Source organism: Eschrichtius robustus, chromosome 3, assembly GCF_028021215.1.
Source record: "Eschrichtius robustus isolate mEscRob2 chromosome 3, mEscRob2.pri, whole genome shotgun sequence".
Taxonomy (NCBI): domain Eukaryota; kingdom Metazoa; phylum Chordata; class Mammalia; order Artiodactyla; family Eschrichtiidae; genus Eschrichtius; species Eschrichtius robustus.
Genome location: NC_090826.1, coordinates 111,846,576 through 111,914,586, shown reverse-complemented (window position 1 = coordinate 111,914,586; position 68,011 = coordinate 111,846,576). Strand labels below are relative to the sequence as shown.

Sequence of the window (68,011 nt, the reverse complement as noted above, 5' to 3'; positions counted from 1 at the left end):
CTGAAGAGGTAAGGGAGGAACCAGGCTATATAGGAGTTTCTGCAAAAACAAACAAACAAACAAACAAAAAACCCCTACTTAGTGGAACATCAAAAGATGTTAATTAAAGAAACAGACATCTCACGTTAATGAATTTAGTGCTTTTCTATGTATGGGAAGATGAAGGAGTCTGGGCTTATTGAAATTATTCCTTTGATATACCCCTTAACTATCAAAGGATAGGGCCAGTATCCTGTTTTTCTCCATCCTGAATCCCCTCAGGGTGCACCCTCGCACAGCTGCAGTGGCTGAGGGCTTGATGGCCTCAACATCCTTTGTTTACTGAAAAGGCAGGACATTCTTTGTCCACAGCAGGTTAAAGATCGTCCTATGACTGCCACCAGTGCCCCTCCACCCCCCCAACTCTTTCCACTTCAGACACCAGTCTCTATCACTAGCCCAGGTTGTTACATGTACTTTTGACAGACTGGATATAAGTCAGAGGTTCCCACGACCCCCTCCTAGTGTTACTGAACTCAGGTTCGGCCGCTTGCCGCTCCAAAGCCAATACCGGAGAGACAAGTGCTGGTAGGAATGGAAAGCTTGCTTTATTCAGGAGGCCGGCAACCTGGGGAGATGGTGGACTCATGTCCAAAGATTAACTCAGAGGATTCTGCTTTGACCATGAAGTTTTTAAAGGGAGAATCATCTGGGGAGGGGTCCAGAGTCTTTGTTGTCTTCTGCTGTGTGCAGACTCTCTTCTGATTGGTTGGTGGTGAGGTGACAGCGTGGTGCTCCAGGAGTCTTGTGCTCAGCCTCAAGTCACCATCCTCCACCTGGGTGGGGGCCTTGTTCCAGCAGAAGAACTCAAAGGTATTTTGTTATGTATATCCCTTGAGGAGAAACCAGAACCCTGCCCTATGGCTGCACTATTGTTTTTTGACTGCTTCTTCTTCATTTCTGCATTCCCGCCCTTCCTTGATAAGCAACTGTTTGAATCTGCATTTTGGAACTCAGGGAAGGTCAAGGAGGCTCTGTAAACTCTCAGTCCTTTTGTTAGGGGAACGACTGACTGAAACCACCCGCCCTGGCCAGGCACCTGGTCAGGCACCGTAGTAACCACTTGCATGAATTATCTTAAACAGGAGGTCCTGGTAAGGAATGCGGAACTAACAAGCTACCCACCAACCGGAAGAATTCAGGAAAGGTCAAAAGGAGAGAGGAGACTCCAGTTCATATGTCCTACCAACCTCTCAGAATCCTCCTCGCTGGAATCCATCTTGGCTGAGAGATACGCGCCTCACCAGGAAGGACCCTGAGTCAGAATGATTGGCCGGAGACAACCCGGAAACTAACCCCACTACCATAAAACCTGAGACTGCGAGCCACGTGGCAGAGCAGTTCTCCTGGTTTCCCTTACCCTGCTGCTCTCTGCCCAGGCACCCTTTCCCAATAAAGTCTCTTGCTTTGTCAGCACCTGTGTCTCCTTGGACAATTCATTTCTCAGTGTAAGACAAGAGCCCACTCTCGGGCCCTGAAAGGGGTCCCCCTTCCTGCAACACTTTTGGGTTTTTGTGAGGTCTTCATTACATAGGCATGAATCATTGGCCATCGATTGAACTCAACCTCCAGCCCCTCTCCCCTCCATGGAGATTGGGGGATGGGATTGAAAATTCCATCCCTCCAATCACAAGGTTGGTTCTGGCAATCAGCCCCCATCCTTTGGTGAGGTCCAAACCACCTCATTAACATAACTCTATCTCCAGCTCCTCTGCCCTCCCCAGAGGTCTGGGGGTGGGACTGGAATTTCCAACCCTCTAATCACTTGATTGATTCCCTTGGCAACTATCCCCCTCCCCCCTTAGGTTACCTGGAGCTTTTCAAAAGTCACCTTATTAACATAACAAAAGACACCTTTATTGCTCTTATCACAGGAAATTCTAAGGGTTTTAGGAATTCTGTGCCAGGAACTGGGGCTGACGACCAAATATATATTTCTTTTTTTTTTTTTAAATTTTTATTTATTTATTTTTGGCTATGCTGGGTCTTTGTTGCTGCACGTGGGCTTTCTCTAGTTGCAGCGAGCGGGGGCTACTCTTTGTTGTGGTGTGCGGGTGGTGGCTTCTCTTGTTGTGGAGCACGGGCTCTAGGCACGTGGACTTCAGTAGTTGTGGCTCGCGGGCTCTAGAGCGCAGGTTCAGTAGTTGGGGCGCACGGGCTTAGTTGCTCTGCGGCATGTGGGGTCTTCCCGGACCAGGGATCGAACCTTATGTCCCCTGCAATGGCAGGCTGATTCTTATCCACTGCACCACCAGGGAAGCCCCAAATATATATTTCTTATACCTCATAATATCACACCAAAGATGTGTTTAAATCTTAAATTGATAATCACCTTAACACTAAAGGGTAAAGAAATTAAATAAGTCAAGCCTAAATGGAGAATTAAGAGAATCCTTTAAAGAGGGCTCATGGAGCCATAGCTGCCCCAGGTCTACTGGCCTGCCTGCCCTACACAGTAAGAGGCCCTTGTCTGGGGATTAGTGGTGGTAGACTGCTGTCACCTTCACCTCAGTCTCCACCCTCGGAGGTCATCCTGCCTGGCCAAGTCACTAGAATGGGTGTGGTAAGGTCAGAGAGCGCACCCAGGCAGGAGAATAGGGCAGCCAGAGGTCACCTGCAACACCTCTCCCACTTGCACTACTGAAACAGATCGGTGGTGTTTCCGGGGGCTCTGAAGAGCTCTGGTCCTTTATGTCTCAATGCAGAAAGAATTCAGTGAGAGGCAAAGTGATAAGAAGTGATTTATTAGAATAGGATGCTTGTGAGGCTAACAAGCAGGCAGGCGAGCGTTGTGCTGCCCCAAGTACTTAGTGGGTTACATTTTTCTAATCAAAGGAAGAGAGGGGAGGGGGAGAAGACCTTCTTTGTCTTTCTTGAGTAGGTGTCACACTTCCATCATCAGCTCCTCCTCCAGTTTGGGCAGGGGAGTTTTGTCCCTACATGGCCAGGCCAGGACTGTCATGGCACTTTGGAAAAATTATTTCAGGTCTCAGTACAATGAGGGTCTTTCACCTTTCCATAATGATTGTTTTTTTGTGTGCAAAGAGCATGTCCTAGGGGCCAAAGAACATGTCTTGTGGGTCATTAACTTACCGAGCTCACTGGGAAGGATGTGGTCTCATGTCACCATTGTTTAATTGTTTTGGGGCATGTCTCATTCTTCTGTTGTATGCTTTTGTTGCTAATCAAGTTAGCTTGGTTTTGTTGTTAAGCGAGCCAATCTGGCTTTGATGCTAAACGACTTGCTCTGCTTTATGAGTCAAGCAAGCCCACATTGTTGCAGGATTTTCCCATTAATTTCTTGAGTGATCATTAATCTTACTGTGGTCTCCCAAAGCCCCCCTGAAGTTTTCTCTCTATCTACAATCCCCTAATGGGGTTTCTGAGCTAACTGTTTGATTATCCTACTCTAACCCTAACACTACCAGCTAAAAGTTGGAGACAGAACATAAGCAGTCTGGAGATGTGATTTCCTGATAAGAGGCTGGAGGTGGTGCCTGGGGAAGGTTCAGGGTCAGAAACGAGATGATATGCCTGTGGACTTAAAAAATTATTCACAACCTAAAAGTTGAGAGTTATGTTTTATTCAGCGGGAATTTTTAGGACTTCAAGCCCGGGAGGCAGCATCTCAAGTAACCCTGAGAGAACTGCTCAGAGGAGGCGAAGGGGGGAGCCAAGTTCTACAGATATTTTGCAACAAAGGGCAGGTAGCCGGGAACATCAAAAGATTATGGTTAAAGAAAACCAGATAGAGCTTCCCTGGTGGCGCAGTGGCTGAGAGTCTGCCTGCCAATGCAGGGGACACAGGTTCGAGCCCTGGTCTGGGAAGATCCCACATGCCGTGGAGCAACTGGGCCCGTGAGCCACAACTACTGAGCCTGCGCATCTGGAGCGTGTGCTCCGCAACAAGAGAGGCCGCAACAGTGAGAGGCCCGCGCACCGCGATGAAGAGTGGCCCCCGCTAGCCGCAACTAGAGAAAGCCCTCGCACAGAAATGAAGACCCAACACAGCCAAAAAATAATAATAATAAATAAATAAATAAATAAATAAATAAATTAAAAAAAGAAAAAAAAAAAAAGAAAACCAGATAGCCCAAGTTAAGGAGTTTAGTGCTTTTCTATGTATGGGAAGATGCAAGAGTTCTGGGCTCACTGAAATCATTCCTTTGATATGCACCTCAGCTATCTGGGGCCAGTATTCTGTATTTTCACATCCTGAGTTTCCTCCGTGCTCACCGTAGGGAGTGGCTGCAGGTTGATGGCTGCTAGATGGCAGGTATTCTTTCCTTCCTGAGTTCCCTCAAGGCTCACCAGCTCACACTGGAGGGCTGCAAGCTGATGACTGTGACATCCTTTGTTTACTGATATGGTAGGAAATATTCCATTCCTCATGCCTCCACTGTTGACAACTGTGTCTATATGTGTGTTTGTGGGGAGGGAGAGAGCAGGAGGTGAGTCCTTAAAGGTGCCCGGAACCCAGGGAACTGGAGGCTTGGGCACCCTTGCCCTTCTCACATTGAAACCGAGTGGGGCCCTGTGGGGCTCCCAGCCATGGAGGCCCTTTTGTCCCCCATTTCTTGTAGGCAAGACTTCAGCCTCCATGACATTCCCTGAGTTCCAGATTCGAACAGTTGCTAATCAAGGGAGGGGCCGCCAAGAAACCACCTGAGGCAAGATTAAAGGGACCAGAGAAGCTCATCAAGATTAGGCGACCGACCACCTGAGAGGAGATTAAGGGAGTGCCAGTCCTGCTCACACCCTAATCTTGGCAGAGACCCCCCTCTGAACCATATAAGACCCTCATCAAATCCTCCTGGGTTGGGACACATAGTTTTGTGAGGCAGAAGTCCAGTGTGTCCCCTTTGCCTGGCAAAGTAGTGAAGCTGTCCTTTTTATTTCACCCAAAACTCTGTCTCCGAGATTGGATTTGGCACCCGTGTACAGAGAGGCTGAGCTTTTGGTAACAACATTGCCTGGAGAATCAGTGTGAGAGGTAGTGGGAGGGCTGGGGTTGCAGTGGGATGGACAGGACAGCCCACGGGAAGAGGAGAGGGGACACAGAGGCCAGGCCAGGCCAGGTCTCCTCCCAGGTCCCAGCCTCTCTGGGCCCCTTGCCTCCCTTCTAGGAGCCACCCCCTAGGCCTGTCCCATTTACAGTGCTGGTCTGGGTGCTGTTCACTGCTGGTGGGTGGGTATTAGCTGAAACTACCTGACAAGGCCGCAGGGGGCCTGGAGGAGGGGAGGAAAGTGCTGCCATTTGGACTTATGGGGGCTGGAGGCCTGTCCTCTGCCAGCCCCTCTTGCCTGGAAGCTTAGCTCTTTCCAGGGTATGAGGCCATAGTGAGTGGGTAGCTGTGGTGGAGGCTGGGTTGGGTGGCAGATCAGGCATCATGGGGTCACCACACGGGGACACTAAGGAGACAAACAAGAGCAGGCCAGGGAGAGGCATATGCCATATGCTTTCTCCACTGTGGTTGCTCAGGCCACCCCTGACTCCTGTCTCTTGTGCTGACAGGCATCCCAGACGTCAGATAGCTAGGAAACTGCTGAGGGTGTGGCCTGCCCAGGTTCAGGCCAGCTCTGTTTTGTTTTAGCCTAACCTAATAGTTTCCCAGTCTCCATGGTCCTCCCTCTAGCCTGTTTTCACTTCCTACCACCATTCTGTATAAATCATCCCATGGCACTCTCCTACTTAAAGTCCTCAATGACTCCCCACTACCCAGAGCATAAAGGCCAAGGTCTTTAGCAGACAATTAGGCTCCAGGCTACCCAATCTGATCAGTTGTGTCTCCCACCCTACTTTGAAGGACCACTGAACACACTTTCCCTGCACTTTTGTATTTGTTCCCTCTCCTCCGAATATTCTTCCCCCCTTCTCTGTTAAACTTTCCCTTGACTTTCATATTCTGGCTCATCAATCTCTTCTCTGTACTCCCAATGCCTTTCTAACAAACAATGCCTTGTTTGTGTCTGTTTGGCAAGCCCTTGGCAGATGGTGGCTGAATGAGTGAAAGGCTGACCCAGGAGCCAGGCTGACTCTCTTTGTCCCACTCTGCTCTACCCGGGACACTCAAGAAGGATCGAGGATGGCAGAAGTGGGCGCAGGCCTCAAGGAGACTCTGGAAACTGCAGTGAGCAGTGAGTGGAGCTGGAGGGTCCATGACTGGTAGGGAAGTTCCTTTGCCCACTGTTGGGGATGAATTCTTCAAGTGGTAGGAGGGATATAGAGGAGGCAGAAAGGGAAGGGGCCTTAAGCTCCAGTGGTTGCCTCACTGCCCATCTTCACTGGGACCCACAAAGTAACCCCCCGCCCCACTCCTCCCCAGGATGCCTCAGGGTCCCCTGACCACTAGATCTGTTTGACATTTTCGTAGTTAGTAAAGATCACACAGGGGCTAGAAACAGCAGCCCCAACCTGGTCTTAGTTCACTACCCTGCAAGTTGGGCCAGTGCAAGAGATGGGCGTAGAGGACACGGGGCAGGTCCTTTTGGACAGACACCTGTGGGCACTAGGAGCACTGAGTCAGCAGGATGAGGTGGGACTGAAGCACCCTGGGCAGGGCAATCCTGAGCTGGAAGAGGTTGACCCAGGAGAGTGAGCAGCTAAGGCACACCTGGCACCTCGGGAAGTTCCCGTTTCCTGAAGGACCCAGTATCCTGGCCCCAGCTTCTCTTCCTTAGTCTAGGGGCCGAGGCATCCAGGAGCTCTGTTCTGAAATGGACCTCTCCCTCACAGGGGAATTACATCAGCGGATGGACTGGCGGTGGTGGGAGGCCTCAGACACTTGCTGCCACCCAGTACACCCCTCACCTCTCATTTCCTGACTCCCTCAACACTTTGCTTTTAGCCTGGAACCTTGCCAAAAGTATACGGGGTGATCTCTGGTGTGGGCTCCATGGAACTGGAATTGGGCACTGTGAGACCCAGACTCATACTGCTGGCCCCTCCTCATCTCTCCCTCAGCTAGTTACCCCATCCCTTGAATAAGCTTCAAAACCGGTGCCTTGGGCTTCCCTGGTGGCGCAGTGGTTGAGAATCTGCCTGCCAATGCAGGGGACGCGGGTTCGAGCCCTGGTCTGGGCAGATCCCACATGCCGCGGAGCAACTAGGCCCGTGAGCCACAACTACTGAGCCTGCGCGTCTGGAGCCTGTGCTCCGCAACAAGAGAGGCCGCGACAGTGAGAGGCCCGCGCACCGCGATGAAGAGTGGCCCCCGCTTGCCGCAACTAGAGAAAGCCCTCGCACAGAAACGAAGACCCAACACAGCCAAAAATAAATAATAAATAAATTTAAAACAACAACAACAAAAAACCCGGTGCCTCTTTCACTCCTTATTCTCACACAGAGGATCTCAGTGGATTATGGAGGGTGGTGCCAAAAGCCACCAGATTAAAAATATCCTGAGGGCACATATCTGTTAGCTACCTTGAAGGAAGGTCAAAGTATTTGGGAAGGACAGGGCTGGGGAAAAAATCCCAGGGATGGGTCATCCCAAGTTGTGTGGTTGCGGGGTAGAAGGACTCACTCACCCTGCAGCGCCCTCCCTTTCTCCCAAAGGTATTCTGGAGGCCCTGCAAGATGACTGACAAAAGGCTACCAGTGGATGCGAAGTTCGCATGGGGTAGCCTGCCCACTGCCAATCAGTACCTCTCCCACGGAAGAACGCTGGCGGCTGACTGGAGTTTGGGATCTAAGGACCTATCCTTTAAATTGGCCTTGCCCACACAAAAACACCTTTTTCACTCTTTCCGATTAAAGGTTATAAATACTTGTCTGGGCTAAAGACCTCCAGTCTCACAGTCCACTTCTATTAAGAATAAGTAGAGTTCAGACACTTCAAAACTAGGTCTGATTGGTTATGTGAGCGTGGCTCTGTCCTAACCCCGCATGGTCTTTTCAAGCTCTCCCTTCTACAACTAAACTTGCTTCACAATCCAGAGGTTAAGTAGCCCAGGTCATACAAATGGGATTCAAGTTCAGGTTGTCCTGGCCAAAATTTCCTTCCCAGTCTACAATAACACACAACCTCCCAACAGTTTAGGGTACCAGGTAGCTCAATGGCAACTGGTTTGATTAGAGGTGGTTAGCTTCTTCTTTTCCCTTAAACAGCACAGGCGAAAAGGGAAACCAGGGCCAGGGTCCTCGACTGCCCCCGAGACCACTATGTTTGAGCCTCCTATGGACCAAATGTGTTGGTACATTACTCTGTGTGGTTAATCTTACCTCGGGGATTATTCAAAAGAGGGCAAATTGTTCACTTTCTGCCCCAAAGTCACATCCCCCTCCCACCCCAAATTTTAATACAACTATGAAGGACTCTCAACTCTACAAGGGGTATATCAAAATATTGTTATAGTGGCCATAATATTTCAAAGAGCCCAACAAATAAAGAGAAAGTCCTGACTGGATTTCAGAGAACAATTTCTTGTTATAATGAACCAGAAACAATAGACTCTACTGAAACTGGAACAGTTGACAGAATATGGCTGAACTTAATTAAAACTTCAAGGGGAATAAGGGTCAAACAAAGTCAATGAATGAAGCCCAAGATTGGCCTGGTATAAACATAAGGATAATAGCATTTCAGCATGGATATCTTCTGACCCCTCCCACCAGATATCTGCCATCAATTTCCAGCCCTTTCCCTTCTGAAGCATCTGCCAAACCAAACGGCTTTCCCCACTCTTTTGTAGGTGTAAGCCAATCCAAAAATACCCTCTTTGGGCATGATGCAAAGCCAAGAGGAAAAGTTTATAATTCTCATTCCAGGGTAGAAAGTGCACATACCTGACCTAGTACACTGGTTATGTGGTGTAAATGTACATGGTAATAACTTTAATCAAATCAGAGCTGCTACCGTGTGTAACTTGTTAGGTGGCCCTGTAGCTATGTCAAAGTTCCTAATTTACTTTACTAAAACATCAGCGTGGCAGAATGCATTTTTGAGCTCCAGATTTTCTAAACACTTTTAAGAGGCTCTTTAAAGATGATGCAGAACAGAACTGTAACTCAGAAACCTAGACATTAAGGAGGGACATTGATGGGCTCTTTCTGGTACTTTTTCATGGGAGATGAACAGAGGAAATGTCAGAATATCAAAGCATATGACAAGTGAGGGAAGGCAGAGCGGGGAAGAGGGTGTACTAGCCACAAAGCCAACAAAGTCATGTTCAAAGAGAAGTCTGGGCAAAGGAAAAAAAACCCAAACAACAACAAAACAAAACCCAAGTCAGAGGAAAAAAGGGTTTCATACAACACAGTATCAAAAAGTAAAAGGAACACACTAAATGCACAAACTGGTGGCAAGTCAGTCCATAGCCTATTATGATAGGTCCTTCCAGCATCAATCAAGTTTCTTCTCATCTGTTATCTCAAGGTTATTTACAGATGTGTGACTTTAACAAGAATCTCACAGGAGGGTGGGCAGGCTTCAATCATTGGTTTCGGGATCTGTCTGAGCCATGTAGGCATCCAACTCCGCATCCAGGTGTCCTTTCGTTTTTGACATGTACGCATCCAGTTGGTTGTCCAGCTGCTCCTTGGTCAGTACAGGGCGAGCAAGGGCACCTCTCCCTCGTCCACGGCCTCGTCCTCTGCCTCCAAAGCCCCCTCTTCCCCGACCTATCATACCCCGACCTGGCCCAAGGGAAAAAAAAGAAAAACAGTTACAAGTAAGTTTAATTGGTGCTATGGTAAATGCCCCTTAGAGCAGTGGGGCCTAGCTGAGAAAGGCTGAAGGGCAGGGCAAAAGAGAAGTCTGGAAAAACAGGAAACATACTGGGTAGAAAGCAACACATAGAAAGCACACATAATGAATCCCTTATTACATGCTCATCTCTAAATGCTATTTAAAATTTTTTTATTCTATCAACAAAGTGAGGGAATATAGTTAACTGATAATTAAAAATTTCTTTATCTCTCCTAAGACAGAGAAACTAAAATTCGAGACTCGCTACATAAGTTTACAATTAAAATACATTAAAGATAATCCCATTTAGTAAGATAGGGAGGAAGTAACAAGGGCACAGAGAAACAGGGGTGTGAAGCTAGACAGTTTTCAAATTAAACTTTACTGGAGATCCTTCTGAAAAATTAGCTCGTCTCCTCAAATTTATCAAACCTAATGAACTGATCCTATGTCAGGAGACTGAGGAGTTATTCTGACATAGGAACAATGAAGGGAATTGGGGAAAAACATTTTGAGTAGTCCCAGCCATTTCTATCTCCCGATTCTATTCACATTTTAACAATTATGGTTATCTGAGAGGTGGTTTCAATTCACTTAACAAAACATACCCAGCTTTCTGAAAAGCTACTTCAGACTCCTCCCCGCCCAATCCCTGTGATGTCTCTCTCAGAAACCAAGTCAAGACAATTTGGAAACATGCTATTTCATCCTGAAACCCAAACTAGCTTGTACTTCACTCAATAAGCCAAGCAACATATAATGCGAGAGAAGAAAACAAGCCCTCGGTTATCAAATTTCTTTTCCCAATAGTTATTATCCCCTGGCAACTTCAAGGTCATAAATTATGGAAGACCCACCACACACTTTAAAAAGACCAAAGCAAATATATCCAGGGGCTACAAGAATATATATTTATTTTTCCTGGACAGGTGTTGCTGGGAGTTTTCCACTAAACTCTAAGCCAGAAAACTCCCATGAGATTTGGCATTAACAGCAACACCATTAAAAACTCTCTTCCAGTCTGGGCCATGAGGTCACAGGACAAGTATCACTAAGTCTCAAGGTAAGATTATCAACAAGAGTCAGTTAGTTAACTGACACAATACCATCTTGCTTTTTCTACTTTGATCAAAAAAAGTCATCTCTGGTTTCGCATGGACACAAACTTTATCTTGAATTTACTTGGTTTCAGAGTCAATACCTAGCTCCAAGCCTCACCATCCTCTTTAACTCTGCTTCATTTCTGTACATCTCCCTCCTTTCTCTTCTTAGACTCAAAGTGGGTTTTGAGCTATGGGGTGGGGTGTGTGGTGGTGGGTCAGGGACAGAAAAAGATAAAACGCCAAACTGACCATTCTGTCATTTTTAACAATACAATTTAAATTTGCAAGAGCCTGAAAGAAGTCTGAATATAATCTGGCTCTGTAACACATACCTGACTGTTCTTGGAAAACCCAGGACATACCTCCACATTACCAGCATGGGAATTTAGAAAATAAGCCAGTTTCATAAAACAAACAAGACAAACAAATAAGCCTGCCTATGACTTAAAGCTGTGCAGAAAGGTGGCTCTGAGTTTTGAAGGGAGAGAAATAAGGGGAAGCTAGTCTCTGAAGTTGGTAGCTGACTAACCTCTACCACCGATTCCGCCACGACCCATAGCTCCACGCCCTAGGCCCCCTCTCCCAGGACCTCCACGACCTCGAACACCACCTCTTCTTAAGCCCATTCGGGGAGCTACGGCTCGTCCACCTCGGAGCAGGTTTTGACCTTGGAGAGGAGGCATACAATGTATATGCAGGTAAATCCAAGAGAGACAAAGTAGATTCTAACCAAAGGAAGGCGGTGAGGGTTAAATGAGAGTTAATTCAGTTAATTTTCAGGTTGGGTGGGGCAAGCTGCACACTGAGTGTGAAAAGATTAAGCTGCTCTTTATTCAATCAATTCAACAAGTCTGACCACAAATCCACTTTTGGAAGAAGCTGGGAGTTAAGTCAATTAGTTAAGTACATACATCTAATGAGTATCTATTGAATAATCACAGGTAGGTGCCTAGCATTATGGCAGATTTAAAAATAAATATGGTTCCTGCTCTCAATACAGTTTTGTAGGGGACAAGAACTATATAGAGAACAGTATAACAGTGCCTAAAATGTAACATATAGCTAAGTGCTATTGGTCAACTTGTCCTCTTTTTTCCAGATGTAATAGAGTATTTCACTAGAACCAGGAACAGAGATGATTAGTTAAGATATAGGCCAACAGGCCAAGAAGTTTCTTAGATTTGAGTTATTTCTAGAACTTGAATGTGCTTCGATTCAAGCAGCAGCAGGGTGTTTTAAAATGGAATGGAGATGACATGAATTACCTGTTGTAACGCAGGTCCTAGCCTCTCACCATTGCACATTACCAGAAAAGGAATGGTATCGATAAAAAACATGCAGCGCTATTAAAAATATGTGATTTCAGAAGTTATTAATTATATTAATACAAATTCAGGCTTAAAGATGTTAAACAAATGTGTCCATAAGCAGCCCAAGAGAAAAGGGAAGGGGGTGTGGCCCGACAATTATCAGGTGCAGAGCACTGACCTCGGAGCGACATCCCGCCCCTAAGTAGGGTTCTTGTGGCACGTCCCCCACGAAGTCCTCCTCTGGGCAAGCCTCTCTGGATAATGGGCAGGCCTCGTCCTCCGATTGCTCCCCTGGCCAGGGCCCCTATTGGTCGGCCTAACCGTGCCTGGATGTTACTCTTACCCAGGCGCTGCTTTAAGCTCTTCTGGAAGAAAAGGTGTTAGGGAATTGAGATCAAAAAAGCAATCCAATGGGATTTAGCAACTCAAAGTGCAGAGAAAAAGAAGCAAGTGAGATGTCTGTGTGGCGGGAGATAAACCTGCACGGGGTGTCATAAGGATCCCAAACCAGAAGCACGCCTTTGCCTCAGAACATGGTAGAAAACAAGCAGAATTCTGATCCAGAGCTTCTAAGAAGCTTGACTATGGTTCCATGAAATTGGCATCAGCACAAATTACCTCACTAGTTTGGCTACAGAAGTCATAAACCACTACTTGGAACATAAGTTTTAATAAGAACACTGTATTTCAAATCCTGGATTCTGCTGTTTTTGAACCACCAGTTGACAATGACAGGACTGGATTCATACCTGCCCAAGGACTACCACTGTCTTCAAAGGCTTACTCAAACACCATAGGAAGTTCATCACACTCTGGGCAAAGTTTAAATTACAATTTCATTTGAATTCTTGTGACTTAAGAACAAGTTTGATTTCTCAGTCAAAGAGGCCAGTGTGTTCCATTTTTCCTCTGAGTATCTATCTCCAGACGGTCCACTTTTTACCTTAAGATGTAAATAAACACAAAAAAGTCAAATCTCCTTTCCTTACATATCTTAAATAGCCGTAATTCCATGTCTACCTTTGCAAACAGCTCCATTAATTCAGTATAATGACTTTTAATTCAAAATAAACACATAACTCAAATGTATCTCCATAGAAAGCTAGCCAAACCTGCATTAGAATTAAGACAGTTTAGCTATAATCATAAAACTCAGGGCCACATTTGAGAACAAGGACATACCATAGAGAGAAATTTTTCAATAATCTGTCCCTCAAAGAGAAACTACAAAGACCACATCTCAGACAATTAAAATTCCTTCAGAGGAAAGGGTGACCATGTAGCCTTGAACACCATCAAAGCCCTAGCAAACCTGTTCTCCTATAACGCCATAAGTCAGTATGAACGAAAATAAATTATGCGTCCTCAGGCTTCACCCACAAATGACTACAAATGATTTTCTCTGCAACCATATGCTGCGAGTTATTATTATTAGCTTTCTAGCATGAGATCATAAACTGCTTCTTATCAGAGGGGCAGGCTCTGAACAACATGAGGTCAGGACTTCTTTCTACAAGTCTCTTGTGTTTAGTCATCCTTGGTACATTCTCCCAAGACCTGTGCTTTAAGGGGAGAATGCATAGTACTTAGAAGTTCTTCTCCCTTCCCATCCCTTACTTGCCACCAATACTAGTCTCTAACATTGAAAAGAAGCTGAAGGATGTCAACTGTATCATTCAGTTTCCACTCTAGAGCTGTGCTATATGCTAAGGTAACCACTAGCCACATGTGGCTAATTTAAATTACAAGTAAAAAAATAAATAAATAAAAATAAAAATTTAAGATCCTCAATGGCACTAGCCACATTTTGAGCGCGCAACAGTCAATGTGGCTAATGGCTACTGTATTGGAGAGCACAGATACAGAACATTTCCAACACCGTGGAAAGTTCTATTGGACAGCAGTGCTCTAGAGGCTACTTTCTTCTGCACAGCCTCTGTTCCAAGCTTCTTATTAAAAGGTCCTTTGGAATAATATGTCAGAGACCTGTCTTCAACAGTTTTTAATATTTACTCTTACAACAGTGGCGCCTTTTACTGCTTTCCTGAGTCTGGAATGAATGCAGCCACTCCAAGGCTTAAGGCAGCTGAAGCAGAAGGCCTTGTTTATTTTTGGTCAGTGAGCCCAGTGGTTCAGGGTGGGGGTGGAAGGGTGTTATATTTAACTGCTGATTTTATGCACAGCCATGCAGTGCTACCAGTTAAAGTCCTTACAGTTGCATGGCACCGCCCTCCAGACGCCCAGCCACAGCTTGGACATATCCTTCCACAGCCACTGTCCGGACTTGCATATAAAGTCTATGAATAATAAAGAGCAGGTTTTATTTCAGATCTGAATAGGATTATCTCTTACTGGAAATTTGAAAGAGAACCCGCTAACTCTTAAATTAATTACTCAGTGTTCTCGCTCTACTTTACTGACAAAACTTTAGGTGTTGTGGAGATGAGGGTCACCCCACTCTTTCTACTGTTTAGCATTGAAAACCTTTGACTAAGAGGCCTTTCAGACTCCGTGTATTAGGGAAGAAAGAATAAAATCATTTCCCTAATTTGTAAAGCATTTAATGAGAAATAAAGGATTTTTTGAAGATCATCTAAAACAGAAACCAAAATTTCTTTGTGGAAAAAGCCAGTGCATCTATTTTAAGGGCAAAGGATCAGAGAACAAAAGAGATTAATACTCATTGATAACACAGAAAAACAGGCCACCTTGATGGCAAACTCCCTAAAAGAGAAAGACAACAAAAAGTTACTTATTGGTACCTGCCAAAATGAGAATTCTCTGAACTTCTCTTTCCTCCAGAGAAGTTCAGCTTTTGCCCTGAGCCACCTCGTAATTATCCATGGCATCCTGACAGCCTCAGTGGACTACCTGACAGGGATCACCAGCTGCTTCTGGAGCATTAAGACCCATTCTCTCACCTGCTTAAGTTTTAATGCTGCCTGGACAGAGGGTCTATTCTCCATCTGCTGGGCCAGTCTTCTGTTTCTGGCACTGGCTAGCTGCTGTTGTTGCTGCATCGAAGCCCGAATATTCACTGGCATCGGCTGTTTGTTCTTCAGCATATTAGTAAAGCTTCAAGGTCGAACAAAATGGATGTTTAAATAAACGCTTTATTACAAAACATTTATTGGCATTTTCATGGCTTGCTAGACCAGGAGCTCCAGATCCCACGAACTTTAAGTAAAGTGGTACACTTAGATCAAGGCTGATGTGGGTTAAAGACTCCTCTGCTTCCACAAACTTGCAAGAATCAGAAACTTAGAAATGCAGCTAAGTGTAGCACATTCAATCAAAAGTGATAACAAGAGCTCAGGTAACGGCTTTTAGAGAGGTAGAAAGTATGAAAAGCACGCAATAAGCAGATATGATGACAAGAGACAGAAGATGTAGTTTCAAAGACAGACAAAGCAAGCCAAAACCTTTGGGGACCTGCGGGTGCATTTTAAGGGCAAATATAAGGAAGGACTAGAGCACCTTCAAAGCCCATGGAAATGATACACCCACATAAATTATAGGAGCATATCACATTCTCTATTTGTTCACGTAGTAACATGAATATGGAGAATTAGTGTATCACTAAGGGATAAAGATAAGTACATATGCTTCAGAAAAGGCAAACAAACTTAAGTAAATCTTTTAGTGGTCTAACATCAGCTTAATAAAGTCACTGGTCGAAGGCACTCAATGAACAAAGCTCTCAGAGACAGAAAGTGCCTTTAAATGCCTTAACTTTTCTTAGTGTCAAATGATTACTTTTTCTGACTCTAAGTGATTATTTCTGAAAAAGTTAAGATTAGTTTAATCATTTAAGAGCTTGTGAAGACACTCTTCTATTATTCCTGTCAAGGTAAGTTTAATGGAATGAAAGAGAAGAACATTCAGTTGTAGAAGAATTGAAAGCAAAAACAAACTAAAAGCAGAATGGAAAGAAAGTGAAATGGAGCAAAGCGAGTGCCTCTTACAAGGCCCAAGAATGATATTCAAGGGCCTTTGGACATATTCATAGCTTGCTACCCGCCTCTTACAGGCCAGACACAACACTGCTGGCCTTGGACTGGGCAGCAAGCCTACTGCAGCTAGGGTACCATGCTACCGAGCTGCACCACCCCTGTATCAATGTAAAAAAAAAAAAAAAAAAAAAAAAAAAAAAGTGAAGAAAAGGGAGGGTGTGAGGAGTCTTTTTAAAATACATCCCACCAGATAAATATTTCAGACAGCATAACATAAAAATCTACTGATAAGGGGTTTTGAAACAACCGCCCAATTTGTTTTGTGTACCACATACGATGCAACTAAGAACAGAGGTCTGTAGCCTTCTGTTGGTATTTAGTTTAAAACCGGTTTTTGTGCATTGGAACCCAGGGCCGATTTAAGTAATGTTTTCTTATGAACGAGCTGAAGTTGCTGTTGGCTGCCTCACCGCTCATTTAGAGACATCTTGGTGGTGCTTTTTAGCACAACTTTCGGCGCTGACTGTGCAGCCATCTTCAAATCCCGAGAATCTACAAAGGACAATGGACAGAATGAGCAAATGAGAATGACGACCACCTCATTTCAACAAGTGCCAAAGGCCCCAACCAAAAATGAATGAAAAGGCCTGTATCAATGACTATTGACGATCACACCAAAACTCATTTCAGGTGCTTAAACTTAAGAAGCTAGCTACCTCAAACTAATAAACTCCAAGGCCACAGGACAGAAAATATCTGCCCAAGCCTCCAAAATGGCAGACTTAGACCTAGCCAAAGAAAGTGTTAAGAGTTTGGTTTTTCATCTAGAGCGGTCCTTCTCAACCTTGGCTGCAGGAAGTTTTTTTTTAAAAAAACAACAAAACACAGAAGCCTGGGCCCAAACTATTTAAAGCACAATCTCTGATGGTGAGGTCTGGGGATCAGCAACTAGAAGGGGAAAAAAACCCAAAAAGTCTACCTCGAAGGGGGAAAAAAAAAAAAAAAAAGTCTACCTCGGTGCTTCTCCTGTGCAGCCACAACTGAAAACCACTGATCTAGAGAGATGACACAAGCATACCAGTTTCAGAATCAAGTAGGAGCCTTAGCAAGGGCCTGCGGAGCTGGGGGAGGGAGGGAGTAGGCAAGGTTTCCCTAAATGGGCATTCACCTGGGAGTTCGCTCCCGGAGAGCGCGCCACAAAATTTAACCCTGAAGCCGCCATTACTTTCCAACGTTCCCTAAAGTCGTGTAGTCCTCCTTTGATCTCCCTTCCCTCTCAAAGCCCTGTGAGAACCGCCAACGTTGCTCAACCCACCAAACAACATTCTTTTTTAACCCTATCAAATCCCCACCTTTTCCATCAATCCCGCGGCGAGTTTCCAGTCCGGGGTCTCCCCCGCCTCCCTCTCAGGGGCTCCGCCCCCTCCGGGGCCTCCATCTCGGACACCCTGTCTGCCTCCACATCCCGCCAGCTCCCGTTCCGCGTCCGCCGGACCTCTCCGTTCCCCGGGACTCTTGCCCTCCTCACCACAGACACGTACCGAAGGAAACGGACGCCAGTGCTCCTCCCGGGGCTGCCACCACGGCTGCGGCAGGCGGGCCGGGGGCCGGCCGAATCTAAGTTGATGGTGGAGGGGCTCGGGTTAACTTGGTGGGCGGTTAGTTAGATGTGTTAAGCGGTAGATTGCTAGGTTAGTTCGTTGCTGTTGGCTGGCTGTCCGGTTGGCCCGTTCGCCTGCTAACCGGCCTGCCCTTTCCTGCCTTTCACCACAGCGGCTGCCGTCAACTCCTGCTCGGTGTCGAAAACAAAATGGCCGCCACACCCAGTACGGAGAGGGACCGGCTAAAATGGCGTCGACGCAGTTACGTTATGCGTCAGATCCGCCGCACCACTAAGGGGCCGAAAAATTTGTGCCACGCCTGCGCGGGATTAGGGCGGAGCCCTAGGGAGAAGGCGGGGCTTTAGCAAAGGCCTGGTCTGTATTAAATGCAGCCCCCTCCCCCCGCCCCGCCTAGGAAGGGGCGTGGCCAAGTGGCATAGCTCTGTTTATTTTTGGAAAATGGATTATTTTTTAAAGCTTTTAAAAAATATGTATTTATTTGGCAGCATTGGGTCTTAGTTGCAGCATGCAGGATCTTTAGTTGTGGCATATGAACTCTTAGTTGCAGCATGTGGGATCTAGCTCCCTGACCAGGGATTGAACCTGGGCCCCCTGCATTGAGAGTGCAGAGTCTTAGCCACTGGACCACCAGGGAAGTCCCTGCTCCCGGGTTTTAAGGGGGCTGTGGGTTAGTAACTTGGGTCGCTGGGGCTGATTCTGTCCCCCCCAAAAAGATGTTCGTATTTCCTGGCGCATCCCTCCACCCCTCAAGCTAAGGCAGACGGACTACAATTCTTTATGCGGATGTTCCTCCGTCTCTCTCTCTCTCTTTTTTTTTTTTTTTAAATTAATTAATTTTATTATTTATTTTTGGCTGCCTTGGGTCTTTGTTCCTGCACGTGGGCTTTCTCTAGCTGTGTCGAACGGAGGCTACTCTTCCTTGCGGCGCACGGGCTTCTCACTGCAGTGGCTTCTCTTGTTGCAGAGCACGGGCTCTAGGCATGTGGGCTTCAGTAGTTGTGGCACGCAGGCTCAGTAGTTGTGGCACGCAGGCTCAGTAGTTGTGGCACACAGGCTTAGTTGCTCCGCAGCATGTGGGATCTTCCTGGACCAGGGATGGGACCCGCGTCCCCTGCGTTGGCAGGCGGATTCTTAACTACTGCGCCACCAGGGAAGTCCCTCCTTGGTCTCTCTTGTGGACCACTGGGCCCAGGTAATTGGCACTGGCTCTCTCCTCATCATTTGCCTTGGCCCCGGTCAGAGGGTTGCAGATTGCTACAAACGCCCCAGCCAAGGCCTGGGGGCCAGTGCTGGGTGCACACCTCTACTAGATCCTGCACCACTCACCACCACCCGTCCATATTTTCCTCTTCACTTCCCTCCCCAACTTGGCCTGAACGTTGTTAAATAGTTATTTGTGGGGGACCTTTGCGTCCCTGCTCCCCCTTCCGTGTCCTCTCTCGCCATCTGCCATCCATGTGGATTTTGATGTAGACCTATGCGGGATTTTCATTATGGCTGGACACACCATAAAAGGCTCGCATGTTTGAAGAATGAGTGTATGAACACGTCTTCAACACCCCCCACCCCAATCACGTGCATCAGATCCTTTCATTTTCCTTCCTAGCATGTATGTGTGTATGTTTTGGCATCCTTACTGGACTTTACCTATGTGATGTTGAGGGTCGTGTTTGTTTTGCTCACTGCTGTGTCCCCAGTTCCCATAGGTTGTCTAGCACACGGTAGGTCTTCAGTACATATTCTTTGAAGGCTGAAGGGAAATTCTTCTGGCTTTATATCTGAGAAGCTGATGTCTCCTCCACTTCCAGCTGGGACATTGAACCCCAACCTTCCTGGGCCTTGAGCATTCCTTAAGTAGGAAGATGTAATGGCCCCTTGACCTCTCTCAAAATAAGATCCCTCCCCAAATAAGGCAAGTTGGGAGTGAGCAGCCTTCACTTCCCCACCCACTTCCATACCCCAAAGGAGACAGACAGCAGCTGGCGGCTGGTGAGAGAGGAGCCTTTAATGAAAGATGAGTTGCAGGCCTGGCCCACTACTCTTGCGCCCTTGTTGGTGGGGAGGGAAAAGTGGGGTGAGGGGGAAGCAGGGTGAAGGGGCAGGTATGGTAGGGTGGAGGCGAAGGGCGCTGCCCACTGGGGCCGTCTGCTCAACTGTTCTCCCAGAAGAAGTTGTTACAGGCCACTGTGAGGGCAGCTACCAGCACCACATACTCCTGGAAGTCCACCTCTCCATCTCCATTCTCATCTAACTCCTTCATCACCTTGTCCACAGCATCTGCATCCTTTTGGGCCTGTGGAGGGAGGAGACGGAGAGGTAGGTGTACAGGGAAATGAACAGCACTGAGTCGGGGGCATGGGGGCTGGTTGATTGGGGAGAAGGAGGCAGAGATGAGCAAGAGGGAGAACTACTTCTAATTATGGGACTCTTGCTGCCCTCCTCAAAACTAACAAAATACTTGTGGCTTCCTGTTGCCTACAGAATCAGCTCCTTAACAAGGCAGAATAATAAAAACAATTACCATATGTCGAGTGCCTACAACGTGAGAAGCACTACACTAGGAGCTTTACAAGCACTGTCTCATTTAATTCTAGCACAAATAGTATGAAGTAGCTTTCATTAGTCCCATTCTAGAGAAGAAACAAATTGACAGTCGGTGGTTAAGGAACATGCCCAAAGTCACACAGCTATTAAGTGGCAGCGCCAGAATTTGAACCCAGGTCTCATAAAATCTCAAGGCTGGTACACTTTCTACTGGCTTCTCTTCTGCATCCTTCAGTCCAGTCAAAACCACTGAGCACGCTCCATCTTCTTTCTCACATGCTCTTGTTCAGATACTGTACCTCCTCCTAAAATGTCTTCATTTACCCTAATAATCTTCCAGGGGCCTGAGTGCCACCTCTTTGGAGAAGCCGTCCACTTCAGTCAGGTTAGTATTCTCCCATAATCCTTTCTGGCACCTCTGTTAAGGCCCCGGGTGCTTCCTGGTGTTCAAGGTTTACTTTCAAGTGTCAGTCCTTCCCTGCTAGACTGTGTGTTTTGTTATTGATGCATCTACACAGGGCCTAGCCCTTAACAGGTGACCAGTAAATCAGGGCATTTTGACTTGAACCCAGAGGAGCAGGGGAGTCTGGGAGAGGAAGGAGATGGTTGGGCTGAGCTGGGGTGGGGTGGGGAGATGGCAGGGAGGTGCCCACTCTGTTCCCCCACCCCTCGCCCACTCCACCCTGTACCCCCCCCCACCCTGTGCTCACGTCCAGGAAGCCGGAGAGCTCCGTCTGCAGCAGCTCTTTCAGCTCCTTCTTGCTCAGCTTGTACTTGTCCCCCTCCTTGCCCGAGTGGGCGTGGAACACATTGATGAGAGTCTCCATTGCCGTCTCCAGCTCAGAGCCCATCTCGCAGCTCACCTACCCACGTCCCACCATGGAAGTGAGCTGGGGACCATGCCTGGGGTAGCTGGGGTTGGGGTAGGGGCCCACAGCTCAAAGAGCCATGAGATTGGAGCCCCACCACAACTGTTCAGACCTAAGTCTAGCCTCATTCTCTGTGCCCTTCAATCCACACCCCAGCCAGAGGGAGTCAGGGCTTTGGGCATGGAGGTAGAACAGCTGGAGCTGGGCTGGCTCTAGAGGCCTGCAGTGGACTTTGCAGTGCTCCTGGCTGCCTGGATACTGAGGAGGGTGGGGCAGGCAGGTAGGGGTGGTCACAGGACCCGGCCTGGCTTCCTCTGGCTCTATTTTTACCCTGGACTTGCCTGCCCAGCACAGCCAAGATCTGCTGTTGGGGATGGTGGGCTGGGCTCCCCTCTATAGCCTTGACTCTGCTGCCCACCCCAAGCAAGGAGTCAATCTGGTGCCCTTGGTCGGCCTGGTGGATAGGGTGGCAGTCCGAGTGGGTGGCCCAAGGTTCATGGGGACGGGGCGTCTCACTGCCTCTGAGTTTCTTGTCAGCAGACTGGGGGCCTCTCTTGGTCCTTCTACCCTGTTCTCTCCTGAACATGTCACTTTGGCTTCCCTCTGTTACCTCTAGTTTGGTTCGTCTTGCTTCTCTGCAGATTCAGCCCTTCTACTGTGTGGTGGTGGAAAGGGAAAGAGGAATGTCTGAGCCTTTTCCTTGGAGCCAGGGCTCCCAGGGAGGGGGAGAGGACTCTTGTGGGATCTTGTCCCTGCCACTCCCACCCCCAGGCCCAACTTGCGTGATGTGGGGACAGTGGTAGCAGGGAGAATGGGGCTGGTATGTGTTAGGGGAGATAAAGGCTGAGTGCATGGGGTCCTCTGAATCCAAGGGGCTGGGAGAGAGGAGGGGAAAAATGGAGGGGTCTGTTGAGGAGAGGGGACTGCCAAGCCAGGGGGTCTCTTTCCCTTGGCCTTGGGACGTCGGCCCCTCCACAGCCTCAGGGGGCAGCTCAGGTGTCTCAGATCAGGTGTCCCCATCCTTCCCCAGACCTGAGGGGCTGGACAATGGGCCCTGATCGGATGACATCCTAGCTCTTCAATGGGGCCCTTGTGAATGTCACCTGAACTCCGGACGTGAGAAGCGGTTGTCACAGAGACACGGGGGAGATGGAACCCAAGCTGGGGCTGATGGAGGGGATAAGCTGGGGGGCGGCTTGGGGGGCGCGGAGGGACGGGTGCTGGTGGCTCAGTTATCAGCGCCATCCAGGAGAGGCACATAGAGGTTGCCTGGAGACCTAAAGCAGCCTGTGATTTTGCGTAGGGCCCATTCTGAGAGGACCTTGGCAGGGAGGGGGCAGACAGAAAAACAAAGGGAAAGAATGAGAGGAAAGAGGAGTGGAGAAACTGGGCCAAGAAAGAGGAGGAGGAGAAAGGGGAGGTCACATGAAGGGAGAGTGGGAGTGGGTATAGTACCCTGTACCCTCGTGCCCCCTTCCTGGTATCACATGATTCATGCTCTGCCACCCCCGCCCCCCAACTTCCCTGGGACCTGAGCTCTTGGCAAGGCTGGGTGGGGTGGCAGAGAGACCAAGGCTGGCGGGGGGTGGGTGGGCAGAAGGAGCTGGTCCATCTGCTTTCTTATTCTTACACCGCTGGAAGCAAGGCGAGAGCTGGGTCTCCTCCCCAACACCTGGGAGATGGAGGGAGGCTTGCGGGGGCACATGAGAGCTCTGCGGTAGGAGGGCCTGGTCTCCTGGAAACTCAGTGGCTGCGTTCCCCACTGGCTTCCTTATTCACTGAGCTCCCGGATCTCCCTCCGTCCTTCACTTGCCTCCCCTCACCACCTTCCGACCACTGTCTCCCCCAAATCCCGAGCTCCTCCCAGACCCTCAGGGCACCACAGTGCCATCCTCCCCAGACTTCTGGAGCCCTGCTGAAGTCCCCTTTCCGCAAGGCTGACCAGGGCAGGGACCCGAGGCAGATGGGGCAGGATACTCACTGTCAGCCTGGGAGCAGGTTCTGGACAGACAGACGAGGCTGCAAATGTGGCTACCGGAGCTGTGTGGGGAGACCTGTCTTCAGTCGTCCTTCCCCCGCCGACACCCCCCACTGGCTCCACCCCTTCACAGACAGACACCCAGTGGGGCAAGGGGCCAGGAGTGGACAGAGGCGCCCTCTGTCTCCCGGGCTGGAACAGGCTGTCCTGTGTCCTCTTCTCCAGCCTCCCCTGCCTCCCCCCACGCTGGGTCCCAAAAGGCAGGGCCCAGGAGGAAGGGAGGTGGGAAAGGTCCTGGGAAGAAGGAACACTCAGAGGCCTTCTTGGCTCCCCCTGCCTCCCACAGTACTGGGTATGCTGCTAGGCCAGGAAGAGGTACACGCACCTGGCTGAGGGGCTCAGCGAGGGAACTTCTCAGTGAATAATTTAGTCTTGGGAGTCTCCCCGAGGGGTTTCAGCCTGAGACCCCACCGCGGGATTTCAATCCAGGGTCTCCTCTGTGGGGGGCTTGGCCTGGGTCCCCCTCTGTTTGTGGGGTCTCAGTCTGGATCCTCTGTAGGGGTCTAGAGCTGCAGGGTCCTTGGTGGGATCCCATTCTGAGGGGCCCTCTTGTGGTGTTTCTTAGATGGGACCTCTCAGTGCCGAGCTCCCTCAGTTGATTCTTTGAATTTGCAGTGGCCTCCCCACCCCGCAACATACATACTCCAGATCAGAGGGGGCGGGTGTAGTGGGGCAGCAGGCTCCCCGTGTTGGGAGGGATGGGACCCCAGGATGCCTGCTGAATGGGATCTGGCCAGGCAGCTCCAGGTGGGCCCTCCCCCTCACCAAGTGGAGGCTGTGGTGGGCTGCGTTGCGGGGGGGGGGCAGGGTTCCAGGCCTGATTGCTTGGGGTGGGGAGGGCCGGGCGGGAGGCGTGACTGGGCGCTCCGCTCTCTTCAGAATGCACGACGGAAACTTGACACCTCCGGGCTCGGGAGGGGCTCTTTCCTCCCTCCAGGGACGCTTATAAACCTCAGCCCTAGGGCTCCTGCTCGCTGCATCCCATCTCCTTGCCCCGGTGAGTCGCAACCCTTACCTCTGGAGGGTGCCTGGGGAGCCTTTTTCCGCCCTGGGCTCCCAGGTCCCTACCCTGGAGCCGGCTCAGACTGGGATTCAGGAAATGGCTTTGGGAAATCCAGCAGCAGTCCTTGCAGAGGGCAGGGGGTGGGTGGGAAAAGGGAGGATGATTGGGCATGCCCCCTTGCCCCAGCCGTACCTCCCCCCCCGCCCCCGGCGCCCCTCCACTCCGGGCACTGTGAGTGCCAGTACCAAGCCCCTCCTGGGCGCGGGCAGTCAGCGGAGCCCCATCCAGGACCCTGTCGCTGGGAGACGGGGGCGGGGAGGGCTATGGGGTCCTGGGCTCCGCAGTGTGCCCAGCTGCCCCCGAGGGGAGGGGCGAGCGGGAAGACAGAGAGGCGGGGTCTGCCCAGACCGAGCCAACCCTGACCACAGCTGGGCATTTGCCAGACCCCGGCCTCTCTGCTGGGAAGAGCGGCCAGTGTGTGTGTGTGTGTGTGTGTGGGCGGGTGCAATGCAGGCGGGTGGAGACCCAGGTCCTTGCACAAACAAGCTTTGGAGACAAACAACCCCATGACCCTTTGAGGCCAGTTAAGCTCCAAGAAAGGACCCTCGGGACTGAACCCCACAGAGGGGCCACCAGACTGAGAGGACTCCAAAGAAGGACCCCCCAGACTGAAAGCCTGCTCCCAGACAGAGGGGTCTCCAGACTGAGGGACCACCACACAGGGGTCCCTGAGACACGGCCACTTCAAAAGGACCCCCAGACTGTGAGACCTAGAGAGGAAGGGGTTTCTGGAAGTGAACATTTCTTCCCCCACCTACACTGAGGTACCATTGCCTGGTCCCCTGCCCCAATCTCCATCCCTGCATCCCTGTCCCTTCCCTACTTCCCCTTGAGGCCTCCTCCAGGCAGAGGCTTGAGGTGGCAGCGCCAGGGCAGGGGCGCTCTGGCCTGTCCTGACTCTCTCTTTCTCTTCCCCCTCCTGCAGGTCAGCCCCGTGAGGACATCAGCTCCAGCCCCAGGGTCCTAATGGCAGCCGAACCACTGACTGAGCTGGAGGCGGCCATTGAGACTGTGGTCACCACCTTCTTCACCTTTGCAGGGCAGGAGGGCCGGAAGGGCAGCCTCAGCATCAATGAGTTTAAGGAACTGGTCACTCAGCAGTTGCCTCACCTGCTCAAGGTAGGTGGGGGCCTCTGGGTGTGAGGTTTTGGGAGCCAGTGGCTGTGGGACACTGTGTATACGAGGATCTATTACTGAGCATGATAAGGTGACCACAGGTGTACTGTGGAGGGGGGTGTGGTGACTGCACGTGTAAATGGTTCTGGGTGTTCTTGCCTGGTGTGTTTGTGTGTAGAGTTAGGTAATATTATGTCTGTGTGAGTGCGAGTGTTGTACTGGGCTTTGTGCTCCCATCAGATCATGCTGTCGTGTTCTCGTGGTGTCTCTCTGTGCCTCTCTGGTCTCATTTCCCCAACGCAGGACTGGACCCAGAGCTGGCTTCCAGGAGATTCATAGACCATCAGAGCTAGAAGGAGGCCAAGAGAAAACACGGTCCAAATTCCTCACTTCACGTATACAGAAACCGAGGCCCAGCTATGGGAAAGGGTTTGTCAAAAATAAAAACACAGCCAAATTAATGGAGTCATAGAATCTCAGTATAGGAGGTCCCTGTAAGTGGTCTGTGATTATTCCCCACCCCCTCTGGGAATCCCCTCAATAATGCAACTGACAGGATCATTCTTTCTCTCTTATTCACAGGGTGGAGTAGGGATTTACATTTCATCCGCTCTGGGTTGGCACATCATCCCAGGCTGTAAACAGTTTCTTTTACGTCCTTTCTGAAAATTCAAAGGCACATAAAAGTGTGTGAACATGGATTAGAAAAAAAAAACACAAACTAGTCTCTGAAATTCATAGTCTATCATTTGCAATATCTCCTACATCCTTAGACTTTTCCCTTCCTCTTCTCACAGGAAACTTCAGGCTCTGCCCTGAAAGTACAGCATTCCCTGTAGCCTTGTCAAATAATGACTGGTTTTTCTTCCAAATCCAACTCCCTCTGGGCCTTGACATGCAGATAGTGACCTGTTTGCTTTTCATTGCAACTTCCAGATCTTAGTTTCTTCTTCTTCTTCTTTTTTTTTTGGCTGCACCCGCGCAGCTTGTGAGATTTTAGTTCCCCGACCAGGGGTTAAAACCCGGGCCCTCAGCAGTGAGAGCACACAGTCCTAACCACTGGACGGCCAGGGAATTCCCTCTTCTCCTTCCTAAGACACCCAGCTCCTTGGAAGCTCATATGTACCACGTGCCACCCTTCTAATTGCACACCTTATAGCTCTTCAGCTTCTGGCTTACTGTTTTTCTTCTCATCACTGCCACTGTCATTATCTTCAATATCCACACAGACAACTTATTCAACACCTGGGCCTTTCAGTTTCTTTTTTTTTGGCTGCGCTGCGCGGCATGTGGGATCTTAGTTCCCAGACAAGGGATCGAACCCACGCCCACTGCATTGGGAGCCCGGCATCGTAACCACTGGACCACCATGGAAGTCCCTGAGCCTTTCAATTTCTTCAACTCCTTACTTTCAAAGGTTCTGTCTTCCTGCATCTCAGCATCCCTGCCCCTCCACTCTGCTGCCCTGTCCATTCTTTAGATCTTGTCATTACCAATGCACCATCTCCATAATCTCAATTTCAGGCCTCTCTTTCTCTGTCTACCACCTCCTGTCATTCCAGTTCTGTTCCTCTATCTAGTTCCTCCACTCCACGACTTCCTGACTCCGCTGGGAACTTCAGTCTCTTGACCCTATCACTTTTTCATCTTCCATCACCATCCCTCGAGCCCTCATTTCCCTTCTTACTCAGCTGGGTTCTAAGGCTCACCACTGTAATCACTCGCTCAACTCCCTTGATTCTCTTTCTCTCTGTCCTAGTTATTTGGCAAAATCCCAACCCAGGTTAAATCCAACATTTCAGCTTCATTAGCTTGTTGGTGAAACCCACTGTTCTGTGTCTGCGCTTGTACAGCTGAATCTGGCTAGAGAAAAATGCACTGCCATGTTGTTGACTTGTCTCACTTTAAATCTATAACCACAGCCCCCAGTAGGACCCTTAGCAATGCCTGGCAATTCTTCGACATTTCCCTAGTTAATTCATTTACCAGCTCTTTCAGATGATTATTTCACAACTTTTCCTTTCTCCTTAAACTCCAGTACCTCTTTTCATAGTCTCCCTCTCACTGAGAAGTTTTCTCACTGAGAAAAATAAAAGCCATCAGGAAACTTCTATATGCTTCCTCCCCCAAAACTACCAACCGATCAGCACATTTCCTGCCTTCCTTCCTGTTAATATGAATGATCTGTCTCTGCTGCTAAGGCCAGCCGCTCCATTGGTGCACTAAATCCCATCCCTTCTCACCTACTTAAAGACGTTACTCTTTCAATTCTTCCTCCTTTTTTTAATTTTTATTTTTTAATCTTTTTTTAAAAGATTAATTAATAAATTTATTTTTGGCTGTGTTGGGTCTTTGTTTCTGTGCGAGGGCTTTCTCTAGTTGCGGGAAGTGGGGGCCACTCTTCATCGTGGTGCGTGGGCCTCTCACTATCGTGGCCTCTCTTTTTGCGGAGCACAGGCTCCAGACGCACAGGCTCAGTAGTTGTGGCGCACGGGCTTAGTTGCTCCACGGCATGTGGGATCTTCCCAGACCAGGGCTTGAACCCGTGTCCCCTGCATTGGCAGGCAGATTCTCAACCACTGCGCCACCAGGGAAGCCCCTCCTTTTTTTAAAAAAAATTAATTAATTAATTAAATTTATTTTGGCTGCATTGGGTCCTCGTTGCTGCGCACGGGCTTTCTCTAGTTGCGCAGAGCAGGGGCTACTCCTCGTTGCGGTGTGCAGGCATCTCATTGCGGTGACTTCTCTTGTTGTGGAGCACGGGCTCTAGGCGCGTGGGCTTCAGTAGTTGTGGCACGTGGGCTTTGGTAGCTGTGGCATGCAGGCTCAGTAGTTGTGGCTCGCGGCTCTAGAGCGCAGGCTCAGTAGTTGTGGCGCACGGGCTTAGTTGCTCCACGGCATGTGGGATCTTCCCAGCCCAGGGCTCAAACCCGTGTCCCCTGCATTGTCAGGCGGATTCTTAACCACTGAGCCACCAGGAAAGCCCTCAATTCTTCCTCTAATCTCTTGCATCATCAAAATTTCTCTCTCTACTAGATTGTTCTGATCAGTTTACAAATATGCTGTACTGTCTCCCGTCTTAAAATAAAAGAAAACCTCCCTTGACCCTATAATTCCCTCCAGCTGTGCCTTACATCTCTGTTCCCCTTTGTAGTAAAACTCCTCAAAAGCAGTGAGAGTTACTTATACTCTCCACTTTGTGCTGTCTCTACTTTTCCTCTCCTGGTTCAGAATGCTCATCCCCCAGGTATCTGCTAGGCTTATTCCTCGTTTGACAGATTTCTGCTCAGATGGCAAATCCTCAGCATGACCTTCCTTCACCACTGAGTACAGAGATCACCTCCTTGTGCTCTGTTCCTTTACCCTGGGCTATTTTCTTACAGAACACTTCCTTCACAACTTAGCCTCCATTATACAATTTTACATTACCAAGAAGTAACATATAATTTCCTTCCTTTCCATGTAGGAAACATTCTTATTCCATGAAGGAAAGGAATCTGCTCACTGTTTTATCTCCAGCACTTAGTGTCTGACTCCTAGTTAGGTGCTCAATAAAATACTGAGGGAATAAGTGAGATAGTAAAAAAGTTTAAAAGAAGTAAATGGGCTTCCCTGGTGGCACAGTGGTTGAGAATCTGCCTGCCAATGCAGGGGACACAGGTTCGAGCCCTGGTCTGGGAAGATCCCACATGCCGCGGAGCAACTAGGCCCGTGCGCCACAACTACTGAGCCTGCGCGTCTGGAGCCTGTGCTCCGCAACAAGAGAGGCCGCGATAGTGAGAGGCCCGCGCACCGCGATGAAGAGTGGCCCCCGCTTGCCGCAACTAGAGAAAGCCCTCGCACAGAAACGAAGACCCAACACAGCCAAAAACAAATAATAAATAAATTAAAAAAAAAAAAGAAGTAAAAATTGTTGAGTGAGTGAATGAATAAATGCATCTTACTTATGGTTCTACAAATAGCTTTTTAAAAATGTAACAATGCATATAGGCTGTTTTCCCAGTTTAAAAAATGGTGTACTGTATTCTAATATGTAGCTTAACACAAATTTATGTAGCCAGTCCTCTATTGATGAACATTTGTCTTGTGTTCACTTTTCCCTTTTGCAAATGTTGTTTATATCGATATATCTTTACATACTCAAGGGAAAATATTTATAGAGTTAATGTCTGGCAGTATAAATATTAGGTCAAAAGGTTTGTTCTTAATTTTTATGGAGATTATTAATTTGCCTCTCAACAAGTTTGTACTTGTTTTCATGGCCACCAGCAGTGCATGCGACTGCCTGTTTCCCACATCCTTGCCCAAAATGGGTCTTACTGAGCTTTTTTTAAATTTTATTTTTATAAATTTATTTATTTATTTTATTTATTTTATTTTTGGCTGCGTTGGGTCTTCTTGCTGGGTGCAGGCTTTCTCTAGTTGTGGCAAGCAGGGGCTACTCTTCATTGTGGTGCGCGGGCTTCTCATTGTGGTGGCTTCTCTTGTTGGAGCACGGGCTCTAGGCACGCGGGCTTCAGTAGTTGTGGCACATAGGGTCAGTAGTTGTGGCTCGTGGGCTGTAGAGCGCAGGCTCAGTAGTTGTGGCGCACGTGGCATGTGGGATGTGGGATCTTCCCTGACCAGGGCTCGAACCCACGCCCCCTGCATTGGCAGGCGGATTCTTAACCACTGCACCACCAGGGAAGCCCTTACTGAGCTTTTAAATTTTGCCAATCTAATATGTGGAAATGGTGTCTTGTTCTGATTTACACTTCTTTAATTCTGAGTGAAATAGAACTTCAAAAAATATTTTTGATAGGCATATATATTGCCTTTTCTGTGAACTGCTTGTTTCTTTTATCAAAGAGTTTTTCTTTCCATATTGATTTATTATAGCTCTTTATAAATAAAGAAAATAGCCTTTGTCTATTATGTGCATTGCAAACATTTCCCCCTAATTTGCCCTTTGTCCTTCGAGTTTGTTTTTGGTCGTTTTTGCCATACAGAATATAAAAAATTTTTATGTAGTCAAATCTGTCAAACTTTTCCTGAATGGCTTCTGTGTTTTATGCCATGTTTAGAAAGGTCTTCCCCAGTTTAACTTATTAAAAAACTCCCAGACTTTATTTTATTATTAAAATTTTCTTACTGATGTTAAGTACCCCACTTATTATTTTTTCAATTCACATGTATATTTTGGGGCTCTTTATTCCGTTTCATTGATCTGTTTATTACTTATTTAGAAACATTCTCATTTAATTACTGTGGTTTTAAAATATGCTTTGATAGCCTGTAGGGTTGGTTCTCCCTCATTATTGTTTTTTTTTTCAGAATTTTACCAGTAGATCCCACATGTTGATTTTTCAAGAAGAATTTTAGTAACATTTAATCATATTAAAAAGAATCCTGTAAATATTTTAATTGGGATTATATAAAAATGTTATTTTAGGGAAAATTGACATCTTTACACTATTGAATCCTTCTCTGTAAAAAAAGTATGTTTTTCTATTTATTCTTGTTTTCTTTCATATCCTTCAGTTCAGTTTTCTTCACAAAAGCTTAATAGAGTCCTACATTTTTTCCTGAGTGCTTTATTTTATTTTTTACTATTTTAAGTGGGATCTTTCATATTATATTTTCGAACTGGTATTAGTTTTTGTGTATTAATATTGTTACCTGATACTTTATCATTTCTAATAGTTTTTTGGGGGAAGAAATACAGATTAGTGGGTAAGAGCAGAAGCTCAGAGTCCGACAGTCTAGGTTCAAATGCAGGGTCTAGCTTGTCATCCCTGGTTAGTTGTTTAATCTTTCTGAGCCTTCATTTCTCATCTGTGAAATGGACTCATAATAATACTGTCCTTGTTGGATTGTTCTTGCATTTATTCAGTCAGTATTTATTGAGTGCCTACTACGTTCTGTTCTGACACTGTCCTAGGCTTTGGGTTATAGTAGTGAACAAGCCTCTGCTATGTGCCAGACATTCTCCCAGGCACTGGCATTATGGTGGTGAACAAGACGGACAAGGTCCCTGTGCTCAGGAGCCTTTCATTCTAGCGGATTATGAAGATTAAATGATATAAAGCATGTAGGGTGTTCAGCATATGCTCAGAACAGTCAGCACTATTAAGTGCTTACACTTGTTGAAATGTTAACCTTTATCACGCTTTTGTTTTTTTCTAGGTATACAATTATATAATTGCTAATATAAGAGGTGAATTTGCGTCTTCTTTCCCAACAATTTTACCTTTTATTTCTTTCTCTTGACTAAGTGTGTGTTTTCCCCCTCCGTGTGTTACACTGGGCATCTTTGCCTTCCACTGGCAATACTTATAGTATTTTATAAATAAGCATGATTGTAGCTTTAAAAAAAGTCTTGTTTAGCTCTTCTATAAATTAGCTTTGTGCCATCTATAGATTTGGCAAGGCTTCTCTGCCTTCATCCAAATGTTGATTCAGATGTTTAGCATGAGCTCTGCCTGAGGCACCCTTGTCTGGTTTGACATGGATCCATTGTTCAACAGTCAACTTTCTGGTTGTGGTTACTTATCTGGCAACAAATCCTTTGATCATGATGGTCCAACTTAGAATATCCTTAGATTTCACAGTTCTGCTGGGAGAGACTTTGCCAAGGGCCCCCTAGGAAACCACATACCTTGTGTCCTTGCCATTCCTCTGATCTACCAGGCTAGTGACCCAAATGGAAGAATGAGAAGGCATTAGGATTATGCAAATGGGCAGCCAAGTGCTGTGAACTTCTCCAGCTTTCTGTAATGGAGGAGTGTGGCCTGAGAAGGCTCTGTGGGTGGTCAGAGTGAGTCAATGCCTACAAGGGCTCCCCGAGTGTCTTTGGGCTTATCCCAGGGCTGGCACAGCGGCGTGCTGGAGCCCACCCATACCTGCAGTTGAAGGCCCATTGTGTGCATCTCTTCCTCTCTCTGCGTTCAGTGACATCATGTTTATGGTTCCTAATGCGCCATGGTGGGTATATTTAGACCACAGCAAACACTATAAACAGGCTCCCCACTTCCCTCCTCTGCTTCCCCTTGGAGTTGGGCACCCGGGCAGTCCTGTGTTGGGGCTGCAGCTTTGTCCTGAAGGTTTGGGGCAGATCCTAGTGCTCTCTGAGGAAAGGGAGTGGCGATTGGCAATTCTTCCCTGCCTGTGTCAAAATCCTCGTTTCTAACCCCACTCTTCCCTGTGGTGTCTCCTCAGGATGTGGGCTCCTTAGATGAGAAGATGAAGAGCTTGGATGTGAATCAGGACTCAGAGCTCAAGTTCAACGAGTACTGGAGACTGATTGGGGAGCTGGCCAAGGAGATCAGGAAGGAGAAGGCCCTGGAGATCCGAAAGAAGTAAAGCCGGCTGGCCGGGATGGGGGTGGGCATGGCAGGGCTGGGCAGTACCCCACTCCCCACAAATAAAACTTTCTCCTTGAAACACAGATGTTTCTTACTCACACCCACCCTGATGATTTCTTTTCTTGGGACTAGGGGGTGGGAAAGCTCTGTCCCCACCTGAGGTTGGGTCCAAAAATTATGAGCTCCTTGAGGACCAGGAATGTTATTCATCTTCAGATACTCTGCAGCATCGGATCTTGTACAGGATAGGTGCTCAATAAATACATGGTTGATGAATCTTGGTTCCCACTTTCTTTTTTTTTTTTTAATAAATTTATTTATTTATTTGTTTGTTTTTACTTTTGGCTGCGTTGGGTCTTCGTTGCTGCACGGGCTTTCTCTAGTTGCGGTGAGCGGGGGCTACTCTTTTGTTGCAGTGCGTGGGCTTCTCATTGCGGTGGCTTCTCTTGTTGCGGAGCACGGGCTCTAGGCACGCAGGCTTCAGTAATTGTGGCACGTGGGCTCAGTAGTTGTGGCTTGCGGGCTCTTGAGCATAGGCTCAGTAGTTGTGGCGCACGGGCTTAGTTGCTCCACGGCATGTGGGATCTTCCCGGAGCAGGGCTCGAACCCGTGTCCCTTGCATTGGCAGGCAGATTCTTAACCAGTGCGCCACCAGGGAAGCCCGGTTCCCACTTTCTTATTCCTGGGGTTTGTGTCATTGGATGGTAATGACAGCAGTGAACGTGTGTTGAGGGCTTGCTCTGTGCCAGGAACAGGGCTGAACATTTTCTTGTATTATTTTAGTTAATGCTCACAGCCCGTTGAGGTAGGTACTATTTTTAAGTCTTGTATTAAAGATAAGGAAACAGATTTTAGAGAGGTTAAGTCACAAAGACAAGAATAGGTAGAACTGGGTTGAAATTCCAGAGCCTCTGTAATGAACCGGGATCCTCTCTGGACGGGTGCTTGGGAACCCTGGACCCTCCTCTCCTCCCTCCTACCATAGCAGGGGTGAAGCAGAGGGATGAACACAGGGTTCTGGTTCGAGGACTGGGGTGAGGGTGGCGGTCGCGCTGCAGGAAGCAGAACTTTAGGGCACCCAAGCGCTGCTCTCCCCATCCTTCTTGGTTGGAGGGGCATGTGGTTTGAACTGTCTGCCACCAGAGGGAGCAGGGGTGGGGCAGCCCAGCAGACACTGCCTTCCAAGGACTGTCACTGCCTTCCTGTCAGGTGTCCATCATTTGAGGCAGCTATGAGTCCAGAGGAACATTTAGGCTGAGACAAGCTCCCCATCACACACCATGAAAAGGTCCTAGATTGAGACCTTCCATCTAAGTGCCCCTGGACTGAGAGACCTCAGAGGGACCGCCAGGCTGGGACTCTGAGGGTCCATTTGAGACATTCCAGAGGGGCTCACTCACAGTGAGAGACTCTAAGAGGGACCCCCAGACTGAGACATTAGAGACCTCAGGCTGAGACAGTCTTGGAGAAACCCTGAAATCGAGATAGCCTCAGAAGGGTCCCCAGATTGAGACCCCTCAGAAGAACTCTCAGAATAAGCTACTTTGGAAGGGCCCCCTCATTGAGACACTTACAGACACCCCAGTGGAGGCCAAAAGTACATAGGAGCCCTAGAAGGAGACCCGCAGAGGGGCACTGGGAGGTATGCTTTGATCTCAGAGTTTAGGAAAGGAGTCCAGGAACTCTGGCTCTCAGTACTGCCCCATCCTTTCCTGACCCACACAGACTCCCCTGCCTTCTCCCTTCCTCCTCCTCATCAGGTGGAGAAGGCCGCTGGGGTTGGGCTGAATTCCCCCCAGACCTACAGTCCAGGATCCCTGGGATGTTATCCCGGGTGCTGGATTGGGGGGTGGGGTGGGGAGGGCGGTTTGCTGTGGAGTCTCTGGGTTAGGGAAGGCATGGGATTCTGAGGGAGGGAGAAGCAGGTAGCCCAACCAGTTTGGAGAGGTTGTTCGCTGACAGATAACCCATCTGGGCCTCCCACACATGCATGCTGGCTTCGGGGAGCTGAAAGGACATCAGGACAACACTCAGTCTGCCCCCTTCACCGGGCTGCCCTTCTCTGGCTCCTTCCTCCTGACCCAAATTTCTGCCATTAGGACTCGGCAAGGCTGGGCAGGCTTGAGTGTCACTGTCTAAATCGGCCTTGCGGGGAGGAATGTGTGTATGTGACACATTAAAGTACTTCAACCCACGTGTCCCTCATTCCTTCAAGGCCACAAAACCCGCCTTGACCAGCCTCTGCTTCTCCTTCTTTCCTGGTGACTGACTCAGAGCCCCCTCAGAACCCTTTCCTGTCCTACATTTCCTCCAGGCCTTTCCTCCCAGGCTCCATGCCCCAGTGTTTCCAAGTCCTCCCTCTCTCCCCCAACCAGCCTCCCCTCCCTATCTTCCCTGGACTCTGCCTGCTGGTCTGGGGCCAGGGGCATCCCAGACCCAGCTCTCCATGGTTCCCTCCTCGTGGCCGGGGTGCGGGCGGGCTCTCGGAGCTGCGGCCAATGGAGGTGGGGCCCCCGCGGGGCTGGCTCACAGCCCAGGCAGCTGCAGGAGCAGGGCTGGCTTCGGGAGGAGGCCCAGCCCCCTGCCTCCCCTCCCTTCCCCCAGGTATAAGAGCTGAGCTCAGGTGCACTGGCTCTTCCAGTCCTGTCTCAGCGGCTGCCAGCAGGTAAGGAGTCCCAGGGCTTTTCACCCAAAATGGGCTGTTCCCGGTCCAGAGGGCATGCTTAACCTATCCTACCCTAGTCTGCCAGGGGAGGGTCTGGGGGACCAGGCCCTGGAGGCTGGTGTGTATGTGTGTGTGTGTGTGTGTGTGTGTGTGTGTGTGTGTGTGTGTGTGTGTGTGTGTGTGTGTGTGTGTGTGTGGAACAGGGGTGGGGAGTTGGAAGGGGTGGGAGGAAGGAGGCTAAGGTGAGGCTCAAGGGATTCCCTCTAAATAGGTTGGCCTGGGGGCTGTGACCTTAGCTTCGGGAGCCTGGGCAGGGATGGGGCTTGTGTGGAGTTGGCTCTGACCCCCTGGATGAGGCACAGAATATCTGGGGTGAGCCAAAGGGGATAGTTGAGAAAGAAATGCTGAGTTCTCTCCTTAGCTCAGCCTCCCCCCTCCTCTAAGCAGATCATGAGACATCAGATCCTCTGGGGCCGGCTGTAGGACGACAAAACTCTCAACAAAGGACCAAGTGCATTGAGCACCATGGGACAGTGTGGGTCAGCCAACGTGGAGGTGGGCCCATTCATTCCTAGCCTTTCTGTTCCCACTCTCCTCTCCTTCACCCTGAGGGTCTATGTCCCTCACTGACTTCTGCCCCCTCACCTTGGCCTTGCTCTGCACTCCAGACCCTGCCTGTGAGACCTGAACCCTCTCTGGTGCCCACACAGGGTGATGCAGATGGCCCTCCCTGGAAGAGGATGCCTGGGTCTCATGCTGGGACCTGCCCTGCCTGGAGGCTGGGGGGAGGTGGGGAGGAAGCTTTGCCCAACACATGGCTCAGGGCAGAGGACAGTGGGGGCAAAGGGGCTGGATGCTGGACTTTGGAGTGGGCGAGGGCCCACGTGCCTGCCAGCTGTCTTGTGCCTGCCAGCTGTCTTCTGCCCTGTTGGCTCTGCCCGGCTCCTGGGAAAGCAGGGTGTCATAGGATGGGTGGGACCTCTGCAACATGGGTGATGTCTGTTGCCCTCAGGAAGCCCAGGAACTCAGTGACGTGGAGAGGGCCATCGAGACCCTGATCAAGAACTTCCACCAGTATTCGGTGGAGGGTGGGAAGGAGACGCTGACCCCCTCCGAGCTTCGGCACCTGGTCACCCAGCAGCTGCCCCACCTCATGCCGGTACTGAGGGAGTGGACCCCGCCCCAGGCAGTGCCCTGACTTCCCAAGCAAGTACTCCAAGACCCCACCCACACTGCCAAGGCCCCTGGTACTGGCAAACCCCAGCCCTTCCCCTTGTCAGTGCCAGGTAGGCTCAGGACCTGCTTTCTGCCCCTGGGCAGGGTGGAGTGGGAGGATTGGAAGGTGCTGCCTGGCTGAGCTGTGGTGTCTTCCCTCCTTTCAGAACAACTGTGGGCTGGAAGAGAAAATTGCCAACTTGGGCAGCTGTAACGACTCTAAACTGGAGTTCAGGACTTTCTGGGAGCTGATTGGAGAAGCAGCCAAGAGTGTGAAGCTGGAACGCCCTGTCCCGGGGAGTTGAAAACCTTCCCCTGGAATTCTGCGGTGGGGGGATATTGGGGAAAGGGGGCCTCCAGAGCCTGGGGGGCCTGGAAATAAAACTCCTCTCTCCACCACCCCCGCACTATTCCCCAGCCCCCCACCCCCCCCACCCCCGTCTCACCTCTGCAAGGTTCAGGTTCATAATGGCCCTTCCTGGGGCCTCTGTGTACTTCATTCCTGGGAGCTCCATGGAGCTAATGGGTCCAGGGGTCCCCACCTGGGGGAGGCTCAGGGGAAGGTTGGGGCCAGGGATGTATTGGAGGGCTGCTGGAGGGTTGAGGATGCTGTAAGGGCCAAGTCATTTAGTAGTGGGGGAAGGGCAGAGAGGAGCTGAGCTATGGGAACTGATTTGAAGGGGGTGGAAGTAGGAATGGATATTCAGTACTAAAAAGGGTCTCTACGAACCTACCCCTCCTAATCTCTTCCCCAACCCAAACTGTCTGTTCAGTGCTGTCCCTCCCTGCCCCCAGCTCTGCCCCAGCCTCCTCTCAGGACTCTGTCTCCCTGGCTTAGGGCAGGGGAAGAGAGAGAGCAGGGTGGGGGAGAGGCTGAGGAGGGTGACTTTTGGGAGTAAGAGGACCAGCTGGGTGCTTGGGCATTTACAGAATGATGGTTGTTTTGTATCATTTGATTAATAAAGAAGATGGAAAAAATGAAAGACGTTGTCTTGACTGAACCCCACCCCCACCCCAAGGGTCCGTGGGTGAGGAGGAGTTGGGGTGAATGGCAGAGTCATTAGGTGGCACGGTACCTGTGGGGCTGCAGTGGTCGGCAGTGGAGGTGAATAGGGGCCTCACGTTCCCCCATGGATTTGGGTTGAGGATGGCACAAGGCCTAAAATGTGGGAGACCTGGTTCTCTCTGAGAGACAGGCTGTACTTTGCCAGGGACCCGGCCCTCTGACAGGACAGGAGGGCGTGTGTGCACATGTGGGGAGAAGAACATGAACCCAGGTGTGCCTGGCTGACTGGTAGCAGGGGAAATGTGAGGCCGAGAAACAGGCTGACCAACCTGGGTTAGAATCCCAGCTCTGCCACATACTATCTTTGGAACTTGGGGCATATTCTCAGAGTATCAGTTTCCTCATCTGTAAAATGGGGATCGGACACATGACGTAAAGTACTTAGCAGAGAGCCTGACACAGAGTGAGAGCCAGTGAGCGGAAGTCACTGGAGTGGGGGGATGGGTCACTTCTGGCATCAGCTGTTGCATCTGGGACATCAAACTGGCCAATTTCCTTGGGTATCTTGGAGAAGGGGTAGAGGGGTGTTTCCAGAGGAATCCTCTGCTGCACACAAGAGGTTCTAGGGATGGGTGCACTGGAGGTGGAAGACAAGGAGCCACGCTCTGGGCCCTTTTGACTGTAGCCCATGGAAATCCGGCATTACTCCTGAAATCCCAACAGCAAGGAAATTTAAGTGGCCAGCCATGCTGGCCTGGAATACTAACTGAATTTGTCTGTTAGGGGGTCCCTGAAACGGGGCTCCCAGTGACCCAGGTGAGAAGGGCAGGTGACAGTCTTTCCCTTCCTTTCTCAAAGTTGTAAATTCTGTTCAGGCCCTGAGGGGTTAGGAGGGTGGGGTTGGGGGAGCGCCAGCTTGCACCACTCCCTCTGGGGTGGGGGGCGGAAGGCTGTTTAAAAAAGGTGTGTATCCCTTTAACATGGGCCCAACCCCAGGGCCAAGTAAGTCAAGAGGGAGCTCAGACCCTACCTCCCCACTGAGCCAGCTCCTCCAGGCAGGGCCGGGAGGGAGTGGGACAGATTCTGGGAGTGCAGCGGGGAGGAGTCCTGGCTGGCTGAGGGCGTAGCTACTTGGCAGTGCCAGAGCCCAGGTTCCAGAGCCCCACAGGAGAGGAGGTGGACCAAGAAGGTAGGTGAGCACCCCAGGCCCGTCCTGGGAGGTCTGGGGCTGCCGGAGGGGCCCTGCAGGCTTGGGAGGCCCGGACAAAGGGCAGTGAAGGGGGCCTGGGGAGGGGGGCCTGCAGAGACTGAGCAGGAAGGTTTTGTCAATTGTTAACTTTCCCAAAAGGCCAGTTTGGGAATGGAGCGTTCTGGTGGGCTTGGGGGTTGGAGAGGCCTTCAGAGGAGTGGATGGGGTGGCAAGACCCCCTCCCCAGCCCAGCAGCTGACCGGGTTCCTCTCCCAGGGCTGGGCCACCGGGCAGAGTGTTCAGAAGCTTTGCCCTCAGCTGCTCCGATTTTCCCCAACAGAAAAACGGCAGATGTGTTTGGTGGAGGTTGGGGAGTAGCCAGACCCTGGACACAGGCCTCGCTGGGCGCTGGGGGCTGTGTCCGGGAGAGGTAATGGGGTCCAGGAGAAGCCAGGGAGGGCCCAGAGAGCCTGAGAGCAGCCCGAGGAGGGGAGGCAGGGGCCTGGGTTGCTTCTCTCCACCTCTCAACTCAGGCAGGTGCTGGACGCCGGCCCCAAGTGCTCTGGGAGCTGTTCCTTGGGAGGGGCGATGGGGCCCGGGAGGAACCTGGGTGAGGCCCCCTGGAGCCTGAACTCCAGGAGAGGGGTCCGGAAACTGGGCAGCTTCTCCTCCACCTCAAGACCCAGGCAGGTTCTGGCTTGACTTGCTTTGCTTAGTGGAGCCCCCTGCCCTGTAGAGCATTTCCCCTGCCTGGCCCTGCTCCCTGTCCGGGTCGGAGGGGGTGAGGGCTGGTGTGCTTGGAGACCCATGACGGAGTCCTGGAGTGCTGGTGAGCACGAGCTCAGACTTTCCCCATCGACTAGAAAAGAGCTCTCTGGGTGTTGGTGAGGCCAGGGGCAGCAGTCTGTGTGTGTGTGTGTGTGTGTGTGTGCGTGTGTGCGTGTGTGTGTCTGTGTCCGTGTCCACACCAAACTCCTCCAACTTCACTTGTCTGGAAAAAAATTTCTGAGGAACAGTCTTCTTCCTCCAGCTACGTATTCTGAAAGCAGAAGAGTTTGGGAGGTAGGTGGGTCACCCAAGCAGAGGGGATCAGAAATGGCAGAATTCCTTGCTCATTGTGATTGTGTACATTTGTGTGGATTAGATGCAGTGAGTCCTGTGAGGGTGGGGCTGGGGGGTAGGCAGGGACACTTGTGTGAGATACTAGCCTCTGGAACTGGGAAAAGAGCAGGAGAAGAGGGAACACAGAATGGAGCTGGAGAGGCTGGAGAGGTTAATTTGAAACAACCTTGCAAATTGAGTAAAGCATTACCAGCCCAGTGTAGATTGTGCCTTCCCTGTGTATTGCAGGCAGCTGGGGCAAATGAGTGAATTAAGTAGGAAATGAATGAGAGAGTAAGAAAGTGAATGGTGAATAAATGAGTGAACAAATTCAAGGTAGATGAAAGGAATGCAGAGAATGCCAAATTGAGGCTTGAGAGTGGCCTAGGCTCTAGAGGAGAGGTGACTAGGAGGGATAGGAGTCCAGGGACATATCCCAACACTTGGGAACAATTTAAGACTCAAGAAGTGTGTGTGGAGGTGGGAAGAGGAGGTGACTTTTAGAGGGTGTGGTGGATGTTCAGGGCTCCACACGGAAAGGGACTGGGGAGTTGAAGAGATGGAGGGTGAAGAGGAGGCACTTGGAGGGGTGGGGCCCAGCACCTGGGGGTGGGAGGGTGGGGCTGGAGTGGCTGAGACCCAGGAGCATGGTGTCAGGGCAATTTGGGCTTTTGGAGAAGTCAGCAAGCTGGGCTGAGGTGGGCGGGGTGGGGGCCTCTTGGTTGCTCAGTGATGAATCAGCCAAGGTGAAGACAATGAGAACTTTGCAGGAGGGATGGGGGCCCCAGGTGAGAGGGTCCTTTGGAGGACGAGTCCCTCCATTCTCATTTTTTTGGAAGGCTCCAGTGTACTGTCCACCCCCCCCACCCCCCACTCTCAGGCCAGGATCAACCTGTGGCAAAGTCAATGCAGGAGTTACCTCTTGCCCCACCCTTCCCAGGGAGGGGCTGATGGGATGGCCCACCACCTCCCCTCCCCCCAACCACATGCCCGGGGACCCTCTGGCCTGGTTTGGTGGGAGGACTGGGCAGGCAGGAGGGGCAGGTGACCTTGGCATGGGTGTGGTGGCAGAGCCTGTCTCCTGACCCCCAGGGAAGGGAAGGAGAAAGAAGGTAATGACACCTGACTCTTCCCCTCGAACACCTTTCCTTCGGAAAAAGCTTCAGAAAAGCATTTGTCCAAATTGTTAACTCCAGCATTGTCCATTTGGCTAGAAGAAGGTGGGGTGGGGACTACTGGGAGGCCTGGGAGCTGAAGCGCAGCTCTCTGGGGTGACTGTGTACCTGACAGCAGGTGCTGAGATGTCTCCTGGGAGCTCACCTGTGTCTTGCCAGGTAGAGGCTGAGGCATGGTATCAAGGAAGGGCAGGACTGGGCTCCAAGATGGCAGGTGGTGGGAGGGGAGTGCTCGGCCATGGGGAGAGGGACAGAGACACACTGCCCCTCAAACCCATTTCTTATCCTTTCCTCTCCCTGACTATTTCCCACAGGATTCCTCACTTGGGGAACAAGGTCTGGAATGGTGAAAGTGGGGGATTCTCTGAACTTTCTCCCCACTCCCAAGGCTGGTTGGGAGTAGGGCATGACACAATCCTTGCTGACATGGGTGCAGCTTTCGGAATCCCCAGGAATGCTGGTCGTAGGCCTGGGCAACTGCCCACCCAAGGACAGCAGGGCAGACAGTTCATGGATTGAAACATTTTTGTCCTCACTTGTGAATGTTAGAGCAAGTGTATGAAAGTCTTACAAAGGTATAAACATTGAACCACACAATTACACACAATAAATAAAGAGTACTGGAAAAAAAAAAAAGGTTTCCTACAGTCCTGGTTCCATACTTCATTCTTTCGGCCACAGACCAGAGCGGTCAGGTGGACGAGGCAGGGGAGAGAAGGGTAGGATTCCTGGTCAGAGTTGCCCTAGCCTGACCCCTCTCCCTCTCAACTCTCCTTCCTTCCTGCATCCTGGCTTAGTCCTTCTGGGTCTCACCCTTCCTCCAGAAGAAGTTTAGTAAAAGAAAAATCTTTGAAGGTTGGTCAGGGGCCTTGGATACCTGGTATCAGGGCTGGCAGGAGGTGGAATATTTATAGAGCACCTACCTTGAGCAAAGCATTGGGCCAGGCCACGTGGGTGAGAGGAGACGCAGAGATTAAAAGCAGGGAGGTTGTATATCCAGGATTTTAAAACGTGGTCCCAAAGTCTCCCAGTCCTAACACAATGGCTGTGTATAAGAAACACTATCCTTGTTTCAAGGAAGGTCTGGTGTCTGGGGAAGAGACTGCAGTCACAGCAGCTAGTGGGCCCAGCCAAGGCTGCCTGAGAGTCTGTGGGAGCCAGGGGAGGAGGACCAGAGGGCAAGGGTCAGGGCAGTCTTCCCTGGAGGTGCGGTTTGGGCAGGCTTCAGCTAGGTGGAGAGGGCAGGGCAATGGGCACAGGAGGAGGGATGGATGGCCAAGAGGGGGATTAGAAAGCAGGTGGCAGGGGCAGGGGCTGCGGTGGGGCTCGGAGAAGCAGACTTCCCTTCCATATCGAAACGTGGGATGCCCTGGTGGCGGTGTCCACCTTCCCTTGCCAAGACCCAATGGGCAAGGCAGCTGCAACTCATTCCTGGGCTTGGGGGCGGGAAGGGAGGCTCATTTGCCAGGGTTCACTTGGGGGGGCTCTGGGCATGGGCGGCGACTCACAGAGTAGATCCGCCTGTTCCCCTCATATCCTGTTATTCAGTAGGCTGTATCCGCTTGCAATGTGAGTGCCTTTTGTCCTGGGGCGAGGGGCTGATGTGTGTAGCCTCTGGCTGGCTGTGGAGGCTCCATCTTCAGCTGTCTCCAGCTGGGGCTGAACTGTCGGGCTCCTCCTTAGGTATTGGGGTGGGGAGGGGCCCTTGTATCCTGCTGTATATTTCGGGGTGGGTATGAGGGAGGTTAGCCTAGCCGGGGCTGGCTGGGGGCCTGCACAAAGCCTCACTTGATGGATCAGGACATTGTCCTTTATCAGAGAAGGGCAGCCATGGCCTGAGACCCTGGACGCACTGTCCTGGAGCCTGGCGGGAAGGACTGGGGAGAGCCTAGGTCCCCGCCTCCTGCTTTGTTGCCTGGGGCAGGGGTCTCGGCCAACCCTGGGAGTGGGGGACGTGGCCCATCCTAGCAGTTTCTATCTGTGCTTGTCCCCGGGCCAGGGACTCTGGGTGGGCCAGGTATGGAGAAGGCGGAAAGATGCGCACTGGCTCTCATCCTCTTCCCACGGAGCCTCTTGTTCTCTCTGGGGCTCTGACAAGCTCAGTGCCTGGGGCTGGGGAAGTGCCTGGAAAACCTGTTGAGGCGGTTGAGCTGGGGAGCACCTGGAGGAGAGGAGACACATAGTTGTCATTCCAGGCCCACCCTGGGTTCCCCTTTCCCTGCTTACTTCCTCCTGAGGACCAGCCAGCCTGGGGGGCCAGAGGCCCAGGGGGTGGGGCCAGCGGGAGGACAGGGGCAGAGAGACGAAGGAGCAGGTGTGGCCTGTGGGGTCTCCTCACCTCCCCTCATCCTGGCAGCCAGGCCCTGCGAGGTGTGAGGCGGTGAGATGGCGGACTCCTACACGGAGCTGGAGAAGGCGGTGGTCGTCCTGGTGGAAAACTTCTACAAATACGTGTCCAAGAACAGCCTGGCCAAGAACAAGATCAGCAAGAGCAGCTTCCGGAAGATGCTTCAGAAGGAGCTCAACCATATGCTGACGGTGAGGTCCCCCCACCCAAGGGCCTGGCCTCTCCACGCCCCTACCCCACCCAGCTCCTGAAGCTCTTGTCCTCTCTGGGTTTCCTTCCCCACTGCCGCTTCTGTCCTTTCAGAGTTATCCCCCCAAAACCAGGGGTCTCCACCCCGCCCAGCCCTCTGTCCTCAGGGTGCCCAGGCCTGAGCCAGTGACGGCTCTGTTCCCATCTTCCAAGGGCAGCAGCAGCCCAGGCCAGACCCTGGACCCTGCCTAGGGTCCTTCCTGGGGCCTCTGTAGAGCTGCCACCTCAGTATTGCTGACCTTCAATTCCTTGCCAGGACACGGGGAACCGAAGGGCTGCTGACAAGCTCATCCAGAACCTGGACGCCAACCATGACGGGTGCATCAGCTTCGACGAGTACTGGAACTTGATAGGCGGCATCACTAGCCCCATCGCCAACCTCATCCGCCAGCAGGAGCAGCAGAGCAGCAGCTAGAGGACCCTCCCACCGTCCCCTCCCCCGATGCTCTTCCTAGACTCCCTCCTCAGCCTCCTCTGCCCACCCAGACCCCTGTCCTCTCTTCTCCCTCTAGACCTTCTCCTGACCATTGCTGAACAGGGCAAGGGGGGACGTCAGGGCCCCTTTGTGAGTGTCTCAGTCTGGGGGTGTCTCCCTGAGGGTCTCAGTCCCTGGAGCCAGCAGACCCTGGGGCCCCTCTGTGACAGTGCTGTATGGGGACCCAAGAGTTTCCCCACTTGTTCAGTCCATCTACCCTTCTGACCTCTGATGTTCCTGCCTGATTCCGGGTCTCTCCTGACCTTAGAGGTCAGCTTGCTGCTTCAGGTCTCCCCGCTCCTGGCAACACTAGCCGAGACTCCTCTCTCCCCTTTCCCTCAGCCCCTCTCCCGGGTAGAGGAGACTTCCAGGGATTGCCCTCCAGCTGCCTCTGGGTCTGGGAACAGGGTTGAGCCCCCTCCCTCCTGAGCCACTGAAATGGGCAACAAAGGCTGGATTTGGAGTTTGTGTCCCCCTCACCCAGTCCCTTTGTAATGTTCATTAAAACCTTTCCACTCCTTGGAACTTCCTCATGCCTTGGTGATCTTTGCCATGGGCCCCGATGCAAGGGGGTGGCAAGGGGAAATCTCACCGAGAGGGCAGAGCAAGAAAGAAGTAGAACTCTGGGATCCCAGCTGGTGCTGTCAGCCCTGGGTCAGCAGCTACTTCCCTCCTCCATGAAGGGCCAAAGGCCACACGTGTCATCACCTCTGGTCCCTCATAGACCAAACTCAACTCACATTCAACTTCTGGGCACACAGTGTATCCCATCTTGTCCTCACTGAAATTCCATGAGAGAGGCGCCGCAACCCTCAGTCTTGAGTCATGAATAGCGCAGAGATACTGAATTCTCATGTACAGATTATTCTAATACACAGAGAAGTTTATGGGATGAGAAAGTGGGGTGCAAAGGAAGGGGTGTGGAAGGCCAGAGTTGGGACTTGTGCCTGATGTAGGGGACAATGACAGCTTCTATGTTTCTCCCCTGCCATGGAAAGACAGCACATGCCCCCAAAAGAAACAGGGCAGGAAATCAAGCCTGTGCGCTCTTGATCAATGGTTTTCAACCCAGGGCAGCTTACCCCTGAGGTTTAAGGTTTTTCTAAAGATGCACAGGCATAGACAGTTTTATTGGAATCCATTACAGATCCTCAACCTTCTAAAAGTGACCTGCCTCAGAATGGGCTTGCAGTCAAGGTAGCACACTGGTCTTCTTTCCCATCTCTCCTTCACAGCAATCCTTCTCCAGTTAGAAATGTAAAGAACAGGGACTTCCCTGGTGGCGCAGTGGTTAAGAATCCGCCTGCCAATGCAGGGGACACGGGTTCGAGCCCTGGTCTGGGAAGATCCCACATGCCGCGGAGCAACTAAGCCCGTGCGCCACAACTACTGAGCCTGCACTCTAGAGCCTGTGAGCTACAACTACTGAGCCCGCATGCCACAACTACTGAAGCCTGCGTGCCTAGAGCCTGTGCTCTGCAGCGGGAGAAGCCACTGCAATGAGAAGCCTGTACACCACAAAGAAGACCCAATATAGCCCCCCCAAAAAAGTAAAGAACACCCTTTGCCTGTCCTGGGGGTCACAATGCTACCTTGACTGAATGGTGAAGAACTCACTCACATTATATATATATAATTGTGATAAAATACACACATCAGTTTACCCTCTTCACAAATTTTAAGTGCACATTACAGTATTGTTAGCTATATGCACATTGTTGTACAGCAGATCTCTAGAGCTTTTTCATCTTACAGGACTGAACCTCTATACTCACTGAACAGCAACTCCCCATTCGCCACCTCTCAGGCCCTGGCAACCACCATTCTACTTTCTGTTTCTATGAGTTTGATTACTTTAGATACCTCATATAAGTGGAATCATGCAGTACTTGCCCTTTCGTGACTGGCTTATTTCACTTAACATAATATCCTTAAGGTTCATCCATGTTGTAGCATATGACAGAATTTCCTTCTTTTGGAAGGCTGAATAATATTCCGTTCTATGTATATACCACATTTTCTTTATCCTTTCATCTGCCAATGGGCATTTAAGTTGCTTCTAGATCTTGGCTAATGTGAATAAAGCTGTAATGAACATGGGAGTGGTAATATCTCTTCAAGATCCTGTTTTACATTTTTTTCTTGTCTTTTTTAAAAAAATTTTTTGGCCACACAGCATGGCATGTGGGATCTTAATTCCCCAACCAGGGATCGAACTCATGTCCCCTGCAGTGGAAGCACGGAGTCTTAACCACTGGACAGCCAGGGAAGTCCCCTCAATTATTTTCAATGTACACCCAGAAGTGGGATTGTTGGGTTATATGGCAGTTCTATTTAAAAAATTTTGAAGAACCTCAATACTATTCCATAGTGGAAGCACCATTTTACATTCCCACCAACAGTGCACAAGGGTTCCAATTTCTCCACATTCTCCTCAATACTTGCTATTTTCTGTTTTTTTTTGTTTTTTTGATAGTGACCATCCTAATGAAAGTGAGATGGTATCTTGTGTCTTTTTCTTTTTAATTTGCATTTCGCTGATAATTAGTGATGTTGAGCATCTTTTAATATGCTTCTTGACCATTTGTGTAATCTACTTTGGAGAAATGTCTATTCAAATCCTTTGCTCATTTTTAAGTTGGTTATGTTTTATTTTATTTTGTTGAGTTGTAGTTCTTTATATATCCTGGATATTAATTAACCTGTTATCTGACATATGGCTTGCAAATATTTCCCCCCGTTCTGTAAGTTATCTTTTTACTTTGTTGATTATTTCCTTTGTTCCCCAGAAGTTTTTAAGTTTAATATAGTTCTATTTGTCTATTTTTGCTTTTGTTATCTTTTTTTGGTGTCATATCCAAGGAATCTTTGCTTGTTACAATGTCATGAGGATTTTCCCTGATGTTTTCTTCTATGAGTTTTATAGTTTCAGGTCTTACTTTTAGGTTTCCATTTTGAGTTAATTTTTGTATATGGTATAAGGTAAGGGTCCAAATTCATTCTTTTGTATATGAATATCCAGTTTTCCTAACACCATTTGTTGAAGAGACTATCCTTTCCCCATTGTGTGGTCTTGATATCCTTGTTGAAAATCATTCAATCAAATATGTGAGGGTGTATTTTTGGGCTCTCCATTCTGGTCCATTGGTCTGTATGTCTATCTTTTAAATTAGTTAATTAATTAATTAATTTTGGTTGCACTGGGTCTTAGTTGTGGCACGCAGGATTTTCACTGCGGCATGCGGGATCTTTAGTTGTGGCATGAGGGATCTTTTAGTTGCGGCATGCGGGCTTCTTAGTTGCAGCATGAGAACTCTTAGTTGTGGCATGCATGTGGGATCTAGTTCCCTGACCAGGGATCTAACTTTGTCCCCCTGCATTGAGAGCACAGTGTCTTACCCACTCGACCACCAGTGAAGTCCCTGTATGTCTGTCTGTCCTTTTTGCCAGTTCCATACTGTTTTGATTACTGTAGCTTTATAATATGTTTTGAAATCAGGAAGTGTGAGGCCTCCAGCTTTACTCTTCTTTCTCAAGATTGTTTTGGCTATTTGGGGTCCTTTGAGATTCCATATGACTTTTAGGATAGTTTTTTCTATTTCTAAAAAAATGCCACTGGGATTTTGATAGGGATTGTATTTAATCTGTAGGTCACTTTGGATAGTATGGACATTTAATGATATTAAGTTTTCCAATCCAAGAACATGGGATGTCTTTCCCTCTGTTTGTGCCTTCTTCAATTTCTTTCAGCAATGGTTTGTCGTTTTCAGTGTACAAGTCTTTTGCCAAAGACTTGATGTGACGCCTAAGGTGTGGGGATGACATGAGAGATCCCGGAGGCAGCTCAGAATAGAGCTCCCTTCACTGCCCCTGGTTTGTGTCTGGAAACAAACACTTCACCGGTCAAGACTTTAGAACAGCTGGCAGGAAATGAGCTGGTGTGTGACCCCAGTTAGAGGCCTGTTTCTAGAGGGGTCTAAGTGTAAGCCTAGAGCACTGGGGACGATGCTGAGCTTCAGTGGAGGTCAGAGAAACTTAACAACAATCAAGGATTGGGCTCCAGGGCCTGGAGCCAGAGAGGCCCCAGAGGAGCAAAAGCAGCCACTTTGAGGTCGGGCAGCTCAGCTGGAGGCCTCTCTGGGGAGTGTTGGGCCCAGAGAAGGGTGGGCCTTCCTCCCTCACCCAGGAGACCAGATGGCCTGAGCAGGGCCCGAGCAGAGCAGGGGATAGGGGGCCAGAACAGGCTCCTGTGGGGGTCCCACAGTGGAGCTGAGAAGGGTCCCTCTGTCTGGCGTCTCACACTGGCCTGGCCTAGTGTCTAAACTATTGGGACTGAGGTGGTGGGTGCCCAATAAATTGCACCCACAAACCCATCTGTAGCTAGGCTTGTCATTCTATGGGGTGAGAACCTGGCTTATCTTGCCACATTAGGGTAAGGAAACTAAAGCCACCTGGGTCAGCTTTTGTACTTCCTGTATATTTGGCTTTTCTTTCCATTTCAATTCCTAGTAAAGTTCCCTTTTGGAAAATAAAACAATCCTTTCTGTTTGTTCAATGTTAAAAGTTATAAAAAACACTTTCTCATCCAAGGCTCATTTGGTCCTCCTTAACCCTGTGAGATAAGAATCATGATCCACATTTTACAGATGAAGATATGGAGGCTCAGAGAGGTGACGTGACTTAGTCAAAGACACACTGCTGATGACCAGTAGACCTGCCACTCAGACCCCCTCTTTTACTAACTCTGTGAACTGCCCAAAGGGCAGAGGCTGTTGTCTGTGTCTTGGTCCCGATAACCATGAAGGTTTAAGCCCCTTACAGGCCCTGTATGGTGGTTGTGGTTGCTTCTGCTGAGGACCCATTCATTCATTTATTCATTCACTCATTCAGACGGTAGTACTTTGTATGTGCCAGGTACAGTAGATACTGCAATAAAAAGAGGAGGAAATATATGTTTCCTGATTTTATGGGGCTTTCAGTTTAGAGAAGACAACAAATAACCACGTGATAACACAAACAAGTGGATAATTGCAAACTGAGGTCAACTGCTAAGGGATCAAATTTACAGTAATTTTTTTTCTTTTTGGCCACACCACGTGGCTTGTGGAATCTTAGTTCCTTGACCACGGATTGAACCCAGGCCACGGCACTGAAAGTGGAGTCCTAACCACTGGACCACCAGGGAATTCCCTATGGTAATTAAAAAAAAAGAAACCTGAATTTTAGTCTGGGAGTGGGGAATGTCATTATGGAAGTGACTCCTGAGTTGAGATCTGAAAGATGAGCAGAAGTTATACAGGCAAAGGGAGGAGGGAGGGTGAGAGTGAAGTTGAGGGGAGGAAGTGCTACCTAGATAAAAGGACCATTATATGCAAAGGCTCCGTGGCAGAAAGGGGGCATGATGAGTTACCGAGGGAAAGTTAAGTGTGGCTAAAGCCCAAGAACAAGGTGGAGAGAGATACAAGGTGAGGCTGGAGGGGTGGGCAGGACCCTGGGGGACATGTTAAGGATTGGTAGCCACTAAATGGTTTTTTCAGCAATGTGAGTGTGTGTGTGTTTGTGTGCGCTTGAGTGTGCGACATGATCAGATTTGCACTTTGAAAAATTTCACTTAAAATTCCATTTTGCAATATGGAGAAGATTAAGAGAGGGGGTAGAGTCGGGGCAGGGAGACCAGTGAAGAGGTAATTTAATAAATAATAGCAAATAATTGCCAATTGTTACTGAGTACTTACTCTATACCAGGTATTGTTTTATTTCACATATATTAACTCCCTAATCCCCACAAGCCAATGAAGTAAGTACTTTTGTTATCTCTATTTTACAGGAGAGGAAACTGAGGCACAGAGAAGTTACATAACTTGCTAGAGATCATAGAACTGACAAGTGGTGGAACCCAGGCAGTCTGATTTGGGAGCTGCTGTTCTTAATGAATACTTTTTTTTTTTTTTTAATTAATTAATTAATTTATTTATTTATGGCTGTGTTGGGTCTTTGTTTCTGTGCGAGGGCTTTCTCTAGTTGCGGCAAGCGGGGGCCACTCTTCATCGCGGTGCGCGGGCCTCTCACTATCGCGGCCTCTCTTGTTGCGGAGCACAGGCTCCAGACGCTCAGGCTCAGTAGTTGTGGCTCACGGGCCTAGTTGCTCAGCGGCATGTGGGATCTTCCCAGACTAGGGCTCGAACCCGCGTCCCCTGCATTAGCAGGCAGACTCTCAACCACTGCGCCACCAGGGAAGCCCGGGAGCTGCTGTTCTTAACTACAATTATCTCCTGAACTCCGGTGGAGAGAGTGCAGGCTCATTCATCCAGTCAACACGTGCTTATTTAGTGCTCACTACATGCCAGGCACTATTCTCTCTCTATGGAGCTTGGAGTCTAGTCAGGTGGAGATATGTGAGCAGCAAACAAACAAAGAAATCATATGATGTGTAAAGAAAAATAAAGCAGAGATGAAGAACAGTGAGTTCTGGGGAGTGGTGTGGTGGGGAAATGTGAGAAGTGGATGCATTCGTGAGAGATTTAGGGGGTAAAATAGTCAGGCCTTGATGGGCTGGACATGATGGACCAGGGAGAAGCAGGTGTGCATGTGACTCCCATATTTCTGGCTTGTGAAACCAGATAAATGGTGGTGCCATTTATTGCCCCAGGGAAAACTGGAGGAGGCCCAGATTTGGGGCAGTAGGTGTGTGGATATTGCAATTTTAGTTTTAGACATCTTCTTGTGATAGTCACATGGTAATGTCAAAGAAGTAGTTGGATATACACATCCAAAGTCCAGAGAGGAGGGCTGGATTGGCAGTTTGGGAGGCAGAAACATAGATGGAAACCTAAGCATTGGGCATGGATGAGCATGCCAAGGGATAGAGCATGGAGTGAGAAGAGAAGAGGTTGTGTCTAAAAAGCATCTGCAATTCTGACACCAATTCCAATTCAATGTGTGAGATTTTTCCCCATGCCACCAAGCGATTCTCTGACACCAGCTGGGTCTCTTATAATTCAGTTCAATTCTGAAACTATCTACCTGGAGATAGCATCAGATCTACAGGTTAAGGGCTCAGTCCTACAAAACGTCCCCCCAAATTCCCCCCCCACCCCACTTCAGATACCAATTGAACTTCTGCCTATGAATCAGAGGTTCCCACTATCCCCTCTTTGGGTGCTAGAGAAGAACTCTCTTCCCCAGATAGTCACATGGCCTCTCCCTCATCTACTTCAAGTCTTTGATCAAATGTCTCTCTCTCAGTGGAAACTTCCTTGACCACTTTATTTAAAATTGAACCTCTTGGGACTTCCCTGGTGGTCCAGTGGTTAAGACCACACGCTCCCAATGCAGGGGACCTGGGTTCGATCCCTGGTCAGGGAACTAGATGCCGCATGCTGCAACTAAGAGCTTGCGTGCCAAAGCTAAGACCTGGCGCAGCCAAATAAATAAATAAATAAAATAAATATTAAAAAAAAAACCTGAACCTCTCCACAGGCTGGTATACCCTATTCCTACTTCCTGCTTTATTTTTCCTCATGGCACTTGTGACCTCTAAAATACTGTGTTTTACTTATTGTTTATTTTTTTAAATTTTTATTTTTTTAAAAATTTTATTATTAAAAAAATGTATTTTATTTAATTTATTTTTGGTTGCGCTTGGTCTTCGTTGCTGCGCGTGGGATTTCTTTAGTTGCGGCGAGCGGGGGCTACTCTTCGTTGCGGTGCGCGGGCTTCTCATTTTGGTGGTTTCTTTTGTTGCGGAGCACAGGCTCTAGGCGTGTGGGCTTCAGTAGTTGTGGCATGCAGGCTCAGTAGTTGTGGCTCGTGGGCTCTAGAGGGCAGGCTCAGTAGTTGTGGCACACAGGCTTAGTCGTTCTGCAGCATGTGGGATCTTCCCAGACCAGGGCTTGAACCCGTGTCCCCTGCATTGGCAGGTGGATTCTTAACCACTGCGTCACCAGGTAAGTCCCTACTTATTGTTTATTGCAAGCACCACTAGGGAAGATTTCATTGTCTCTCTTGTTCACTGAGCATCCCCCAGTGCCTAGCACATAGTAAGTGTAAACCCATCTAACAATGTTCAAAATAGAGTAACCCCCGTCAAGGGCCACTATCAAGTCTCTTTCAGACACCCAAGGACTGGAAAATTTCTGAAGACAAAAAGTTACAGATTCTCGGAAAAAACACATCCTGTAGAAGCACATCCAGCTTTGATACAACTCTGGACCAAAATAGATATGAACCCACCCCCTCTTTCCTGCACCTTGCCCTTTGAAGCCCAGTGAAAGACTCAAACCCCCAGCCTTTGGGGCTAATGCCACTCTATGCGTCTGGCCTCTTTCCTCCCTCAGAAAGTGAATGAAAACTTTCTTTTTTTCCCTTGTTCACACTTCTGTGCATTCTTTCACAGCCCGTGTTGGCTCACCTAACAGTAAGTACTCAATATTTGTTGAATAAATGAACTTCCACATGGATGTCTCACAGTATATGAAACTGACCAAGTCCAAAAACAAACTCCTGGTTTTCCCTCTAAATCCACATCCCCAATCCCACCTTCCCATATTAACGGTGCTACCATCTCCTCAGCCGTATAAGTCAAATCCAGAAGTTTTCTTGGGGTCTTCCTTACCTCTCACTCCCCATACCTAATTGATCAGCAAGTTCTATTGGTTCTACCTCAAAAATAAATCTCAAATCTGTTCACTTCTTTCCCTCTCTAATGCCCTTCCCATCATTTCAAAACCATCACCATCTCCCCCCACTGCAAGGGCCAATCTTCTCTGCTTCCCACAAGTCCTGCCTCGATCCATTCTTGAAATTACTGCCAAGGTCATCTTTTCTGTTTCTTCTAAAAGAATGCCCATGACCCGTATCCATTAGCAGCAGCAGCAACAACAACAAATTAAGCAGCAAAATACAGAGAAGAAAGAAAAAAATTAATCACTATCCCACCACCCAGAAATAAGCATTAACGTTTGTTGAATACCATTTGGCTCTCTCTCTATCAGTATAGACAGCTAGAGAGACTGATAGATAGACTTACAGAAAAAAAAGTTACAAAAATGGGACCACAATACATGTTATTTATAATAAAAAGTACTATTTAAGTTTTACTTGTAGATAACAAAAGGGAAAAATGGCAAATGGAAAATGAACAAATTACTAAATTTTATGAAATAAAATAAATCTCGTGGGAAAAATAAATTATTTTTCATCATGAGAAATATTAGCTTGTAAAAGAGTCAGAGATAAAAAACAACTCCTCACCACCTACCAGAAAGATGAGGAAAACAGTATATTTACACTTATTCCCATTTCCCCTGCCCCAATCTACCAACTTCTGATAGTTATATTAGTTAATTTAAAAATGTTGACGTATACAGTATTCACATTCTGTTTTGTAACCATGATTTCCAATGCAAGTTTAGTCTTAGTTCTATGAATTCAGCTCTCACAAACAGACCTTTTAGCCTGGCTTCTTCATTCCGGCATCCTTTATTTGAGTCATTATTTGGTTGGTTGGATTTCAAAGGGCTCTTGGCTTCTGTATTCCCTGAGTTCTTTCAGCTTGAGACTGTTGCTGCTTGGCAGGGCATAAAATTCTCGGGTCATACATTCTTTCTCTCTGTGCCCTGTAGACATGGCTCCTCTGTTTGCTGCCATTGTGAGTTCCATGGGAAAATCTCAGGCTAACTGGATTTTCCTACCTTGTCTGTGGCTGGCTTTCCTTCCATGGATGCTCTCTCTTCTTTTCTTTCTTTTTCTTTTCCTACTATTTTAATGATGAAATATTTCAAGCATACAGAAGAGTATAGAAAATAGCACATTATCCAGTCATAAGCTTTGTTGAATTGAACATTTAAAAAATATTTGCTTTAGATCCCTTAAAACAAACAAAACTTACAGATCTAGGTGAAGGCCTCCATGTGCAATCCTATATTGCACTGGTCCTCTCCACAGCTGTAGCCACTATTGGGAGGAGGAAATTTTCCTCTGCCCTTCCAGGTTCTTCTGGCTGGTCTAAGAATTAAATTGACATGAGACAGATTAACAGGAGAAAATCAAACAAAAGGTTAATAAGATGTATGCATGGGCAAGACCTAGGAAAACTAAGTAACTCACCAAAATGGTCAAAACCCTCACCTTAAATACCATCTTCAGCTAAAGACAAAAGAGGCATTTGGGGGTAGTTGTTTGGAACTTCAAAGGAGAGGAAGGCAATTCAGTTGGAGATAGAGAAGCAAATATTTTGTAAATATATGTTTGCTGGGCCATGCAGAGACAATCGGACACTAGTGGGCTCTAATCTCTCCCTACCACACCTAGCCTATATTCTTTGCAGATAGCTCTGGTGATAGCTTTGTTCTGGCTTTTATCCAAATTCTTTAGGCAGCTAAGGGGGAGGTAAAAAGAAAGACTTCCTGAGTCTTACGTTTCTTAAAATTAAATTAATCTTCAAGCCAAAGAGACACATTTTGGGGTGGCAAATTTTGCTCTTGAATTATGAGTTTATAGTTTTTTACCACCATCCTGAATTATGAGTTTATGATTCCCTTGATTAAAAAAAATAATTTTGATCACATGTGTACATATTCCTAAGCAATATGTTATTTAGTATTGCATGTTTTTGCACTTTATATAAATAGTACCATAATGCATGGATTCTTCTGCAACTTCCTCTCTTGTTTTATCCATATTGATGAAGTTCATTCATTTACCTTACTGTGTCATATTTCATTGTTTAAATATGCTGTAATTTATTTCTCTATACTGTTGATGAACATTAGGGCTGTTTTCATTTTTTTTCTGTTTCTTTTAAAACTATTTTATTATCTATTAATTAAAATTCTTATTGTATTATAGTAAGAAAACATAATCTGTGTAATAATGATTCTTTGAAATTTATTGAGACTTCTTTTGTGTCCTAGAGCTTATTCAATATTACATGATCCACATGTGCTAGAAAAAAATGATTATGTTCTCTTTGTTGGGTATAGGATTCTATATATATATACCAAATAGTTTGAATTTACCAATAACATTATTCAGCTATTTTATGTTTCTGCTTTTGTTTTGTCTCCTTGATCAGTTTCTGAGAAGAGTACATTACAATTTCTAATCATAATTTATTTATTTCTTCCAGAAGTTTTGTTAGCTGTTGCTTTGTATATTTTGAGGCTATATTATTGGTGTTTTAATGTTCATGATGTTTGTATTTTCTTGTATTATGTTCCTCTTGTCTCATATTTTTTCATCTTGAGTTCTCTTTTTTTTTTTTTTTTCTTTAATTAATTAATTAATTTATTTTTGGCTGTGTTGGGTCTTTGTTTCTGTGCGAGGGCTTTCTCTAGTTGTGGCGAGCGGGGGCCACTCTTCATCGCGGTGCGCGGGCCTCTCACTGTCACGGCCTCTTTTGTTGCGGAGCACAAGCTCCAGACGCGCAGGCTCAGTAGTTGTGGCTCACGGGCCTAGTTGCTCCGTGGCATGTGGGATCTTCCCAGACCAGGGCTCGAACCCGTGTCCCCTGCATTGGCAGGCAGATTCTCAACCACTGCGCCACCAGGGAAGCCCTTGAGTTCTCTTTTATCCAACATCAAAATTACTTCCCTGATATTTCTTATGCTTTATATTTGCCTGGTGTATTTTCTCCTGTTCTTTTATTTAAAATATTTAAAATTTAAACATTTAATACATTTTTCTTTTAAATGTTTCTCTTGTATGCAACATACTGCTGAAAAAAATTTTAAACCCAACTTGGGAATCTTTGTCTTTTAACAAGTATGTTTATTTTGTTCATCTTTATTACAGATTCCTTCATAGCATTAGGACTTATTCTGACATTTAATTTTCCATATACTGTGCCTTTTTTGTTGCTTTTTTCTTTCTTGCTTTCCAACGGATGGAGCCAACTTTCTTCTTGTATTTTAAAAGTTATACATTCTATATTTTTACAATGTTGTGATTGCTTTAATTTAACTCCATGTTCCTCCTTAGAATAATTTCTAAATGTATCATTCATTTTATATTTCCCTTAATAGCAAAAGTACTTTTTCACACCCTCATATCCTTTTAGTCTTGCCCTTTCCTCTCTCTCCTCTCATCATCTTGACAGTGCTTAAAATTCAGGTTGATCCTTCTTTTGTGTAATTCCCCAACCAAATGCTAGCTGTCTTGTCCCTCAAGTACTTTTCCTCAAGCCGATAATAAAATTTTGTGCCAAGTATTTTTTTTTGCAGATATAACCTGCAGCAACTGGAGACTCTGCTCTCCAACCAGCCATTTCATTCTCTCTCTCTCTCCCTTGCCCTTTGGCTTTTTAAAATAATCAGTTTTATTATATTATTTAACCAATTTTACTCTCCATATCTCAGGCATCATCCTCATTTGTCTCTCTTCTTATTTGAGTACCTTCTCTAAGAGTGTTGTTTTTTTAGGGCTTCCCTGGTGGCGCAGTGGTTGAGAATCTGCCTGCCAATGCAGGGGACACGGGTTCGAGCCCTGGTCTGGGAAGATCACACATGCCACGGAGCAACTAGGCCCGTGAGCCACAACTACTGAGCCTGCGCGTCTGGAGCCTGTGCTCCGCAACAAGAGAGGCCGCGATAGTGAGAGGCCCGCGCACCGCGATGAAGAGTGGCCCCCACTTGCCGCAACTAGAGAAAGCCCTTGCACAGAAACGAAGACCCAACACAGCCAAAAATAAATAAATAAATTTAAAAAAAAAAAAAAAAAGAAAAAAAAAGAGTGTTGTTTTTTTAAAAAAATAAATTTATTTTTTATTTTTGGCTGTGCTGGGTCTTTGTTGCTGCACGCGGGCTTTCTCTAGTTGTGGTGAGTGGGGGCTACTCTTCATTGCGGTGCACTGGCTTATTGTCGTGGCTTCTCTTGTTGCAGAGCATGGGCTCTAGGCACGCAGGCTTCAGTAGTTGTGGCACTTGGGCTCAGTAGCAGGCTCTAGAGCGCAGGCTCAGTAGTTGTGGCGCACTGGTTTAGTTGCTCCGTGGCATGTGGGATCATCCCGGACTAGGGCTCGAACCCGTGTTCCCTGCATTGGCAGGCGGATTCTTAACCACTGTGCCACCAGGGAAGTACCGAAGAGTGTTTCTAATGTTGGTCTTTTTCCTGAGGCCTACTATGCCTGAGGATTTTTTTTTTTCTTTTGGCTGTTCCAGGCTGCTTGTGGGATCCTATTTCCCCCATCAGGGACTGAACCCGGCCCCAGGCAGCTGAAGAGCAGTCCCAACCCCCGGACCACCAGGGTTTAATACCCTCACATTTGAATGACTATTTGGCTATATGTAAGATTTCTTTCAACGTTTAAAAACATTGCTACTTTGTCTTGCATCTAATGTTTCTGTTGAGAAGTCTGATGCAGCTTGATTTTTGTTCCTTTGTATTTCTTTTGGAGATGTTTATAGAATTTTATCTGATTTGATATACTTAAATTTCAGTATGAGTCTAAATGTGTTTTTTCCCCTCCTTAGTTACCCCAGTTAGCACTCTGCACCGTTTCAAGCTGAGACCTTTCACCTTTCTCTAACTCTCAGAAATGTATTACCATATTTCTTCAGCTATTCCCCCCCCCACCTTTTTTTTTCCCCTCTCTTTGGGGAATCCTATTATCCTGATCTCACACTTTTATTCTCTATGTCATTTAGCTCCTTTTGAAATATTCTCTCTTTAATCTTTTCTTCTGCCCTCTGGGAGATTTTCTCAGTCTGATCTCCCAGTTCACTCATTTGTTCTCCAGCTGTATCCATCCTTTATTTTTTCCACTTGTTGTGTTCTTAATGTCAACAAATATATTTTTTATATTCGATATGTCTACTTGGTTCTTTTTTTATGACCTCTTGTTCTTATTTCTATCAGTTGTTCTTTATCTTTTTGAGGATATTTATTATCTTATTTTAATTTCTTGGTTCATCAATTTCAACAATTCTCCTTCAAATGGTTTAGCTTGCTCTTTTTTGTATGTCATTATAATAGCTATACACCTCAGGTTCTGATTATTTTGGCTTGTAAGTACATGTTTCCTGGGCTGGGGTGGGGTTTGTTCTCAGTTACTGTGTCTGGCGATGGGTATTGGGGCCCTCAGTGTGGACAGCCAAAGACACCAGAGAACTAGGGTCACTATTCTCTTTGCTGTCACTCTACTAGGCAACATTCTGGGAAGGGCTATGCCTTCAAACTTTAATTTAAAACACAGCTCTGGGAAGAGGCAGTCTCTTTAGGTCGTAATCCTCCAGCTCTGGGGATTTGCAGGAGGGAGCTTGGCTGCCCCAGGTCAGCCCACACCTATGTTCATCCGCTTCTTATCCCAACAGGGCTTTTATGCTGCCCTGTTTGTAGTCAGCTGTCAGGGTTCTTGTCTTTCCATGGAGACAATCATATCATCTTGTTATTTTTTCCTAATCCTTAGACCTTAAGAAAAATAGCCATACTCTTCAGTTTAACGTTGAGTGAAGTGATAATAGTGGGAATCCTTTCCTTGTTCTTGACTTTAATAAGAATGATTTAGGGACTTCCCTGGTGGTGCAGTGGTTAAGAATCTGCCTGCTAATGTAGGGGACATGGGTTCGAGCCCTGGTCCGGGAAGATCCCACATGTCACGGAGTGACTAAGCCCGTGGGCCACAACTACTAAGCCTGCTCTCTAGAGCCCGTGTGCCACAACTACTGAAGCCTGCGTGCCTAGAGCCCACGCTCAGCAAAAAGAGAAGCCACCGCAATGAGAAGCCCGCGCACCACAACGAAGAGTTGCCCCCGCTCGCCGCAACTAGAGAAAGCCTGCGTGCAGCAACGAAGACCCAATGCAGCCAAAAATAAATAAATAAATGAATTTATATTAAAAAAATGAATAATTTAAATCATTTACTATTGAGAATGAAATTGAACTAGGTTTTTGATAGATGCCCTTTGTTGGTCAAGATATTTCTTTCCATTCCTAGATTACTAAGAGTTTCATTATGCATGGGTATTGAATTTATTCTGGCATCTATTGAGATAATCATCTAATTTTAATTTTTAATCTGTTAATGGGGTGACTTACATTAATACATCTTCTATTGTTAAAACCATCTCTGCATTCATGACGTTGACCCAACTTAGTCATGATGCATTTTTCTTAAGTATAATGATGGATTCCATTTGCTAATAGTTTACTGAGGATTTTGTATCTGTAAGCATAATTGAGATTGGTTTCTAATTTTCCTTTCTCATATGGTACATTTCTGGTGTTAACATGTAGGGTGATTTACTTAGTACACAGATTTGGCTGTGTGTAACAAATACCAAAAATAGCAGAGGCAAGGAGGAAGAAGTTGACTGCTTTGTCATGTACTATCTGGAGGTTTGTGGTCTAGGGCTAGTTTGGTGGCTCTGCTCAGCTCTCCCTGGTTTGTATGGTCCAAATGGCTCATCTGTATTCTAAACAGCAGTGAAAGGAGAGCCTGTTCTCTGCCATTAAGGGCATGAATCAGAAGTTGCATCTATCGCTGTTACTGGCCAGAGTTGGAATCAAACTCAGATTTGGCTCAAAAGTCAATGTTTGAGAGACAAGGGTTGGTGGAAAAAGACAGATGCTTTATACAGGAAGCTGGCAACCTGGGAAGATGGTGGACTAGTGCCCCCAAAACCATCTCCAAGTTGCCAGTTAGAGGGAAAAGGATCTTATAGGAAAAAACTGGGAAGTTTCAGGGGTGTGCAGGCAGGGGGCTATGTGCCGAACAGTAACAGTCAACTCTGACAATCATCTCAAAACTGGTCATGCAGTGATCTGGTCAGCAACATCTTGATTGTTTTAAGAGCAGTCAATCTACAACTCCAGGGTTGATTTGTTCCCATTTCCTTGAGGCCTGTTTCTGGAATTAGGCAAGCCATAGATTTAGTACTGCTCAAGATGGAGCAGCTTATATCATGGCTATAGTCTGTTTACCATGTAGTTAGCTTTTTCCCTCTGGTGGTGGTTTTAGTATCTGCAAAACAACTCAGGAATGTGCATCAGACTCTGTTCTCTATGTCCTTCAGGGAGGAGTGAGCGATTCTGTGACTGCCATATGGCTGACCTGTTTAAATTGTTACCAGGTCTCCTGGCCAAACTGCTATCTCTTGTTACTATATGTTCCCATTCTTTCAATCCTTGACTCTTGAGCTGGCTTTTTGTGACTCATGGGAGGCCTCGGAGACCGAAGCTTTTCTACAAATAAGAGACAGGAGGAAGACGTGGAGGGTGTGGGGGGTGGTCTGTCCGGGGAAGGCTCCATAATGATCTGCTCAGTAACATCACTTCTGTTTTCTTCTCTAGGGCAGAGCTTAGTCATGTGGCTACTCCTAGATGCAAGGAAGGCTGGGGAGTGTGGCCTTTATTTGAACTTAAAAGTACGGGTTCTTTTGCTATGAGAGACAAGAGAATAGGTAATGGGGCAACCAGCAGTCTTTACCGCAAAGTTTATTTCATAACTGCCACATAAAATAAGCTGGGCACTCTTTCCTCTTTTTCTGTTTTCTAGAAATGTAAGTTTGTATAACATTTTTTTTTCTTGGCTATTTGATAAACTTGCCTGCAAAAATCATTTGGATCTGTTTTATTTTTAATTTTTATCGTTATTGTATGGATTTATACTACAGATCAATTTCTTTAATAGTTATAGGTCTTCAGATTTTCTCTCTTAGTCAATTTTGGTGATATGTATATATATATATATATATATATATATATATATATATATATATATATATATATATAAAATATATATATATTTTTTCCCCTGCAAAGCTGCCTATTTTATGTAATTTTTCAAATTTCACTCTCAGTTTTTTTTTTTAAGATTGATTGATTGATTAGCTGTGTTGGGTCTTCGTTGCTGCACGTGAGCTTTCTCTAGTTGTGGTGAGCAGGGACTACTCTTCCTTGTGGTGTGAGGGCTTTTCATCGTGGTGGCTTCTCTTGTTGCGGAGCACGGGCTCTAGCCGCATGGGCTTCAGTAGTTGCAGCACGCAGGCGCAGTAGTTGTGGCGCATGGGCTTAGTTGCTCCGCAGCATGTGGGATCTTCCCGGACCAGGGATTGAACCCATGTCCCCTACACTAGCAGGCGGATTCTTAACCACTGTGCCACCAGGGAAGTCCTCACTCTCAGTTTTATCTGGGGGAATCCTGGTTAATCTGTTTTAAGAGTTTGGGCCTTCAAAGTCATTTTGTTTTTATCAAGTACCTCAGGCCATTACCAGTTTAGCACAACTTTTTATGCTAATTTCTTATTTTGAGATTTTTCTGAACCATGCCACTATACAAGTTCCCTTGTAATCTCATTCTGCTGGTGAGAGATTTTTCTTTCAGGCCATTCTTTCATTAAGGGAGCAGTCCTTTGAGGGTCTTTGCTTCATGTAGGGGGCTTCCCATTTCCCAGCTACTTGCAGATTTAGACTCATTTCTTTTCCATTGGTCCCTAAAAACTGAAGCCCTTTGTTTCCTGAGACTAGAAACCACCCCTTCCCAAGGACAGCTGCAGCATTAACTCATGCTTACTACTTGGTTTTTAGTTCTTCCTTTGCTTTGGGTCCCCGGGGATTTCCTTTACTTTCTTTTGAGCTTAGCTGTGAATTAGAAAAAGTATGACTATTACATTTTAATCAGATGGAAATGGAAGTCTAATTCTTTTTTCTTTCTATTTTTTTAAAATTGAAGTATAGTTAATTTACAACGTTGTGCTAGTTTCAAGTGTACAGCAAAGTGATTCAGTTATACATACACACACACATATATTCTTTTTCAGATTCTTTTCCATTATAGGTTATTATAAGATATTGAGTATAGGTCCTTGTTTACCTATTTATTATATAGTAGTGTGTGTATGTTTATTTGAGATTATTCTTGTTTCCTAATGTAAGATTATATTGCTATAAACTTCCCTCTTAGAACTGGTTTTGCTGCGTCCCATAGGTTTTGGATCGTTGTGTTTTCATTTGCCTTTAGGCATTTTTTGATTTCCTCTTTGATTTCTTCAGTGATCCATTGGTTGTTTGGTAACATATTGTTTAGCCTCCATGTATTTGTGTTTTTTACAGTTTTTTTTTTCCCTGCAATTGATTTCTAATCTCATAGCTTTGTGCTTGGAAAAGATGCTTGATATCATTTCAATTTTCATAAATATACTGAGGCTTGATTTGTGGCCCAAGATGTGATCTATCTTAGAGAATGTTCCATGTGCACTTGAGAAGAAAGTGTATTCTGCTGCTTTCGGATGGGATGTCCTATAAGCAGTGTGTGTATGTTAATCCCAAAGTCTTAGTTTATCCCCACCCCCCCATCCCCTTTGGTAGCCGTAAGTTTGTTTTCTATGTCTGTGAGTCTATTTCTGTTTTGTAAATAAGTTCATTTATATCATTTTTTTAGATTCCACATATAAGTGATATCATATATTTGTCTGACTTCACTTAGTTTGATAATCTCTAGGTCCATCCATGTTGCTGCAAATAACATTATTTCATTCTTTTTTATGGCCGAGTAATAATCCATTAAAAAAAATATATATACCATAATTCTTTCTTTTTTAACACAATGACTTCATCAGAATATGTCTTGGTTTTTGGTAGTTCTGGATCGTTTTTTTCCTTGGAAAATGCTGTGTGCATTAGATTTGAGCAGTCAAGTATTTGTTTTAGATTAATTTATTCTATTTGTTTTGTTCTCTTCTTCAGGAATACCAATTATATATTGGTTGGATTTTTCTGTTTTCCACGTTTCTCTTTCTTACCATAATGATATTTTCATTGTTGTGCTTTTCCATTTCTTTTTTATGATTTTCTTAAACCTATCATTATGTTCCTGATTTTGTTTTCCACTGTGTTTATTCTATTTAAAAATATGGTCTTCATCTATAAATGATATAATTTTTTCCTTTTATTTCTTTTCTGAAGTCTTCTAATTTTCCCTTTTCTTTCTTTTGCTGTATAATCTTTTCTTAGAATCTTTGTATCTTTTAAAAAAAGTTGTTTTTAAAAAAGAGGTCATGTTGCATGAAATTTTCTTAAACATTGTCTTCTCTGATTATTGTTTACTTTGAATGGAGCTAGCTATTGCCTGAAGGATGGTGTGCTGTAGAGTGGGGTGGGAGTGTAGTGGGCTGGGATGGTACCTGGTGGTGTGTGGAGGCACATATCTCCTTTCAATTTTTGGCATTTGTGAGGTAGGGTTGCATCACAGTCAAACTTGGTGGCGTACGGTCTGACATTCTCTGCCTCCTTTCCTGCTTTACCCCAGTTCATTCTGGTGGCATTCTAGACTAGGAGGCCATGTCACAAGGCAATAGGAATGTCATACCAGCATGGTATCTTCTTAAGCTATCCCTTCCCTGTTGTCCTGAGGTGTCAAACTAGGTCTCCGCAGGAAGATCTCTCCTCAGCGAGACCTCTTTTCAGCTTGCTCTCAGCCTCAAATACCATTGCTTCAATCAAAGGGACATTGGCTATCCTTTGAAGGGGGTGTTTTCAAACCCAGGGCTTTGAGCAGCATGTTTCTGCTTTCATGTAGGGCCCTTGCTCAGATCCACACATAACTGTATTTGGCAGGTGCCCTTCATGATTTGTGGTTTGGAGTTATACCAGTTTCATTAAGCTTGGTCTTTCCCTCCTCTACATTTTGTTTTGTTTGATTATACTTAGGGAAATTCCAAAATGGAGAAACAAAAAAATATCTCTACTCTGCCATTTTTCTTTTTTTTTATCATATATTTTATTTTATATTATTATTATTATTATTTGGCTGTGCTGCACTACATGAGGGATCTTACTTCCCCAACCAGGGATTGAACCTGTGCCCCCTGCAGTGGAAGTGTGGAGTCTTAACCATCGGACCACCAAGGAAGTCCCTACTCTGCCATTTTTCATTGAAAGTACCCCAGAGTCATGTTTAAAACCTAAATTAGGTTATGCCATTCTATTACTTAAAATCCTTCCACGGTTTCCTATTGTACTTAGAATAAAACCCAAACTCCTTACATTGGCCTACAAGGCTCTGCATGACTTGACCCCTCCTGACCTCTGCAATTCCATCTTATGCCATTCTCTCCCTCGCCATTCATGCCCCGCCCACACTGGTCTTCTTTTGCTTCTTTCACACCCCAAACTCCCTCCCATCTCTGGTCCAGTGCCTGGAATGCTCATCCTCTATGCCCTGTGTGGGGAACTCCTCATCCCTCAGGTCTCAGATGAAAGGTCTCCTCCTTAGCAGGCCGCTTCCTGACCACCCTACCCAGGTGATGATCCTCTATCATTGCACACACTGGTTTTCATTCATAGCTCTTACTACAACTTATAATTTACATTTATTTCCTGTCTTCCTCACTTGATTACATGCCCCACCAGGGCAAGGGATGTGTCAGTTTTTTTCCACCAATGTATCCCCAGGGCCTAGTGCAGTGTCACTACGTAATTAACCTTTGTTGTGTGCATGAATAAATAATGAATCAGAGAGCTGTACCCTTGAGAGCCACACTGGAGTTTGTTTATTTATTTATTTTTAAAACTTTTAATTTTATATAGGAGTATAGCCAATTAACAAGGTTGTGATAGTTTCAGGTGCACAGCAAAGCGACTCACCCATACATGTGCATGTATCCATCTTCCCCAAACTCCCCTCCCATCCAGGCTGCCACATAACGTTAAGCAGAGTTCCCTGTGCTACACAGTAGGTCCTTGTTGGTTATCCATTTTAAATATAGCAGTGTGTACATGTCAGTCCCAAACTCCCCAACTGTCCCTTCCCTCCACCCTGCCCCCCTGGTAACCATAACGTCCGTTCTCTAAGTCTGTGAGTCTGTTTCTGTTTTGTAGATAAGTTCATTTGTATCATTTCTTTTTAGATTACGCATACACACTGAAGAGTTTAAATGATGTGATGGTCAATGGAGAGACCCAGAAGGTTTTTGAGCAAGTAGGGGATAGAATGGATAGCTAGATAGCTATGATCAGAATGGATGAAGGGAGAGAGTGGGGTCCCAGAAGAGATCGGTCAGGAAGTTGCTCTCCCAGGACAGCTGCGGTGAGCCTCTAGCTACAGGCACAGAGAGGAAGGGTCGGCCAGGTGAGGTTCCAAGGAAAACCCAGCAGCCCTTGGTGTGTGTTCAGTGAGGACCTGAGCTGGAGAGGCTGCTTGGCTGGATCTGGGGTTCTACAGAATAAGGCAGGATGATGCCCATGTTGGGGCTTGGATGACCAGGGGAGCAGTGAGAGCCTGGGACTGGGAGGGTGGAGCTGCCTGAATGCAGATTCACACCCTTTCATTTTAGGAGTTGTCTAAACTGGGAGGGTGATGATGTTGTGAGAAAGAGGGAGAGAGAGAAAAGAGACAGAGGGAAGCAAGCAAGAGAGAAAAGGGTCTAATGTCAGCCCTACCAGCAGGGGTAGGGAGAAGAGGGACCAGGGAAGTGACCAGAAAAGGAACTTTGGACGGAGGAGAGGCAGGCAGTCTGGGTGATTGAGGAGTAGTGCTCTGCAGCCAGGCCAACCTGAGTTCCAGTCCTGGCTCTACACTTAATCCCCTTAGCTTCTGTTTCCTGATGTCTTAATCACAGACATTCCCCACATTATAGGGTGGTTGGGAGGATTAAATTAGGTAATGTATGTGTAGTACTTGAAACAATGTCTACACAGAGTAAATACTCAGTACACTTGAGTTTCTTCCCCTCTACCTGACTGCTGCCCTCTCTCCATCTTAGAATCAGATGTTTATCTAGCCAGAAGCTGGGCAGGTTCAGAAAGTCTTTCTTTATTACTTCACTTAGGGATGATCTTGTTCTGAGAGACTAATTCTTGTGCATTCTTACGACTGTGTGGTTAAACACAAACATTCTAGAAATGAGCTCAATTTCTTCCCAGAAGGAAAGTTTCTGTGAGAATCCAAATACAAACCAGAGGCTGGTTGGTGAATAAAGAGCCAGGATAACTGGAGGTGGATGATCTTAACATCCTGAGTAAGCTGGGATGGTTGATGTGTGTATCTACCCCCATGTAGGGAGTCAATTTCCTTATCCATGAGATGGGGTATGGGGAGGCATTGAACTAGGTCAGCCGAGGTTGTCACCGAACTCTGCTATATTTGAAGTGGGTCCTAGATGTTTTGCCAATTATACTGGGGAAAACAAGATCATTTCCAAACTAGGAGAATGAATGAAGCAAATGAGCAGATTTTCCTCAATTTTAAGATTTTCTTTATTAGTTTGTATTAAACTGTTAACATCTGATACTAGCAGATGACAAAATGAGGGCTCAAAAAACTTATAAATGTTGACAGGGAAACTGGGAGTAGAGTATCATCCTTGTGTTTCAGTGGATGTGAGAGTTTTGATCATGGTTTTATGTTGCTGACATGTCAGATGACCCCATCTCGGCAATGATGTTGATTCTAACTGTATGTCGTGGTTTCTTCTTCTGTTGTATCTAATAACATTCACTGAGTGCTCACTAGGTACTTTACATGCGTTATCTCATTTGATCTGTGAGGTGGGTGATAGTATCCTCATGTTACAGGAGAGGAAACTGATTCCTAGAGGGAGGTTAAGTTATGTTTGTAAGGTCACATGGCTAGTGTAGTGACTGCGGTAGTTTGCTTCCTTCTTTTGGAAAGAGATCGTTGACTGTAGGCTGGGTACCTGACCACGCTGGCCATTTATAAAACCCTGACTCCCTGGAAACAGGGATCGGTCCACAGCTGAGTACATGAACCAGGCAGGGCCAATCAGGGCTCTTCCTGAGATATACGGACACCGGGTCTACAAAGCTGGAATAGTCTGTGGCCATGTTCCTTGTTATACAGAAAGACCCTGCTATAGTAAGAGTGAAGCCAACATGCAAAGAGAGACAAACAGTGATGAGAGAAGGCTGGACGGATGGATGGGTGGTGTTGAGTTCCCTGTTCTAGCCCCCAAGGCTGTGGTTCATTGATCCTGTGAATTATCACAGTGATTCTTACCAGTTATGTGACAGAATACATCCCCTTTTATCTTCAGTGAGCTTGCCTTGAACTCCTGTCTCTTACAGCTGAAAGATCTTGATCAATAGAGCTAGAATACGGTGGAGTCAAGATTCAAACTCAGAATCTAACGTCTTAACTTCTCTGCTACAACGATTTCCTAGTATTATACATTGATCTCTTAGAACGTCTCTATTTTTTTAAAAAATCAATCAATCAATTAATTAATTTTTGGCTGCATTGGGTCTTCATTGCTGCGCTGACTTTCTCTAGTTGTGGTGAGTGGGGGCTATTCTTTGTTGTGGTGTGCGGGCTTCTCATTGCGGTGGCTTCTCTTGTTGCGGCGGAGCACAGGCTCTAGGCACCTGGGCTTCAGAAGTTGTGGCTCGTGGGCTCTAGAGCGCAGGCTCAGTAGCTGTGGCGCACGGGCTTAGTTGCTCCGCGGCATGTGGGATCTTCCTAGACCTGGGCTCGAACCCGTGTCCCCTGCATTGACAGGCGGATTCTTAACCACTGTGCCATCAGGGAAGCCCCTCTTGAGGATTCTTGATGATTGGACGTTATAGGGGAGGTTTACCATTGTGACCACCTGTGTTTAAGTCATGCCTCATTCATTGTGTGAGCTTGGGAAAACTTCCCTGAGCCTCAATTTTCTCCTTTGTAAAGTGGGGTAAGACTGTACCAATTTCCTGGGATTGTTGTGTAAATTAAATGGGATGATATACGGACAGTTACCCTGCACACAGTAGGTGCCCCATAATGTCAGTCCGCACCCCTCCAGCAAAGGGAATGACAAATGCATTACACACAGCAGATCCAGAATGACCCACACCCAGTGTGATAACGCAGGTTCTCTCATGCTGAGCAGGCTGTCAGGGGATAGTAGATAAATTATTTCATTCAGTTTGTTAAGAGAAAATATCTCAAAGCAGATTTGCGGGGGCGTGGG

General features: G+C 47.4%; 5 protein-coding genes and 1 non-coding gene across 12 annotated transcripts; 3 read left to right on the top strand and 3 right to left on the bottom strand.

The window, feature by feature from the left end:
* Window positions 1-8,444: 8,444 nt before the first annotated feature.
* CHTOP (chromatin target of PRMT1) lies at window positions 8,445-17,926 on the bottom strand. 3 transcript variants are annotated; one of them, XM_068540842.1, is made up of 6 exons: window positions 17,636-17,926; window positions 16,565-16,646; window positions 15,063-15,216; window positions 12,320-12,503; window positions 11,361-11,498; window positions 8,445-9,676 (listed from the first exon to the last, which is right to left on the bottom strand). In XM_068540842.1, exons 2-6 carry the CDS (start codon window positions 16,627-16,629, stop codon window positions 9,471-9,473), a joined length of 747 nt encoding a protein of 248 aa, XP_068396943.1. In that variant the 5' UTR covers window positions 16,630-16,646; window positions 17,636-17,926; the 3' UTR covers window positions 8,445-9,470. The 3 variants fall into 3 exon arrangements, with proteins under 3 accessions (XP_068396943.1, XP_068396941.1, XP_068396942.1); XM_068540840.1 differs by having other exon boundaries at window positions 12,320-12,506; window positions 17,636-17,925; XM_068540841.1 differs by lacking the exon at window positions 17,636-17,926 and adding an exon at window positions 17,447-17,555 and having other exon boundaries at window positions 12,320-12,506.
* A 351-nt stretch (window positions 17,927-18,277) lies between these two features.
* On the bottom strand, window positions 18,278-18,350 carry TRNAE-CUC (transfer RNA glutamic acid (anticodon CUC)). Its single transcript has one exon. It is a non-coding gene; the product is annotated as a tRNA-Glu (tRNA).
* Window positions 18,351-19,703: 1,353 nt separating this feature from the next.
* S100A1 (S100 calcium binding protein A1) lies at window positions 19,704-24,518 on the bottom strand. The gene is made up of 5 exons (XM_068540839.1): window positions 24,416-24,518; window positions 24,183-24,293; window positions 23,111-23,169; window positions 20,971-21,123; window positions 19,704-20,009 (listed from the first exon to the last, which is right to left on the bottom strand). The coding sequence occupies exons 4-5, from the start codon at window positions 21,109-21,111 to the stop codon at window positions 19,866-19,868; spliced, it is 285 nt and encodes a 94-aa protein (XP_068396940.1). The 5' UTR covers window positions 21,112-21,123; window positions 23,111-23,169; window positions 24,183-24,293; window positions 24,416-24,518; the 3' UTR covers window positions 19,704-19,865.
* S100A13 (S100 calcium binding protein A13) lies at window positions 24,047-32,965 on the top strand. 2 transcript variants are annotated; one of them, XM_068540836.1, is made up of 3 exons: window positions 24,047-24,164; window positions 25,156-25,349; window positions 32,544-32,965. In XM_068540836.1, the coding sequence occupies exons 2-3, from the start codon at window positions 25,197-25,199 to the stop codon at window positions 32,685-32,687; spliced, it is 297 nt and encodes a 98-aa protein (XP_068396937.1). In that variant the 5' UTR covers window positions 24,047-24,164; window positions 25,156-25,196; the 3' UTR covers window positions 32,688-32,965. The 2 variants fall into 2 exon arrangements, with proteins under 2 accessions (XP_068396937.1, XP_068396939.1); XM_068540838.1 differs by lacking the exon at window positions 24,047-24,164 and adding an exon at window positions 24,695-24,994.
* Window positions 32,966-35,287: 2,322 nt separating this feature from the next.
* On the top strand, window positions 35,288-37,552 carry S100A14 (S100 calcium binding protein A14). Its single transcript, XM_068540835.1, has 4 exons — window positions 35,288-35,354; window positions 35,802-35,909; window positions 36,367-36,513; window positions 36,737-37,552. Exons 2-4 carry the CDS (start codon window positions 35,880-35,882, stop codon window positions 36,872-36,874), a joined length of 315 nt encoding a protein of 104 aa, XP_068396936.1. The 5' UTR covers window positions 35,288-35,354; window positions 35,802-35,879; the 3' UTR covers window positions 36,875-37,552.
* Window positions 37,553-38,596: 1,044 nt separating this feature from the next.
* S100A16 (S100 calcium binding protein A16) lies at window positions 38,597-44,640 on the top strand. 4 transcript variants are annotated; one of them, XM_068540832.1, is made up of 3 exons: window positions 38,597-38,764; window positions 43,401-43,578; window positions 43,893-44,640. In XM_068540832.1, the coding sequence occupies exons 2-3, from the start codon at window positions 43,426-43,428 to the stop codon at window positions 44,049-44,051; spliced, it is 312 nt and encodes a 103-aa protein (XP_068396933.1). In that variant the 5' UTR covers window positions 38,597-38,764; window positions 43,401-43,425; the 3' UTR covers window positions 44,052-44,640. The 4 variants fall into 4 exon arrangements, with proteins under 4 accessions (XP_068396933.1, XP_068396932.1, XP_068396935.1 ...); XM_068540831.1 differs by having other exon boundaries at window positions 38,600-38,764; window positions 43,397-43,578; XM_068540834.1 differs by lacking the exon at window positions 38,597-38,764 and adding an exon at window positions 42,597-42,609.
* The last annotated feature ends 23,371 nt before the right edge of the window (window positions 44,641-68,011 follow it).

What these genes read in the sequence shown, in the direction of transcription:
- S100A13 (XM_068540836.1), top strand. Translation starts at nt 25,197, where the DNA reads ATGGCAGCCGAACCACTGACTGAGCTGGAGGCGGCCATTGAGACTGTG. An exon ending in AGTTGCCTCACCTGCTCAAG is followed by an intron (nt 25,350 to 32,543) that starts GTAGGTGGGGGC and finishes GTGTCTCCTCAG; the next exon opens with GATGTGGGCTCCTTAGATGA.
- CHTOP (XM_068540840.1), bottom strand. Translation starts at nt 16,629, where the DNA reads ATGGCTGCACAGTCAGCGCCGAAAGTTGTGCTAAAAAGCACCACCAAG. An exon ending in AAGATGTCTCTAAATGAGCG is followed by an intron (nt 15,217 to 16,564) that starts GTGAGGCAGCCA and finishes TCGACCTTGAAG; the next exon opens with CTTTACTAATATGCTGAAGA. An exon ending in GGGCGGGATGTCGCTCCGAG is followed by an intron (nt 11,499 to 12,319) that starts GTCAGTGCTCTG and finishes CTCCTCTCCAAG; the next exon opens with GTCAAAACCTGCTCCGAGGT.
- S100A14 (XM_068540835.1), top strand. Translation starts at nt 35,880, where the DNA reads ATGGGACAGTGTGGGTCAGCCAACGTGGAG. An exon ending in GTGGGTCAGCCAACGTGGAG is followed by an intron (nt 35,910 to 36,366) that starts GTGGGCCCATTC and finishes TGTTGCCCTCAG; the next exon opens with GAAGCCCAGGAACTCAGTGA. An exon ending in AGCTGCCCCACCTCATGCCG is followed by an intron (nt 36,514 to 36,736) that starts GTACTGAGGGAG and finishes CCCTCCTTTCAG; the next exon opens with AACAACTGTGGGCTGGAAGA.
- S100A16 (XM_068540832.1), top strand. Translation starts at nt 43,426, where the DNA reads ATGGCGGACTCCTACACGGAGCTGGAGAAGGCGGTGGTCGTCCTGGTG. An exon ending in AGCTCAACCATATGCTGACG is followed by an intron (nt 43,579 to 43,892) that starts GTGAGGTCCCCC and finishes ATTCCTTGCCAG; the next exon opens with GACACGGGGAACCGAAGGGC.
- S100A1 (XM_068540839.1), bottom strand. Translation starts at nt 21,111, where the DNA reads ATGGGCTCTGAGCTGGAGACGGCAATGGAGACTCTCATCAATGTGTTC. An exon ending in AGCTCTCCGGCTTCCTGGAC is followed by an intron (nt 20,010 to 20,970) that starts GTGAGCACAGGG and finishes CTCCCTCCACAG; the next exon opens with GCCCAAAAGGATGCAGATGC.